This window comes from Motacilla alba, chromosome Z (assembly GCF_015832195.1).
Source record: "Motacilla alba alba isolate MOTALB_02 chromosome Z, Motacilla_alba_V1.0_pri, whole genome shotgun sequence".
Lineage (NCBI taxonomy): Eukaryota > Metazoa > Chordata > Aves > Passeriformes > Motacillidae > Motacilla > Motacilla alba.
In genome coordinates this window covers 34,826,920-34,891,355 of record NC_052046.1, presented here as the reverse complement: position 1 = coordinate 34,891,355, position 64,436 = coordinate 34,826,920, and the positions used below count along the sequence as shown (strand labels likewise).

The 64,436-nt window shown below is 42.1% G+C and overlaps 1 long non-coding RNA gene across 1 annotated transcript; it reads right to left on the bottom strand.

The window, feature by feature from the left end:
- Positions 1-34,950: 34,950 nt before the first annotated feature.
- Positions 34,951-64,169, bottom strand: LOC119695881. Its single transcript, XR_005255430.1, has 3 exons — positions 55,541-64,169; positions 36,724-36,800; positions 34,951-35,278 (listed from the first exon to the last, which is right to left on the bottom strand). It is a non-coding gene; the product is annotated as an uncharacterized LOC119695881 (long non-coding RNA).
- Positions 64,170-64,436: the final 267 nt, after the last annotated feature.

The window sequence follows — 64,436 nt, the reverse complement described above, 5'->3', positions numbered from 1 at the left end:
ACAATCCAGAAATGTACAGGCCTCTGACTCTTGATGACAATAGTAAAAGTTTTATTTCTAAATCTTCATAAAATTCTGTCTGTAGACAAGTAAGAATGTAACACCTGGAACTATTACAACGTGGATCAGAAAGCAAAACATTAAAACTGCTATCCAAGCTGTCTGTTTCTTTAGTCTTAGGGGCATTTTAATTTTTCTGGCCTTTCATCAATATATTAAAGGTGTTCAAGAAATTTATCTTGCAGAAAAAAATGTTAGCACCCTTTTACAATACCTAGACAAATCAATATGTTGCTATAATGTCTGCTCTAAAGTGCATCAAACATCAAAATGCTTGAGCAGGAGCTCAAATGATCTAAATAAATATACAGACCTCTGCTTTCTAGCTTGTTTTTACTCTTGCAGTTTGAAGGTATGCTAACATAAAATTTAAACATACACTAAAATGTTGGATGCATTAAATAAGTCAACACCAGAAGTTATTGTCCCATTGCACATGACATTAGGGACACAAGAGGCATTTCATAGGAGAAGACAAGACCTGCCTTCTGCTCTTGTCTGTGACAAATTCCTCAGTGGTGGTGGATGAGCCTCTGAGGGGCAGCCTCAGAGGGAAACAAGAAAGGCAAAGGCTGCTGGTAAACCACAGCCGCAGCTCACAGGGAATAATCCCCTGCAGCAGAGTTCCCCCCATCATCTGGGAGCTAACACTGGGACAAATCCAGATGCTGCCTCCAGAAGCTGCTGAAGGGCTGAAGTGTTGCATTTCTGGTGGAAATCTGCTCTTGGGACCACTTGGAGACAAATGGCTGTCCCAAAATAGCTTCCAAAGCTGATGAACAGACTGCAAACTTCCCAAATGCACATGTTTGCCAGGGCTCCCCTATCAGACATCTGACAGATATTTGCAGAAAAGGATTCCATTGTTGTTCTCAGCATCATATAGCTCTTGCTATCAATGATATCTTCTAAATTTAGCTTTTTTATTTCTTTAACAGCAAAAGATTTAGCTTTTATCTTACCTGATTTTTTGTATTTTGCTTTGCCAGCAGAGGCCAAGCCTGTTAGATGTTAGAGGAAAGACCTAATGCTCCTAAGTAAAATATAAATTTCTTATAGCAAATAAAAAGAGTGATTAGTTTAACATGGATCATTTTTATTTCTTTTGATTGAGTGCAGCTCACAGTAGACATAAAATTATTTAATTCAGGTCAATCTTTCTGCTGGCTTAGGAAGCTGCAAATGTGACAAGTATCTTCCTCCAGCTTGACCAAGCAATATAAGGGTTTCAATTTTGGGTATTTAGTCAACTTCCCTTGTCTACCAGCATTTTCTGCATGTACTGGGATAACTCTGATTAAATCAGCATCTTTTTTGGCTGGTGTTCTCCTGTTGACTTTTAAACAGTTGATCCAGTAGATCCAGCTAGAAACTGTGCAATAAAGGACCCTTCTACAGCAGAATGTGCTACAGACGAGCACAGATCTGCCAGGAATCCCATTTGAAGACCCAGCTGCTAAAGCCTGAAGTGCTACACTAATTTTACTTTCTTTCTTGTTAGTTAAAGCTAGTTTCATGTTCTGGGGAATGAATAGACAGCTGCTACAAAGAGAGTTGATGATTATAAAGGCAGATGCCATGTCAATGAGACAAAACAAGCTATTTGAGCGGTGCTTCAAATGTGGTGACATGAAAGGATATTCAGGAAGGCCTGATCCAACACCTTCTGGACTCAGGGATGGTCCTTTCCTGGCTTTTCTGAAAGAGAGCCTTGGGTGCAAGTAATAGCTGGGAAGTGTTTGAAAACATTGCTTTGACAAACAATGATAGTAACCTATAAGACAATCCCTTCTTTCTCACAGGAGGCTTTCCTTTATAAAATTGTGACTCCACTGCTCACTAAATATACCTGTGATTCTGCATATTCTGTGCAAATAAATTCATGGGGCCTTACTGTAAATATGCGTATGAGCTTTAGACCTGCCCAAATGAAGACTAAGCCTGAGCAAAAGCTAGGGTTTGTAAAGCCACTTGAAATGAAAGATATTTGCGAATGCAAATTAGTATTATTATGGTAATTCCTTTCCTCATCATGCATGATACTTTTCATCTTAGAAAATTTCACTTCTTCATAAAAAGTTGTACATATCCCATTTACTGGAATAGAAGAAGACAACACATCTATAAATGAAGTTTACCTTCAGATACCTGGACCTAAATGCAAAATAGCATGCAGTTTTGTCCTGTTTTAGATGCCTTAAAATGAACCTGAAATGAAAACAGCTGCCAATAAATATTCAATTTCTAGGACTCTAACCATAATAGAACTTTAGTCTTGCAATATTTCTGAATGTTGACACTTCTTTAGAAGGGCATTTTCATGACATAGCTTTGAAATGACACACAGAGTGCTACAGACACAGCTTCTCCTGTTAGAGCTGCCTATGAGGCTCCAGACTGTGCAGGAATGGCTCTTTGATAATAAAGGATCACCATCTTACTACATAAAGTAGAATACATGCATGTTGTGTTTTCAATTATTTAATACCATACCATTTCCTTACCTTTAATACCATGTAAGTACTGTGAAATTACTGCCTGCCACAGAAAAAGTCACAGAGGTAGAAAGAAGTCATCAGTTCTGAAATGTCCTGAGTCAACAGTTTCTAATGAGTCATCAGATTCTGATGTTTCTGAAATGGTAGGGAAGCTGTAGGTGCAGGCTGGCTCTTTGCTGTGCCCAGAGGTTGCGGCTGCATGGATGGCAGAGGACTGGCAGTGCACGGTTTGCCTCCGAGACCCCATGGGTCACACCCATGACAGCAAGTTGGCAGGTACTGCCCTAAAATTTTTCCTATACCTGTTCTGAACAGGCTTAAAGCACCACTGAGAACATTTCACAGGCCTACCTGGTGGCTGTATATTTACTCATTGCTAGATATATTTATTTTGCACATGAAAAGGGAAGAACTAAAAGATAATTTTCCAAGAACGGAAACATGCTCGGCCAATGGGGAAACCATGGACATTTGCTACAAGAGAAAATCGAAAGCACATATTAAGTTTTTGTGTGTTTTCTTACATCTCTGTCCAGAAGAGGACTTTTACTAAAGTGTAGGAGTCGCTGAATGTCCTTGGGCCAGATTGAAAGGCTGATGTTCTCATCTGGTGAAAGGAAAGTTGGTTAGCAGTCTCACAGAAAAGGCCTAGCAGTAACTTGGGCACCACAGAGCTGTAGAATTTGACAGTAAAATACACAACAGGGAAAAGTGATTGATTGCTGAGGATGAATGTACAGTCTAGTAGGTCTAGAAGGTTAATTATCAGTAGGAGTTATTAGTGATGTTAGGATTAAAAATCATTTGTGTCGTCTCTTGTTTCGTGGGATCATTACTATTTAGTAATTAAGTGGAAGAATTGTAGTTGGAGAGTGGAAAGGTTTTTGGCAGTTTCTGATTGTCATGGGTGTTGTGGGAAATAGTAGGGCAGGAAATAATACTGAAAGAAGGGTTAGAGGGATTCTTAAGATAGACAGGCTTATGAGTTGGTCAAAGTACATGGTCAGGTTCAAGGGGTTTTTTTTTTGTGGTTGAGAGGGTTTTGTTACAGGGGGAATTGTTAGGGGTGAATGGTGGGAGTTTGGATTGAATGATTAATGAAAAGGTCAGTCATGGTGTTAACAGAATGAACAGACCAGCTAGGAAAGCCCACACAGAGTGAATATGTGTGTGCAAATATGTGTTAAACATTCAGTCAGTGTCAGTCCCTCTTTCATGGGCATTCAGTTTTGTATTGATTTTTTTCCAGGATGTCTTAATTTTGTGGCATTACTATCAATATGTAGTATTATTCTTTTTAATATGGTATCATTATTAGGACTACAGTATTATTATTACTACCAGAGTAATATTCCAACATGTGATATTTTACCATAGGTGCATTTATAGTCCAAGACAGGAATATACGCAGCTAATCAATATGCTTGCTGCAGACCTGCTACTCTAAGCTTCTTCGTCTGAAGCCAAAATGTGGGGGGGGAACATGTCTTCCAAATGAGGATGCTCTTGACTTGATTCCTGATTTTGTTTACATCACATATGCATTCCTTTTTATGCATATAAAGGGCAGGACAGAAGAAAGTCCTGTATTTTGTCAGGTGAGAGAATGAAATACCATTAGGCTACAAAGCCCAGATTTGCAGAAAATGAGCTCTGTGTCATTACAAAAACATCAGGTTTAACATCAGTTAGAATGTTCATTCACAAGCAACATTGCTCAATTTAACTTGCTTTGATCATATCACATCATTTCCCAAGCTTATCTAGTGAGTGAAACACGTGGTTGACAGAAGGTGTTGCCCAAGCAGAAAATGAACTGCAGTCAAATGAACTGCAATCAATTATCACGGAACACGTGTAAGTTACTGGATATCAGCTTACGGCAAAATAAATTATCTACATTTTATTTCTTGTGTGGTGACCTTACAGAGTCCATATCAAACTCAAATTAAGAGATATGGTGTTTTATAAACTCACAAATCGTTGCAAATGTAGACAATTCTGCAGTTTATAAGCACTCTAGATTGTCTGTTTTCTGTACTTCAAAATTCAAGAAAAAGTGGTTGTTGGAGAGAAAGTCAGCCGTGTGGATGGAATAGGCCTATATGGGGTTTTTTGAGCCATCCAAAGTTACAGGTCAATTTCATTTTGAACCCTCAAGAGAGCTATTTTGCTGAATTTGGTGTCATTTAATTTAACTGGCTATGATTTACTCTTCAGCTATTTTCTCATTCCTAGATGTCAGTATGTGGCTGAGTGACCCAGTGTAATGCAATATGTAACTTAATTTTTTTTTTCAGTTTACTTCACTTGTGAGTGTGTGCTTGTTGTATTTTTTCCTGAGATATTCAAAAGTCATCGGAAGAGGGGTTGAAAAGCACCTGGATTTCTGTGGGATTGGAGTCATGTCCAGCCAGTCCTTTACAGAGCTCAGACAAGACCCGCAGCTCCTTTCCTGCCACTGCCATTGGCTTTAAGACTTAAGGCAGTCACCATCCTGACTTCTCAAAGGTCATGAGGCTCATGGGTTTTCTGTGCTCTCCCAAAAAAGTCTTAAGATTTCCCATCCAGGATACCTGTTGCCAAACCCAGGGATCAAAATTATGGTGGACCAATTTTGCTTTCTGCTCATTTTGGGATAGGTCTCACCCCATCCAAAGTGTAGATCAGACTGACAATCTTTGTCCATTATGAATGGTAGCAGGGCCCCCTGGGGACTATTTCAGCAGCTTGAAGGCTTCTGGGAAGAAATATCTCATCAGGGAGCAAGAATGATGAGGCAAAGGCAGTGATGAGCTCTCTCCTGGAGGTCCACACATTGCTGCTGTGGGTGAGCATATTACTGCTGAGCCAGGGTGGAGCAGCCACAGTGCAAAGTGGTGCCCTACATGTATTTACATTTTTCATGCCAGATTTCTTGTTGGACATTAATCGCTTTTTAGTGGTTTGGCCTACTGAAAGAAATCAAAGGTTCTCATTTCTTCCAGGGCAGGATGCCTTTTAAGATAAGTACTACTGTTGCAGATTCCTGTTTGGTTTATACAAGAGGCTGCCCTCTCAAATGTACCGAGGATGGAAAGTTTAGAAATTCAAGAAGGCCCTACCAAAAAAAAAAAAAAAATCCTCCTTCCTTGTTCAAATAAATGGGACACAGCTTTGGGAAGAGAACCAATGTTACAGCCACCTGCCTTTGGTGAAGAAAGCTGCTCCATTCTCATCTAGTGCAGTTTGTCCTCCACAAACCCTCTCTGATGTAATAAATCAATTTCAGTCCTGTGAATGCAAACAAGTTATCATAGCAGCATAGAATGGTTTGGGTTGGAAGAGACCTTAAAGATCGATTTCTTCAACCCAGCCATGATGGGCAGGGACATTTTCCACTAGACCAGGCTGCTGCATGTTCTATCCATCCTGTCGTTGAGCAATTCCAGGCATGAGGTACAGCTTTTCTGGGCACCCTGTTCCAATGCCTCACCTATCTACAATATACATCTGTTAGCTCATATAGGCTACATGAAATCCATACTCTTTACCTGTTCAATTCATAGATCTTAGAGCTACAATTATGCTAATTAGATATGATTCAGATGAGCTTTTCAGATAAAACAAGGCAGGCAATTTCACCTTTAACCTGATATGTCTATCCTAATACTTTTAATCGAACTGGTTGCAATGTGTATTTGTAAGAAAATAAGTTGTAACAAAGAGCTTTAGTAGAAAGTAATCCACTTTCCCTTCTACTTTTCAGTGAACTGGGGGAGGCATTTTCCATCTGAATTTGACCATTGTTTAATTTAATTGGATAGATTTTGTCTTTTTTTCTGGATTAATAATTATTTGCCTCTCTATCATTTCATTTAAGACCAGGTTTGTGCAAATGGAAACTGGTGACTCAGAAGGATTGTTCCGGGACTTTCTCTTTAGACTGCAGAAAACATCACGATGGCTTTTCCAGAGAGTTCCCTGAAAAAACACAGTGTACTAACTCAATGTCCTACTCAGTGTGGCTGGGCTTTATTGCTCTGTGTGCCTACGTATCTTTCTGCCTGCCTCTGAACCAAGCTTATTTATGTAAGGCTACTTGTGCAAGTGAAAATGCTGTTGTTCCAAAGAACACAGGCAAGCAGTCAAACAGTGTATTGAGTTTCTAGCTGGCATAAATCCAAGGCCTTGGTGCTTTGTACAAAGAGTCCCCAGCTTGTGAGTGCGGAATATGATGGAAAGCAGAGACAGAGTCTGTCATCAAAAAGATTTTGCATAATTTGGAGTCTCAACTACAAGAAATGCCCAAAAAGGTGTATTTGTAATATATCTATCTTTGTATTAAGAATTTCTTCTGTCAATACTCTAAATAATTAACATTTGAAAAAAAAGGTCTAAAGGACTAACACAGCAATAATAAACAGAGACAAGCAGCCCTGAAGTGTTGTGAGGTAACAGAGTGGGAAATATATGCAATGAAACATCTACGATGCTCAAAACCACGATGTGTTGCTTTGCCAAGAACTCTAGCTGTGCCACTTAACTGTGCTATTAGTCATGAAGCAAGCCACCCTTCTGGGAGGGAATTGGAGTTAATGATCCTGCCTTTAAGCAGGAACCCTCTCCAGCCACAAGTTTACCATCTTCTTTTGCAGCAGGGGCCATCATCCTTGTTAAGACTTCTACTGTGGTATATCCAATAAAAATAAACTTTGCAAGACTAGTTAAAAAGTGATTTCTAATGCAATTCTAGAATATTACTACTCCACAGCCTTGGAGGTATTAATATCCCTTGATGCCTTTTGGAAACAAAAGACCTGCCCTAGTGGGTGGTATGTCCCTCCCAGCTCACCTTCCTACATAATGGGCAAGGACACATCTGGGAATCCAGGCAGGAAGTTTTGCTGGTGCCGGCCACTACACTGACTTGGTTCAGACTGATTATTTTTCTCCATTAGGCAGATGTTGCCATTGCAAAGAGGCTCCAAATCTGCCAGATTGCTCTGCAAGGAATGTTGGTTTCTCATTCTGAAAACGGAAGGAAGAGGCGAGTTCATAAAGGTAAAGATAAAGGACTGAGCAGTGAATGCCACTATGCCGCTGTATGTTTAACTATGATACAGCTTCATATTAGACACTGTATTTTGTTTGAAATAGCTCAGAAAAAGTCAAAGAATTGAGAAGTTCCAGTAAAATAAAAGTGAGATTTGTGGAGATAGAGAACAGCTTTCATATGATAAAAATCTGAGCAATTTAGGACTCTTCAGACTGGAAAGGGGCAGAACTCAACTATACCCACTAAAAAAAAAAAAAAAAAAAAAAAGAAGAAAAAAATTTAGAAAACCCCAACTTTATTCACTGTAGAATATTGAGTGATTTGAAGGAAGTGACTGTGTTTCATGGGGTCTTCCAAGACATTACCTCAACAACACTGACTGAAATAAACACAGAAGGTTCCAGACAAGCACAAGAGGTGGGACTTCACAAAAACAAGTCAACTTGAATCACTCATTGCTCCAAGACATTGTAAATGAAAAAAAAGGGCTTTTTAATGTAACTTATATAAGTTTGGATTTTCAAAATAACTCAATACGTTGATGGGAAAAGTCCATCTAGGTTTACTAACAAAACAAAACAAAATAAAGCACAACACAACAAAATAAAACAAAATGAAACAAAATAAAACAAACAAACAAAACCCTATCACCTAAAAATAGAATAACTTACCAAGTTTTTCTAGGTCTTCCCTGCCTTTTTATCCAGACTAAAGAACTCTCATTAAAAAGTTTCTGGTCATATTTTATAAGGCTATTTAAACCAGCTTTTCTGTTAGTAATATTAATGCCTTTGAAATTAGTCAGTAATCTGTCCTTTTCTGTGAAAATATTTATGACTTGAAAAATACTTTTAAAAGCTAGGCAAATATTCCTGAGTGAATGGAAAGAATTTTAATTTCTATGTGAAACGGTTAGTAAGATTAGTAAATCAATCTACACACCTAAGTTTAGCTTTGAGGGGGGAGGTTCTGAACAGTGTCACACACTTATGACTGTGCAAATGCTTATGAAAACTGGTTTTAAAATGCACTGGATTGGCTTTCAGTCCAAACTATGCACATGGTCTAATTCATTATCTTTTGAGCCTACTCGGATGAAAGCTAAAAGCAAAAGCAACTTCAGTCTCAAAATGGGAAGAGAATATTTCCATGTAAGTCCTGTCTTCTTAGAAAAGCAAGAGCAGCATTAAGAAACCTATGTAGATGACAATCTTTCTGTTGTCCCTGTCCACTTCTATCTTACCCTGATCAGGATGTTCCTGCTTGAGGTTACTCTTGAAGTCTTGTTCATGTTTTAACAATTTATGGGGATTTTTCATATGTATTCCAGATGCTGTAATTGAATAGAAAATGTATGCATGGCTGAACTGTGATACAAAATCTCTAGTATCCAAGGAAACAGAGAAAACACATGAGCAAATCCTTTTGTGAAAAGTTAAGCCAAATTATCTGTATAATTTTACTTCTCCAAGGGACTTACTATCGCACTCAGATAAGCAAGTGTAAAAATATTTTAAATGTCAAAGTGGAACTCGCAGTGCAAAATATAGATCCTAGTCTCAAAGACCTTAGTTCTTAACAGGGCTTTCATCCTTGGGTGTAGTTTTGGACTATTGAAATCACAAAGATGAATCACAGATAATTATTTGTCTCCAAAACCCTAGATCTTCTCTCAAGATGAGATGCTGATTGCAGACAGCTTGAAACTGGACATATTTTCCCACAGCTTGCTAGTTTATGCCAGCCTGTGAAAAGAAGGATATAGTAATGAGGTGAATAAGCAAAACCTGAGATGTACTGCACGGAAAATACTAAAACACTATCCTGTAATCTCAAAAGAATCACAAAAGGAAAATGTCTGCTCATATATTCACTACAGTTATCTACTGCTGCCCAGAAATGAGAATTGCTGGAGTGTTAGGAAAAAATGGTTCTGTCTGGAGCTTTCCATTGCAGGAGGGCACTCACATTATGAGTGAAAAGGAGAAATTTTTAGGCAAGACTTCATCTTTTGATCGTTTGATCTGCTTTTGTATCCAGGCAAAAGCCATGTAATGCTTTTCAGTTCTGTTGCTTGCTTTTAGACAGATATATAGATATAAAGCCAGTGTCATTATCAAGAGTTGCTATTTCAATGAATAACCAGGTGTGGACAAACCCTCAGTTGTAATGGAAAGGGGCCAAGATGGGGCACAGAAACTGTGTGTGAATTTCCATGCTTATTTTTAGAGTTAGGGAGAAAAGGAAATGTCAAATCTCCATGATAATCTGTGCAAGAGAGAGGTGCATTCCTTGGTTTAAAGTGTTGTGCTTTGGTGTTTCCCCACAGCACACACACACTCCTGAGCCTGATGGGCTGCCTGAGGGAGAGTTCACATTTGCCATGGATTTTCAGATCCATGAGGGAGACTACAGTCTACTGGGAATCCAAATACATCATGACTTTTTGTCGTATCACCTATTAGGTAAAAAAGCAGACAGGGTAGAGCTGCCCAATCCTGGGTCTAGACCATCCCAGCCAGTCTAAATGCACACACATACCTGTGTATGCACTCATAAGCATACAGTCCTCAAGCAGAGGGAAGAAGACAAGCTTAAATGCATCTGGATGTAAATGTAGTCTCTACGCAGGCATAAAAATTGCACTGTGTTTCAGTGGGAGGAAGGTCAAAATCCTCTAACAATGGTGCTGGAGCAGTGCACAGTCCATCTGACCGACATGCAGACCCTAAGAAAGCTGCAGCCTTACAGAGAAACCATAGCTGTGATGAGCTAGCAATCTGACTCTCCACTTGCACATTAAAACAATTACTTTCTAGATGTCCCTGATGTGATGAAAACCTTAGCTCTACAGAGGTGTGGAAATTCAAAAAGAGATAGGCTAAAATTTTGCAATTTTAATGACTTCAAAGTGAATCCAACTATTCTGGGAAGGGGGAGATGTCCAATTGGTTGTTTTTTTTTGCTGATCTGGGCTAGGTTCAACTTGAAAAAGATCAAATCTGGACTCCACACTGCATAGCCAGGACTTCCTTGGTCAGTATTCAGGCCAGCAACTAACTCCAGCAGCTGTGGACACCGACACCCTACAGCTACACCAAAATGTGCAATTAAACAAAACAAATTAATAGTTACCCCATGTAATTTGCTTAGCTTAATCACTATATCAAAGAGTCAAAAATGACCTATTGTGAAGATGCACTTTATAGCTTGTGCTGGGGCAAATTTTCCTCTTGGCTGACCTCTGCTCTTAAAACAATAATACCCAGGGAATGGTATGACTGAAAAATTCCTGTTGATGTGTATTGTGTTGCAGAGAAGAGGTTGTTCATTTCTGAGAAGAGTCTCAGGTTCAACCTGATGTGGCCAACAACTGCTCATTCTAGAACTGACCATTCTGGCACCCAAATCCAGATGATTTCACTGAGGGGTGGCTTTCTGTGCCCCTGAACACTTTTAACAGATATGGTAAGAGGCCTCACCCCTATTGAAGATGATTTGCTTCATTTTCAGGGTTTTTTCAACTATTTCTTGACTTTGTTCAGCTGTTCCTTTTATTTCTGTAGACAGGAGAAAGGACAAATGAATCAGCGGTGGTCTCAGCTATGTCATCATTTATCTGTTTATTACATCTAACAAAAAGCCAGGGAGACAATATTCCTTCTACATCATCCTCAACACATCTCTGCTCACCTGTTGCCCAAGAGGTATAAGCAGAGACAGAAGCTCCACATAAACTGGGTTGTATCGCTTTCCATCCTGACATGAGTGTCTTTATGGGAGCTCATAGGGGATGAATGGTATTGTAGTGATGTGACTGATGCTGATTCCAGATGTTTATAAATTACAGACTGAGAAGAATAATACAACTAGCTAGAAAAACTATCAGGAGATTAAAATAAAGCTTGGGCTCTTTTTAGTTGCTGTTTAATTTTATATTTTTTGACATTTAGAGCAGCATTTATGTTGTATTTTCCAGCTTTATCCACATCTCTGACAAGTAGAAATATGCATATATTTTCTGCTTAAAAAAAAAAAAGGAAGGAAACTACTACAGGATACTTTAGGCATCTACATTGATTGTTTAGGCTCCTGCTTCATCATGAACAAGATGAGATTCAGGGTCAAATTCTGAGAGGGATAGGAAATGCCCTTCTCACCTGACATGCCTGCAGGCCACCCTTGCAGCAGAGCATGGTCACCTGTGCTGTCACACTCCTCCTACTGTTCCTCAGCTTTCCAAGTAAAAAGCCAGGCACCGTGGTCTCATGAACTGAGATGATGGGCAAACCAGAGAAGAAGAGAAGAGAGGAGAAGAGAAGAGAAGAGAAGAGAAGAGAAGAGAAGAGAAGAGAAGAGAAGAGAAGAGAAGAGAAGAGAAGAGAAGAGAAGAGAAGAGAAGAGAAGAGAAGAGAAGAGAAGAGAGAAGCATTTATCATCTTGTATTTTATGATCACAGAATCACAGAATCAAATTAGGTTGGAAAAGATATTTTCAAGATCATCAACTCAAACCTCTGACCTAACACCATCATATCAAATAAATCATGGCACTAAGTGCCATGTCCAGTCTTTTTTTAGACATCTCCAGGGACAGTGACTCCACCACCTCCCTGGGCAGTCCATTCCAGTGCCCAGGGACAGTGCCCAACACAGAATTTTTTTCTTACATCCAGCCTAAGCTGTTCCTTTGGCACAGTTTAAGAGACTCTGTCCTCTCATCCTGTCACTGATTGCCTGGGAGAAGAGACCAAACCCCACCTGGCTAAAACCTCCTTTCAGAGACTTGTAGAGAGTGATAGGGTCCCCTCTGAGCCTCCTTTTCTCCAGGCTAAACATCCCGCTCTCCCTCAGCCTTTCCTCACAGGGCTTGTGTTCCAAGCCCCTGACCAGCCTTGTTGCTCTCCTCTGGATGTGCTCAAGTGTCTCAATGTCCTTCCCAAACTGAGGGGCCCAGAACTGGACACAGCACTCAAGGTGCAGCCTCACCAGTGCTGACTAGAGGGGAAGGATGACCTCCCTGCTCCTGCTGGCCACACTATTCCTGACACAGACCAGGATGCCATTGGCCTTCTTGGCCACCAGGGCTCACTGCTGGCTCCTGTCCAGCCAGCTGTCAACCAGTACCCCCAGGTCCTTTTCCGCCTGGGCTTTGTCCAGCCACACCATCCCAGCCTGGAGTGCTGCAGGGGGTTATTGCGGCCAAAGTGTGGGACCTGGCACTAGGTCTTGTTAAACTTCATATTGCTGGACTCAGTGCATCTACCCAGCCTGTCCAGCTCCCTCTGCAGAGCCCTCCTACTCTCCGGCAGATCCACACCTGCTCCCAGCTTGGTGTCATCACCAAATTTGCTGCTGGTGGGCTCCATCCCCTCATACATATCACCAGTGAAGACGTTGAACAGGACCAGCCCCAACACAGACCCCTGAGGGACACCACTGGTGAGCAGCCACCAGCTGGATGCAGCACCATTCACCACCACCCTCTGGGCCCAGCCATCCAGCCAGTTCCTAACCCAGCAAAGAGTGCTCCTGTCCAAGCCGTGGGCTGCCAGCTTTTCCAGGAGTGTGCTGTGGGAGACAGCGTCAAAGGCTCTGCTGAAGTCCAGGCAGACACATCCACAGCCTTCCCTGCATCCAGGGGGGTCAGCTGGTCACGAAAGGAGATCAGGTTGGTCAGGCAGGACCTGCCTCTCCCAAACCCGTGCTGGCTGGGTCTGATTTCCCAGCTGTCCTGTAGGTGCCGTTTGATCACACTCAAGATGATCTGCTCCATACCCTTGCCAGGCACTGAGGGCAGGCTGACAGGTCAGGCTGTAGATCATAGTAACATAGAATATCCTGGGCTGGAAGGAACCCAGAAGAATCATCAGAGGCCAACTCCTTACCCTACACAGGACATAAGAAGAGTCACACAATGTGCCTGAGAGTATTTTCCAAACACTTCTCGAACTGTCTCAGGCTGGTCCCTGTTCCAGTGCCCAAACAACCTCTGGGTGAAGAACTTTTCCTCATATCCAATCTAAACCTCCCCTGAAACAACTTCAGGCCATTCATTCCCTTGGGTCCTGTCACTGGTCACCATTGAGAAGAGATCTGTGTCTGCCCCTCCTCTTCCCCTCACAAGGAAGTTGTAGCTGCAGTGGGGTCTCCCCTCAGTCTCCTCCAGGCTGAACAGATCAAGTGACCTCAGCTACTCCACACACAGCTTCACCCCAAGGCCCTTCACCATCCTCGTGGCCTCCTTTGGACACTCTCTAACAGCTCAATGTCTTTTTTGTCTTGTGGCACCCAAAACTGCCCCCAGCACTCGAGGTGAGGCTGCCCCAGTGCAGAGCAGAGCAGGACAATCCCCCCCCTTGCCTGGCTGGTGATGCTGTGCCTGATGCACCCCAGGACTCGAGGGCCCCCCTGGCTGCCAGGGCACTGCTGGCTCATGTTCACCTTGCCATTGACCAGGAACCCCAGACCCTTTCTGCAGAAGTTTTTTTCTTTTCTCTCCCTCCCCACTCCTCACTAACTACATTTTCTAGATTCTTCAGCATCTAAATGATGTTTCACAGCTGGAAAGATGTGTGGGCTGCAGAAAAAAACACCCCACTGTCAAAATAGACTTTACTGTTTCTTGCATGAGCAATGCATTGATTTCAGTTTGAAGGTTTCTTCCTAAGAAAATTAATGTCTACAACTATAAGCTCTCTGATAAAATTTAATATGTTCAGCATCACAGGAACCAAGTTTAATTAATTAAAAGGGAGTCTATTTTTCTTGATTTGAGAACAGCAGGAAGAGAACAGGAGGCAGAGAGCCGAAAATGCTCCTGTCTGGCAATGAATAATGCACAGCATGAGGAAGAGGGAAGTTGAAGCGTTGGATTATAATGTTTGAATTTTTTGAGCTGCGCGGTTATTTGCTGACCTTTTCCACCAGGGCTTCACTGCCATTACAGGACATCCAAATAGGATGTGTAGCGAGGTAGATGTACTCTCAGACTTAGAGGACTGCACCTTCCTTATAAACATTGTCCTTATATGCTGTCCAAGATATTTAAAGTCTAAGACCACCAAATATAAAGCTACCACACATTCCACTCTATGATATCATCTGTCCTTAAGTTTGGGGACCTTACTGACACCAGAAATTATATGTATAGGGAAGTCCTAAAGGATTTCACTGAAATCCATAATTTTTTAGGCTTTTGAATCACTCTGTGGGCACACTCCACTGCAGAAGCAAGCATTGGAGGGGCCACTGATACAATGTATTGTGGTGGCCTCGGGGGAGAAATGCTAGCTTTACTGACACTGCTGGCATTGTAAGCTGGCATTACAGAATCTGATGAAGAAGTTTGTGGACAAAAGAGAAATGTATGTGTTCTCTTCCTGCTTGACAACAAGTTATGCTGAAAGTTTTAGAGCAGTGGTGGCTGTGATGAGAAGTGTCACAGGATGAGGACTTACACAGATGCAGGGTTTGGTGCTGATGAGAGCTATCTAAGCAGGAGTAGCTTCCAAATCTGTGGTAATATGTGGCATACTGGATGCAGGAATGGCTCTTTTCAGCTTACAATTCAGGCTTGTTCAGGCAGCTTTGACAACAGAGAATTTATAGAATGGGAAGCTCTTGGCACTGCTGAGAATCAGCCTATACTTGCATGAAGGCAGGAAAAGGATGCTCTTTAGTATGATAGAAAGAAAAAGAACAAGCTGTTGTTGCCCATGCCTGTTGTGTTCCAGGCAGGCATTCCAGCTCAGCAGCTCTGGGCCTGGCCCACTGGCAGTCCATGGAACAGGGCAGAGCTTCAGAGGGATGCCAGAGAGACCTGGAGCCGATGCCAGAGACCGTCCGTGGGGTGGAGAATGTGCTGTCCTCATCTCCAGGTCCAAGTCCAAGCCCAGGGAGGAGTCCAGCCTGGCCTAAGGGTAATAAAGAGGGTAGTGCAGCTCCTTCATTATAGCATGACTTTGGGTAAGAAACAGAAAAGTTTCACCTTCTCTTTTCCTCTGGACTTTAGGCTGCCCATGTGAAAGGAGAGTGAGGCTGGGGGTCTCACTTAGGCACACAGCATTCCTGAGTATGTGTCCTCTGTGGCACTAGAGAAAGAAGCCCACAGTGGGAAGCAACGTGAAGGCCAGTGATTCTTGATTTTGTTACAAGAGGATGCTGCTTGTCATCCAAATCTCCCCTGTTAAATGAAAGAGCCTGCAACATCCTAATGAGTGTAAACAATGTTAAGTACACAGCGTCTGCCTCCTTTTCACCTTGAGAGCCACTGCACTTAATTTATTTGTTAACATTTTGTGAAGAGAGCAGAAGAAAAGCACTACATAAAGCCAAAATCTGTTTCTTTCAGTGCAGCAGATGTGGAAGAGTCAGCACTGGCAAGTCATGGGTGGACCTTAATTTTTTTCCAATATGCCAAGGGAAAACAAGTCCTATTGCTTTGCTCAGGGCTGTGGAAAAAATTAAAAAAAGTTAATAATTAAATGTCTACTCCTGATCCTGCAGCGTATCGTTCAAATATACAGAACATGCAAAGAGGCTGCAATCCAGGGACAGTGTCCTGATCTCCTTTACTGACCCAGGGACAGAGTCCTGATCACCCTTACTGACCTGGATGCTTTTTGCCCAGGCAAATAAAAATTCTTGAAGTCAGCATGACTTCAGAATAAACTTTACCCTTGTACAGGAAGAGACTGGCAGACAGAAGTTAAAGATTAGATAATCTTTTGATACCTCCCATTCAATAAAACAACATTTGTACACTAAAAGGAGAGGAAGACGAGAGGCAATATTGCATGTTCATGAAATACACAAAACAGTTGTTATACAAAATTGCAGCAACTTTATAACACTGAATGTTTTTGAGAGAATTTTAAAATCTAAAGGATTAAAAGCTTTCTCACAGCTTTCTGCAGTCAGTTATGGCTGAGTCAGCCAATAGCAATGTGTTGTGTGTTTGAGGAAGATAACTTTAACCCATACTGAAAAACAGGAAAGAAGGGGGGGAAAATCCCCTATTGATTTTTCACTCTGCCACAGCATGTCATAGCTCCCCTGAACAAAATTAGTACATGCAGTGGGAAAGGAACAGAAATTGATACCTGTGCTCAGCTTATCCAAAGCTGAGTGGGTTTAACCATTAGTAATTACCATTATGCCCCAAAGAAATAATTGCCACTGTTATCACATGGTTTAGGAGAGTTTTAATTTTTATGCTGTGAAGAATATGATGTGAAAGTGGCTTTTTAGACAGAGCTTTGGTGAGAGGTTTGGGGAATTCCAAATCACCCCCAAAAGAACATGAGGACTAGGAGAAGACTGCAGGGGAGGGGAGAGGGCAGGGTGTTTTCAGACCCACTGCATCTCTCCAGCAGTGTGCTCTGCTCCAGTCCACAGTTATCCACAGTAGTAAAATTTTGTCACCCACCACTTCCCTCAGTGCACACAAGCATGCAAAGTACCTGTTGTGGTGGCAGCCATAATAAATTTAATGCCACTTAAAAAAAAAAAAAAAAGGCATCAGAAAATCATTGTCAATAGAAGTGAGCAAAAAAAGGCAAGGGAATTTGAAGCCTGAGAGTTTTTGTTAGGTCTTCTTTCTTTTCTACACCCCCACCCCCCACACCTCCCCCATCACTTTATAGCAATATATGCACATATTTTAAAACATGCACTTTTTTCTGTCCGTTATCAGACATTTCAGCAACACTGCTAACAACATCAGCCTGACAGGGCTGAATTGCTGAGACGATGAGAGCATTGGTCTGCTGGTACAAACTGGCATAGCTCTGTTTAAACCAATGGACCTGTTTCAGTTTACGTCTGCTGAGCCTTTTCCTTCTCTAGAAATCACTCTCTCATTTCATACCTCCCACAGTAAGTGAAATCAGGCAGGGATTTTTGGGTGTGCTCTGGGAGACCCTGCAATCAGAGGCACAACAAGAGAGAGCTCCCACTGGTAAAGATTATACCTCAAGCCCATTGCTTTTGGTGTCACTGCCTGCTTGTGCAGTGCCCTTGTGCATGGGGCCCTGAGGCTGTTGCTTCTGAGGGGCTCATGAGAATTAAGGACTTTGTTCTTGTATTTTGACAGCACTAGCAAACCTTAAGCCAGGAGGCTTCAACACCCTAGGCTCTGCACAAACATGGACTGGTACTCAAGTTGCAAAATAACCTTCTCTGTCATACCCACCACTCTGCAAAAATTATCTAGTTTTCACTGACAGGCAGTCCTCTAAGCTGTCAAACTCTGCCTCACATGTTCAGCACTCAAAATTAAAAATCTTAAATAATATGGGTATTTTAGAAAGACAAACGTATTCTAGAGATGAGAAAAGCTATTTTTACAAGTCTAATTAGTCACACTTGGGAGTAATAATAGCACTACTTGGGTTATGCTAAGTTATTAATATTATGCAAAATACAATCTATCAGTTGTGTCATTATCTTTTTTTTATCACTAGATCACAATTTCATCAAACAATAGTTTGTCATGTAAACTTTTTTCTCCCTGTTAATTTTACCTCTCATATGTGAAGGTGCAAGTGTACTCATGCTAGAGGAGCAGGAAGGAGCATAAATCCTGTCAGGAATTGAGATGCCAGGTAAGAACCCCACACTGGCTGGAGCCCAGGAGCTGGTGCTTTCTCAAAGATGTTAATTTGGAAGTACGATTGTTTGGTGCTGACCCCTGAAGAAAAATGGCAGTGCTTGCAGTAGCTGTTGCATTCTTTATTAAGGAATCAACTGTTCAGCTGAAGAGGGTGGTGGTGTTGGGCTGGAAACTTGTTGCACTGGGAGGAGAGTTCCAGCAGACATGCCTGGCTCCTCAGGTGCGCTGGCTTGCTCATGCTGCTGCAGTGTGATGGACAGGACAGAGATGCCGGAGACTCCTTGGGTGGTCTGCTCCTGTTTCTTTTTGGCAAGTGGAAAGGCCCAGTTGAAGGACGTGTGCAATGGAGAAAGACACAGAGACAGACCTGGTTTGGCACAGACTGGTCAGGCAGTGAGATGTCTTGTGCCTGGAGAGAAGGTCACTGCTCCAGGCACTGACCAGGGGTGGAACCAGACCCCAGCCCTCAAGATAAGATCAGTCCTCCCATGTCACACTGTGGAATATATACTCTGGTATGTCTGGGGAGACAGATTTAGTAAGAGTGGACTTTGTTTTTCTTCATGTTTAGTTTAGCATTCAACCCTCTGTACTGCAAAAAATATTCCTCTTCTTTCTCTGAAATAATGTGTGTGAGTTTAAATAGATATTTAAGCCTTTGACCAAATATTTTAATTGCATTTTTATATATGCATATATATGCACATATATATATTCTCCTTACTAAGGCAGCTGTCCTCCTTGTAAAGATGTATTTGCTCCATTCTGGATTGTGTCTTCCCCAAGCAGGTGCTGACCTTCAAACAGGGTCCCATGATCCAAAACTACACCCTGCTGCTCAAACATTTGTTGACAGGCAGTCAACCTGCCAGTTGCCTTCCCCCTTCTTACACTTTTGACCCCCTCTGACAGGAATTAGAACATCACCTGGGTCCCCAACTGCCACCTCCAGAGCTCAGTACTCACTTTGGATACTCTCCAGCTTTCCCAGCTCTGTCAATGGTGTCTACATTTAAGAACCTCATGGAGTAGTAGTCAGGGGGTCAGGCAAGCTCTGGCAGTCCTCCCCAACACCCGGATCCAGGTCCCCAGCATGCTGCAAACTTCTGCAGCCCCGGGGCAAGCTGGCAGTGGTGCCGCTGCCCCCTGCAGCAGGGAGTCCCCTGCTGCTGCCACTGCTGCCCCGTGGTGGCCTTACAGAGGTCAGGGTCAGTTGGCCCAAACCTCACTTGAAAGCACGACCAGTTTCCTCAGCCTTGAGGGCAGTGAACAAATTCCTCAGAGGGCTTGTGGATGCCCCATCCCTGGAATTGTTCAAGGTTCAGGTTGGATAGGGCTCAGAAAAACCTGGTCTAGTGGAAGGTGTCCCTGCCCATGGCAGGGGAGTTTGAACTAGAGAGTCTTCAAGGTCTCTTTTCAGTGCTTATCATCTATCACTCTACAGTTCTATGATTTTATGAACTTATGGCATAGTTACAGGCCTTTGGATAGAGCAGAAGTCACCAGCTTTCATCCCTTTTTCCAAAGGCTGCCCTTGCTGTTCTGCCGGGAACAGACCCTGCCTACACCTGCATTGCAGCTGGGGCCCGGGGTTCATGAAGCTGTTGCATGTCTGAGAAGATCCTGTCTACCTCTCTTAGTTTCACTACATATTAATTTTCTTTACTTTTTTTCTTTTCTTTTTTTTTTTTTAATATGTGGGAGATGTTCTTGTCTTCTGTCACTATTTCTTTGTTACAAAAGGAATGATGAGGAAATTACCTTGGGCTCCTGCATGCTAAGAGATTTTGCATAAGCAGAAATGACTTATTCAGCATAATCTCCTATGAACCTGCACAAAAGGCATTGGAAGCACATTAGAATAAAGTTGTCTTTGTCTAGCTAGTCTGTGATTTTAGGGAAAAATTTATCTGCATACAGGGAAAACAAAAAGTCAGCATACCACTCAAAGCTGGTTGAAACCATATTTCAGCTGAAAACAGCACTGCTAATTTCCCTGGAGTCTCAGTACTGACACTCCACTCTGCCTTGGGATGTCTTTCTTGTTCTACACCTGGTTTTGGACAGCAGGTTTAGTTGGGGCTCCCTTGTTTTGGGGATAGAAGTGGAGAACTACATGGTTAAAGAAATATTTGCTAAGATACTGTAAGCCCAAAGGGATCACAAAATCTATCAACAGAAAGACACTGTGTTCTCCATAGCCCACTCCCAAGGCTCCACTGCGGAGTACACAGGCCCTTCCTTTTCCTCTTGGGTCTGGGCAGAGAGCTCACAGGGGTGTAAAATGCTGCAGAGTCGAGATTGGTCAGGTGAAGCTTTACCCATGAGGATGGACTAGAAAAGAAATATTTCAAGACTTTACCCACATAAGCTGCCAAGTAAGCCTGACAGTATTAATGAGGCAAACAACTTCTCTCCCTGCTTTGGCAAGGATTTTAGATCTTCAGCACCAATTTTGTCCATCCAAAATTAGTATACCCTCCAAAGCAGATATACTCATGAAGACACCACGGTGTCCATAAGGCAGATGAGGCCTATTCATGGAAGAAACCTCTCTAAGCTCTGTTCTACAGCCTCCAAGGACTCAGTCACAACAAAGAATGAAAAAATTACAAATTACAAAACATAATCTCATAACCCTCTCACCTTTGAGACTGCTATTACCTCATGTTTTCTCATTTCCATCTTCCATCGCCAACTTTCAGACATGCTTTCTCTTGTTATCATGTTACTAGAGCAGTTCATGCTGTGTCTTGGCAAAGCCATCGCAAAAGGTTCAGTTTCTACCCAGGGACTCTAACACACAATTTTGCCATTTTTCTTGATGGGTGCAAACAAGAAACTGCTGTCATCCCAGTGATAAGCATGATGATCTGAATGTTTATCAGTCCAAGGACAGAAAACTGCTCATCCTAAAATTACCACTTATTAAATAACCAGAAGCTGCTCTCTGCCTGCCACTGTGAGTAGGGGTGAGCCTCGTATAGCAGCAATGTGCCAGGCTAGTGCCAATCCACACCTGTCATGGCAAAGTCTCTGTGACTCTTTACCAATCCACTACTGTTGTTACTGGCTTGTGACAGCTGGAAATCTGATCTCCTTTTATTTTTAATACAGGTTATCTTCCTCTTTTATTACATCATAAAATCATAAAAGGTAAGACAATTCAAACATTAAGGGCAATAAATCACCCTATCTCCTAAAACCCTGGTGCCAGCATTGGGTAAGACCTTGGATATTAAATATTTCCTTTCAGCTCCAGTAACACATGTGGATATGTTTTTGTCTGCAAAGATTACCTTACAGAAGATATTACATGAAACACAATTTCTTGAGTTTTTCATTTATTCTGTTTGACAGTATCTCTCTTCTTACCTTAAAATTAGAGGATACATCCTCTTTACCTCCTCCAACTGAAATGTCATTATATAACATGTTCTGTTATCATCCTAGTGAGTAAGATACTTGGAAAATCCCCCCCCACTGCTCAAGTGTGTATGCCAGGAGTAGAGGAGAAAGGCAAATGGAATTGGTTAGTGCTTTCTCAGTACACACTTGTGTCTTCAGAAGACAGGAATGCCACGTATCAAAATGCTGATAAGATAAACATTTTGTTCCCTGATGGCCAAAGACTTGGAGTCCCTGCACCATTAGTAGGATTTTTATTTGAAATAGCCAGTAGGATGCTTATTTGAAACTTGGTCAAAGTTTATGTTTTTAAATTTGGTTTTAAAAGCAACATTATTCTAATAATAACAATCATCACTGTGGTAAGTGTAGGCTCTTCATATTTGTTAAGCATGACTTTTAAACACATTTGTTGTCAAGGAGGGACCTGTTTTGATGCCTGCATGGATTGATAGTCTCACTCAGCATATGCCATCTAAAGCAAGGACTGCTTGCTTTAAGCACATGTGCTCCAAGAACAGTCTGGAGCTGAGGCAAACTGTGTACTTCCCCTTCCAGACAGTCCTGACCCTGCACCCACCACATCACCCTGTAGCACGAGTGTCCTCTCAGAGCTGGTATGGAGATGCTGGCCACAACACTGTCCCTCGGGACTCTCCGTGAAGACAGAGAATGAGCTATCATTGTTATCCCTAATCCTGGACTCAAGGACTACATTCTGCCTAAATCCTGGTCTCCACAGTTCTAGTTAGATACCATATTCCTTCTCCTGTCCCACTAGTTAAGCTGGGTCCACTGTCCACAGTGACAGAGTTGCACCATTTCCCCACGGAAATCAGAGGAAGCCACAGGCAGTGTGTCAGGCACAGCAGCAGCTCCTCTGAGGTATTCCTCTGCACAACACAGGTATGCTTGCTGCCCATCCAGGTGCACTGGCATCAGATCTCATAAATATATAAACTAATTTCAGCTCTGCCCACATGGGACACTTGTTTTCCTGGGCCTTCAACATGCTGGTCTTTTTATTTTTGTTCTTGGTATTATAATTAACACACCTATCCTCACACACAGGCTGTACTTTTTATCTTGCACCTCACAGCTGTCAATTGTTATTTTCATGGTAGCATGGCATTTTATGAGATTGTATTGGCTCTTAGGTAGGAAATTAAATTGGGACTGCCTGGAATGATACTGTTATTGAGGTAGTCTCTTCCCAAATATTACATCTCCAGATAGAATTTGCAACCCACAAGCACAGTGTTCGCTTTCCTTCTTATGCTATGAGCACCATGGTGGACTTAGAGAAAAGCAGAGACTTAAAGGAGGAGGCTCTAAGTATGTTGACATTAAATGCAGCTTGCTGTTGTGCTGCTAAAGGTGAGAAGTTACTGATAGAATCTCCAATTTTAATATTTAATTTACCATTCAAAGAACAGTGGTTTCATGAAACTGCTTTTTACACCATAGGACACAGCAGATTAAACTAACCTTACATAAATGTGTTTCCTTTCCCATTTTCATCATTAGAAGCTTGCAGAAGCTCTTTTCTGCCAAAAGAGATAACATACATCTTTTCTGTGAAGAGGATTTTATTTTGTTGAGGGAATGGATCTCCTCTTATTCAAAGGAAAATACTCATCAATAATCAGCTTTTATTTTTTTTCTGTGAATATACTTAATGATGCTGGTTAAATGCCAGTATCCTCTGAGACAACTTGAAGTCAGCTTGTTCACATGCAGAAGTAACATTCTACTATATAACTAATTAATTTCCTCATTTGCAGCTGGCAAACTACTATTATTTTTAATTAAATCATCCACCAAGGCTTATTCTGAAACAAGCAACTCTTTGTCATTAATACAAAAGTTAGATCCTGACATTTATATGTTATCCCAGCTAAAATAAAAGGCAAGCACTCCAGAGCTGTACAAAGCCTGTGCACCACAGACACCCATCTGTGTTTGCATGCAAGTGTTTGTGTGCAAATGCCCTCATACTGACACATGCTGATCTGCACACAACACACACACACAGAGGTTCATACGTGCATTTTTCAGTATGGTTTTCAGCTCATGTATTTTCTGAATGTTTCCTTCATGTGGTTCAGTACCTATAAATCAACCTAATGTCTATAGTTATGCCCAGGAATGTCCATATGTTCTCCTTCATGTTTATTAAATGTGAAACTCTCTAAGGTAAAGTTTGCTTTATGGCCCATGAGCGGTTATCTGTGTCAACAGGTGCAGTCTGATTTGAAAGCTGAGTGAGGACCTTGATTGAATTCAATCTGTTGATCCCAACACACTCTGTTTTTGCAGCTGTGGCATTTTACAAACTTGCTGCATCATATAAGTACCATATAAATATAACTTACTGAGAAGTATGAGACACCTTATGTCCTCAAGCAAGTGAAGACTTATAAATAGTGGAGTGGTCTACAGCAGCCAAGCTGTATTAGACAAGATCAAGTCCACCTGAAACCCAGCAAGTGAAAATGTTCTCGGGGATTTATTCCTGTGCAGGAAAGAGCAGTTAGAGAAGTAGCATTGGTTCCTTCAGAGGAAGGAAAATGAATTCTATAGAAGCAGAAGAAAAGAACAGAGTCACACACCAGCCTTCTCTACCATTTGCTTTTACTTTCTCCAGCCTTTTGCAGTGCAGATGTCTCCTGAGGCTGAGGGAAATGGATCCATATCACCATGGGAGGGAGATACCTGTCACCTGCAGTAGTGCTGGGAGGCTGGGGCAGGCTGTCCTCCAGAGCCCAAAGATCAGCCAAAGGAGAGGAATGGCAACTGAAAAATAGAGTAATCTCCTTTCTCAATAACCTCTTCTTGCCTGCCTACCCTCATGTGTGCCCTGCCTGCTCACCCCATGTGACATGCAGACTCCAGTCGGCTGTCAGGGAGATGTGCCACTGCTTACTCAGCTGTGTTCCAGCAGGGTCCTGAAATGGCTTTGGGGTTTACAGTACCACCAGAGTGTAAAGCATCCTTACAAGCCTACAAAAGCCACTAATACTGGTTTGAAGAGTGGGAAGCAGTGAAAATCAATTGTACGTTAAAAACTGTGGGGTTTACAAAGTTTTTTATCCTGAAACCCATCCCAAACAAGGAATGGCAACTATGAACACTGGTTTGAGCCCACCATATGCAGGCCTAGCTCCCAGCTGAGCTAAAGATAGACTATCCGTCCTAAATCTCTGGATGCTTTCCATCTGCATCATGCATGGAGCATCTGGGTGATGCCATAGCACTGTGGTCCAGCATGGAAAATTCAGGCTTTAAGTAATGTCGGGCTGAGCTTTCCACTGGGACAGCGTCATTGAAGGAAATTGTTAACCTAGGTGGTGGTGGTGGCCTTCCTAACAGCCAGTGGTGAAGCTGTAAGGCCATGCTTGGAGAAGTGGGGGCAGGCAGGGGTGAGTCTCTGTGCCAGCGTGGTCACCATTCCCTCATGGAGAAAGGTTTTCTTGTCCCTCCCATCCCTCCAGGTAATGTTGCATAAGGGATTTACATCTACCCAAAGTTCCTTGTGAGATATGAGCAGCTCATTATTTTTAATAGCTCTGACATCATTATCAATCATGGATTTACCAAAAGGATAATGGGCTGTTGTTTGTCACTGCCTCTAGCATTAACCTCATGGTGTTAATGGGCACACCCAGTCATAAAATGTAAGCAATTACACAGCCTCCATCTTTACCTTAGGGCTACAGTCCGCATTTTTTATATCATCCTCGGCTCTTGTGTCTCTAACTTGTACTGGAAACATCACCTGCTCTCTAGGCACCTTCCTAATGGGTGTTCTGAAAATACCAGATTCTTTTGTGGCTGAGTAAGACGAGAATTTTCTTCTTTGCGTTAAATGCCAGAAGACGTTGAAATTTTCAGTTGATCAGTAGATGAAAGAATATTGTTTCTTGGATTTTTTTTTTTTTTTAAACTAATGTCCCCTAAACTTCCACCCCTAACCAATTTTCAAAATATTTAATTTTCAAAAATAAATAAATAAACTATTTCCAATTCTATTTACTCTAAACAAAATCAGAGTACACATTGGCATTTGGGTGGTACTTTTAATCTATTTTTCTCCTTATGTAATGACACAAATCTCAGTTCAATTAGGTGACTCATCATATACTTCATCAGCATAGTCCTCTGAAAAACAGAGCATAATGCATTCCTAACAGTTACATACTTCTTTAAAAAAAAAAAGTTAGAGTCAATCAAGACTGATAGAAACAAATAAGGTTCAGTTCCACTTACATAATTTGAAATAGTGTTTCACCACAGCACTCATTTGAAAAATGGTGGCACCATTTGTGATTTATAACCATACCCCCATCACATAATTACACATTTAATTCCATTTAGCCACCTACATGCATTACCTTACTTTTCACCTTTATTGTTAATTCTTTCCTATTTCACCCAAGCTAATGTGGTCCCAGAGCTCTTCTAAAGCAGTAACAATGACATGTGTGCATATTTATTTATTAATTTCATTGTGATTGATTGATTGATTGATTGATTGATTGATATACTGTGCTTCTAGGCTGCCATTTTTTTTCTGAAATTCATTGCATAGTTAGACAAAAAAATGTCTCCCTCTGCTAAACATACAGCAGAGAGGTCTAGCAGGAGGGCTGTGTTTTACAGAATCTGTGAGGAAATCTGTGCATTTGGGAGATTTGGATCCTCTTGCTTTTCAGTCTGTCCCAGCATGAGGGAACCTGCAGCCACAGCCAGGTTGTATCACAGGGCAAATATCAAGATGCCAATGCTGTCTCACAACCAGTCATCAGATTGCTCAGTTAGTTTGGCTCTCCTAAGCAAGAAGGAATCAGAAACTGTTTTATGGGGATATTCTTTCATAAAAGAATGGTGTGCCTGCTGGCCAAGAGTTATAAGAAAATTGTTATCAAAACCCAGGAGACTAGGTATTGCCATTGTCAGTATCAGCCCCCTCAACATCTCAAGACAAACCTCATGGGCCTTGGGAGTCTACATTTGGGCTTCAGTTTTAAACAGCCTGAGAAATCTGAGCACCTGGCTGACATTCCCATGTTGCTCCCAGTGGCTGAATTCAAAGTGTGCTGCCCAGCACACCATCCAACAGGCTCATTTCCAGAAGCAAGGCATTGCCAGCCTGTGGGATGCTAAGTGTAGACCTCTGTGGCATAGCTGTGCATCTAGAGGAAAGGGAGACAACTTTTAGTTTGCTGTAACATGAAAAGCAGTTGCTTCCACAACTTTGAGATTTATGTGTTCACTGTGTATATAAGGATTTGAGAGGGACAATGTGTGATGTCAGTATAAGATTTGCCATAAGAAAGACACAATAAAAGTCAGATCCAGCCATAAGTCTTTGATCTACAAGATTAAAAACATTGCAAAGCAGTGACAAGTTCTAAGACATTTACTTAAAATAATAGCTCATTATTTTAGCTGATAAACTCCTTATTTTAGACAGTTGATGAAACAATGGTACAATACTATAAAGACTTCAGATGACAAATAATGTTAGGGTTAACCATGTGTGGAGGAAGTTGCCAAAATATTAACAAATATAAAAATTACAAGTATCAGTGCAGTTCAGAAGATCTGCACAATGGATTTACGCAATCCTGTCTGCACTACTCAGCCACAGAAATAATACTGGATTTTTTTCCCCACTAATAGACAGCTCCTATTTGAATTACTTACTTGTTCATATCCTGTGGAATGAATTGACATGTTACTCAGATTCAAGATGTAGGAATTAGTTCTACTCTTCTCTCAGTGCATTCACTAAAGCTGATTTATCCTGTGTGTTGCTCTTGAGCAATGTCTTTGGCTATCCCTTTGGCTATCCCTTTTCCCATGGCTTTGCTTCCCAAGGCCCGCTATGACTTGTGCTCAGGGATTGCCAGCTCCATTCCTTTCCTACCCACACAGTAGGCAGCAGGCCAACAGCACTGGTTGATCATCCTGTGGCAAATGAACAACGACACAGTTTTCATACTTCCTCTGATGCACAAATATTGGCATTTGGAAGAAAGGATGGTCAAAAAGCAGATAAGACTAGTTCAATTTAATAAAGCTGATAAACTGATCACACTTATTCACAAAGCATTAGTAAGTTACTGTGCTGTTACATGCTAGAAATTTTTGCAGACACTTGCACTTCTAATAAGGATTTTTGGAGTCAGAGCTGAAACTGTAGTTATCATTCATACCCATATTCTCAGAGTAGAAACATCACAGCACTAAAGTACCACACAATCTCTAGAGCTTTACTTTAATTTTTCAAATGTTTACCTCACCTGCAATTTACCCTCTTTCCTCTACACCACATAAAATAGATTAAGTTTAGGTACAGGCTAAATATATCTTTTCTTGTGAACCACAGAAAGTTAGATCAAGACATTTGGTTGTAACATTCTTGTCATTTATATTTTCCATAACATGAGAAGAAATAATGTGAATTTCAACAAATACATCTAGTAACTCAAACTCATCAAGCCTCTTGGGGAGAAATTTCTACATTTTAAAAAAAGAGTAGCTGACAAATTTCACCCAAACTCGCTGCAGTGAGGTTTATTCCTATTAAAACAAATCAAGCTAAACTGATCAAATCAGGCTGATTGCTACATTACTGACTTAAGGAAATGTTTTCTGTTTTTACCAAAAGTAATTCTTCAAATCTCACTACAAATCAAATGAGAGTGTGCCTTTAATGATGCAGAAAGTACTGAAATCACTGATAAGAAAAAGGGGGAAGAATGCTGAAGTTATGATAGATACAGGAAGCAGAACTACTATTCTAATGATTCACTTCTTTAAAAATTGAAAGAACTGTTTCAAAATAATAAAATGGAAAGATTTCCATTGTATGAGCTTTAGGACATGTTCTGATACACCAGTGATAGAAGATCAATTTATTAAGCACAGTGCAGTGGACAAAGAAAACAACTGCTCTCTAGAACTCAAACAGCTAATGTCCCAACTGAGTAGAATGTGAGAGATGGAAGAGCTTAAGAGCTTTCATTGCTGCAATGTCATGCTTGGCTATATTAACAATCAAACAAACAAACAGATTGAAAAAGAATAGAGCTGAAGTGCCAAAACAGTGAAAGGTGTTAGAGCTTCTGAGGGAAGAATCCCAGTAGGAATACTGTGCAGAGGGCTTTGGCAGAGAGGAGTGACACATCACAACAGAAAAACAAGCAAACTCTCCTCCTGCAACACACAAAAACCCCAAACAAAACAAACCCAAACCCCCAATAAATAGGTGGAATTAACAGATCCAGAGAAAGATAAATCTACACAATGTACAGGTCACAGAAGCTGGTAATAGCCAAGAGAAAAAAAGAAAAGATTGAGCACTGCACTTCTAACCATGTGATGCAGTTAAGAAAGGCCAACCATTTCAAAGAGAAGTGGAAATACACTATCCAGAAGTTTGTGTTATGGTTTGACTCCAGTCAACAGGTAAACCCCACACAGCTGCTTGCTCACTCCCCACCAGTGAGTGGGACTGGGGAGAGAACTGGAAGGTTAAAAAAGCTAGAAACCCTATGGATTGAGATAAAGGCAGGTTAATACAAAAAGCAAAAGCTGTTCATGAAAGCAAAGCAAAACAAGGAATTAATTCCCTGCTTCCTATGGCAGCAGGTGTTCAGCCATCTCCAGGAGAGCAAGGCCACATCTAGTGTAATGGCGACTTGGGAAGACAAACACAATTTCTTCAAACATCTCCCCCTTCCTCCTGCTTCCACTCCACTTTCTCTACTGAGCATGGCAGTCTGGAATGTTCCTTGGGTCAGTTGGGGTCATCTGTCCCAGCTGTGTGCTTTCCCAACTCCTTGTGCACCCCCAGCCTGGCTGCTGATGTGGTTGGTTGAGAAGCAGAAAAAGTCCTGACTCTGTGTGAGACCTGCTTGGCAATAAGAAAAGCATCTCTGTGTTATCAACACTGTTCAGAACAAATCCAAAATACAGCCCTACTGGGAAGAAATTTACCCTCATCCCATGCAAAACCAGCACAGTATGGAAATACCTGTCTCTGTTTAGAGATCCTCCTCTCCATTCAGCAGGGACCCATTCAGGACACGGATATTCCAGTGGTTTGTGTGGCAACAGGTACATCATGGTGTACCAGATCTGTGTATTTCATGTCAACTCAATGGCTGTCCATTCTTTTTGGCAAACTGCCTCCTGAATGAAGATTTTAGGCAAGCTCTGATTGGTGTACTGATTAAACCATGATGGTCAGTAAAACCTGAGATTTTTGCTCATTTATTATTTACCTGTGATGGTCTTTTCATTACTGGCTGTAGTACTACTACCAGATGAGTTTCATGAAGTGTTGCATGTCATCAGGAAAAGGCTTCACTGATGAAAAAACCCACCCACCATATGAGCTCTGCTGCAGTATGGCAAACACATTGGAAAATTTCACAGTGTGGCACAGGCAAATTCTTGGGGGGAAAAAAATAAGGAAAAGACCACCACACCTTTGTAAAGCACTCAGAAGGCAAGCTGTCAAGAAACTAGAAATCACCCCCAGCTATGTGAGCATGTAATTGAAGTGCCTGAGGCTTTTTACTCCTGGGCTACCCAAGGTCTTGGAGCCCTGTTTACCATGAGAAAATATCTACAGAGACATCAGCCATGAACTGATCAGTGCATGTAACTAGGGTTCACAAGCACATGGTACAGAGCAGGCAAAATAACAGAACCATTTGTTTGCCTTTAGGAAGTGCCTGGCTTGGACCTTTCTTCCCTGTGAAGTGAGACTGTTCCATCATCAAATAAGCCCTCAGGAAACTTCCAAAAGGCATCTGTTCTGATATAACCTCATCATTACAGTATGATCCACAACTACCACATAAATACTCAACTGATCTAGTTTTAGGGTACCACCTTATTATTTTGCAGATGCCTGTAAGAAACACAATACTATTGCACCAATGAAGCAGAACATAGAAAGAGAGTGAGACAGAAGAAGACAGAATTTTTTGCCTGATCTCCAAGTCCAGCTTTCAGATGTGAATGCTGTGATTGAGTCTCAGCTCCCTCCATAGGGGGAAGACTGAATAAAATAATTACACACCTTCTCTGAGCATTTTTGCCTCCTAGAATGAAGAAAATACAACAGAACTTTCAGTTATTTATCTGTACGAAGAGAAGCAACTGAGAATAGATTCAGGCAAACCCTTTCCATTTTCCCCCTCTATAGTTACTTGTAGGGACTTTCTTTTATACGCTGTGGTTTTCTGAGGTTTTATGTTATCATTGCCAAATATATGGTGACCCAATATTTACCTCAGTAAGTAGCTCTGAGAGCTTTGCAACTTTTACAGCTGTCCTGCAGGAGTGTTATATACCAAAGCAGGTTGTTCCACCTCTAGTGGACTTTTGCTACATCAGAGCCCATTGCATTCCTCTCTTGTGCTTGCAGCCACTACTTTGGTTGACAAGATATGCTCTGACATAAAATAGCCTGAAGAGTAACAATGTGCTTTTGCAAAGGCAGGGGGCTTGATGCTTGGTTTTGTGTAGAATAACTTCCCAATTAACAGCTTTAGTAGACCACAACAAAAAATACCAGTTCTTCTTAATCCCTTCTGAAAAGAAAGTTTCTATAGGCCTATGTAACAATTGCTGAAATTAGCTGAGGACTCTTTGCTCACCTTGTGTGGCAGATACATGTGGCTGTCCAACTGCAAAGTGTGTGGGAGACAGTCTCTGTGCAGCCCCCAAATTTAGCACACCTATTTAGATATTCTCTAGATACATTCTACACTAGATATATTCTACACAGGCAAGAAATTGTGAAATAGGTGCAAAGTTGGCTGGGTGTAATTCCTCGACCTGAATTACCCAGAGGTTCTGAAGGATGTTCAAGCAGGTATTTGGCTTTGAACTCTGGGGGACATGTGTGCTGGGCAGTAGACATGGATGGTGTTTTCAAAGTAGGATGTTTAAATCTGTTAGACAGCAAGCTGTTAGTGGTGATCAGCAGATTAGGAACCCTGTCTATGTCACCTAGGAAAAAGTCATGCTTTTTGGTGGTCCACAGAGAAAAAAAAATAAAAATCACTATTTCTTAGCTGGTGTAGGGATAGAGAGCACTCTTAGTACATATGGAAACACTGTCTTCAAAACAATATATATTTTTAGTTGACTCTAAGTTTTCCTTGCAGCCATTCAATACCTAAAAGGGGCTTAAGAAAAAAAAGAGAGAGACAGACTTTTTGCAAGGACAAGTGCAGGACATTTTTAAACTAAAAAAGAGATTTAGAGAGAGTGCTAAGAACAAATTCTTTACTGAGGGAGTGGTGAGACACTGGCACAAGCTGCCCAGAGATGCTGTCATTGCTCCATCCCTGAAAGTGTTCAAGGCCAGGTTGGACGGGGCTTGGAGCAACTTGGTCTATTGGGGTTTGGAACTAGATGGCTTTTAATATCACTTCCAACCCAAACTACGATTCTAGTATTCAGTGATTCACTAGATGTATTCCCAAGATAGCCAAAAAGGGCTTTGTGTTTTTCAGCCATGCTAGGCTGGCTCTGTGAATAACAGCAGAGGTAGTTCTAACACTTCCTTAACACTTGTAGGGAAGCTGGGATGCTTGACACTAGGTTAAGCTGGCTATAAAGGACCTAGATTTACCCATATCCTTTACCTTTACCTTGGCCAGGTAAATATATGGCAAAGCAGGCTCCACACACAGATTGGAGTGTCTAGAAAAGAATTGAAACTTATACCCATCAGCTTTCTACCACAGCATAGCCAGCGCCTCTGCCTGGGGAAAGAAAGTACTTAAAGAGTGTGGTTACACGGTGATTAAAATAAAAAATGCAATTATATGGCAGGTTTAGAACTCAACTGGACAAAGATTTGATAACAAGATCATGTTAACGGTTTTGTTTTTCTAATTTTGATGGCTCCTGGAAGCGTGGAAGTGGGGCTTGAAGTCAAAGCTTTCCTGGTCAAGAGCATTTCTGGGGACAAAGGCTTTGTGCCAGCATTCAGATTCTGGTGGAAAACCAGGCAGCATTGCTCAGATTTGCAAAGCACCTGATCTGCAGCAAGCGACTGCCACTACAGTCCTGGAGTTCAGCCCTGGAAGCCAGCAGCCATGCACAAAACAGCCTCACAGACACAGCTGTGTGTGAAAAGTCTGGCAGGCAAAGGGCTTTTGATGCAGAAGATTTTAAGTTGTCATTAATTACAGAAACATTTTTTCTGTCTCCATTACATCCAGAGCACATATTACAAGAGATAATTGCTTCTGCAATGCAATTAGGCTGCAAAATTGTTATATTAAAAGCAATGCATTAATAAAATGTTTATTCTAGGCTTTTATACAGCTATACCAGTCTGAAAAAAGGAATTGCTCTGTGTTCAGTGCTGATGTACATATATGTTCCATTTTTTTTTTTTTTTAGAAAAGGATTTAGTAACTGGTTGCAAATAAGCTGTGATAATTGTCTGTTTTCTGCTGCGATCTTTCTATTGATCCACCAACTCAATCTTCCCTCAGTAGTATGAGTATATTTGCTGCACCACAGGAAAAAGATAAAAACTTGTTCTGGTTAAGAAGAGTGGAAAAGCACAGTATTTTCTGCTGATATTGAAGACTTTCTTTATTATTTTTAACCAGGAAAAAATAGCTGCTTAGAAACATGACTCATATTGCAGGCAAGGAGTAGTTTACAGCTGGCAGCTCCCCTCCATTTAGTGCTGTCCACTGTGTAACAAAGGAGAAACATGAAATTCTCACTCCCAGTTTCTCAGAAGAGGGCAAATGCGGCATTAGGTCTCAGCTGAGCCCTCAGCAGTACTTGGGCCTCAAATCCAGCAATGCATTAAAGCAGATGTCACTTAAGCTGGGAAAGTAGGAGGAGGAGGAGGAGAAGGAGGAGGAGGAAGGGGAGGAGGAGAAGAAGAAAAAGGAATTATTTGTGTAGCCATTGAGGAATGTTACTGTGATACAATTATCAGATGTATCTCTTTGCTCTCAGCTAGAGGAGTATTTTAAAAGGAACTAAAAGACACTGTAGAAGGTATGAGGAGTAGGAAACATGTAACATATTTGATAAGAACAGGGAATGATGTATTCAGCCTAAAAAAAAAAAATCCAATCTTTCATTTTCCCACAAGAAGGGCTAATGCAGGTATTATTATATTAATAGGGTTTTTTTTTTTAACTCTTGTTATTACTGAGTAAATATGCATTTCTAAAGACCATGAAATAACTATATAACTGTCATTTCCTATGAGGAATGACTTCAGTGTACAAGCACAGCCTCTTCTATCTCTCCTTCACACACTGATGGTCTGTTCTAACCCTAGCCACTGACCCTCTGACCCCCACCATGTGCTGTTCACACATTCTTTCTTAAGCCAAAACACAGCACCTCCTTGAGACACTAGCCCCACTGGGATAGGAAAAGGACTTTCCTGGACAGTCTCATGATTAGCCCCAGCTAAACCGCCTAGGTGTGGGGGGTCCTGGACATATCAGTGCCTCTTACAGTCCTGTGCAGACCATAGCATGCTACCTCTTCCAGCATGCCCAGTCAGTGCCCCATGGTCCCTAACTCCCACTCCCATTGCAGTTTCTGTGGCGTTTTCTAGTGTCAGCTGTGTTGGATTTCCCAGATTGCTTATCATGCTGCTATTTATTTGCCAGAGCTGGAATAATTTCAGTCCTAGCTGAGTCAAAAGCTTCACTGAAGTGTCTCTGCTCCAACTGGGTCCTCAGTGGAGAATATGCACAACAGGTAGAATTTCATAAGCAACCCACACAAAGCTCCCACAGAAACCAAAGGTATTTTCTGGGACACATTGTAGAGTCTGCCTAGTGAGGAAACCTGTGATAAATATAACAACAAATTGCTGCTTAATGAGTAAGACTTCATTTGGCAGAAAGAATTCCTCCACTGACTTCATTGGCATAAAAACTGAAGGTGTGGGAAGCCTTGTAATGGAGAGGGTGAGGAAGGCGGGGTGAAAGGCTGGGATGGGGGTGTGGTCTGGCAGTAAATAGTCAAGCAGATCCTTCAGTTTTTTCATAACCTGAATAAGTTCATGCATTTTCATAGAAGGACAGGAAAATGCCTAAACAAACACAGTCTTTTCCATGTGACAGATGCAGTGGAATAAAATCTGTTTACTGCATCCCTCTAGGAAATAAATGCATTTCTACAGAAATAAAAAGGTACTGCAAATATTTTCTATGGCAAATCACATACAGAGCAACTGATTTTGAATGGAAAGATTTATTAAAGGGGAAAAAAACCCCCAAGTTTCCAAGAGATCTTGTGTGAGAAAGACTGAGCAACATTGTATTTAGAAAATAGATGTTAAATAATAGATTAAACCACCACTGCTCCTAGCCATGATGCAATTGGCTAATGGCTTGGGAAATCTCAATTCTTGCAGGTTGAAATGGAACTAGGGGGTAAAATTTTCGCTTCAGTGGGGAAGTCTGTGCAGGTAAGGTGAAGCTGCCACACAGTGCCTGGTGTCCTTGCAGACATCAGCGTCCTTCACTGCTCTCAGGAAGTTTGCTTTGTTTGCACTTGGTTAGTATGAATCCAAATTGGCAGCACTCATTCCAGGTCTGTGTGTTGTGGAAGGCTGAAATAATAGCACATAGGCCTGAAAAACAGGAAATCTAATTATCAGAACGTTGCAATTAACATAATAGGTGATTGAGAGTGCAACTGGTAAACAACTAGATAATGGACCAATGAGGAGGATGTCTGGAGTTCATCAAAGGGCTGTCTGAGGCCTCCAAAGGGCACCTGAGGTATTTTATGACAAAGACATCCAAATATAGCACTTGAGGATCCACAACATAAAAGGAACACATGGTGCTGCTAATGACAGGTGCTGGAGTACATGCTTCACCTAAGGATGAAATAATTACATGGTTAAAAAACACGTGCTAAATGCATGAAAGATGGTAGCAACAAAAAGACATGATGCAAAGCATCAAGGTTTGATTAAACCCAAGTCCTGGGGAGCCAATGATGTAGACTGCCTCCATGGCATTCGCTTTCTTCACCAAAACCCAAGTGCTGCAGGTTGCTCAGATTTTGCAGGACACTAGTGCCCAGTGCCCAAGCAGTTGGTTCCTTGCATCTCTGGTAGGCAAGGAGGACCCCATCCAAAAAAACCTCAAAGCCATGCAGCTTTGGCTGTGTCCTCCAGAAAGCACCTCAGGTGGAGAGGGAAGGGAAAGAGGCTGCAGGGGAGGGGCGGGAGCCGCTGCCCTGCCATTGACCTGGTACAATTAGTCACGGCTGGAGCAGCTCATTTCTGCCAGTGGCTGTGAGAGGAGGGAGGGGAGGACTGAGCTGGAAAAACACACAAAGGCAGAGCTGTGCACAGCCAGACGGGTTTAATCCCAGTGGGGCTTATGCTTCTTCCCCCTCCTGCAGCCCTAGAAACTTCAGAAAACTCTGAATACAACACATGCATATTAATAAAGACACATAAATAAATATAAACACACATGCACAACAAAGAATTATTTATGCAGGCACAGCAGAAGAGAATTTTTGCAACAATACAAGCTCTGGCGGCGGTCAGAGCTGCCAGGGCACAGCCACATCACACACAGGAGAGCATCAGCCTGCCCATGGGGATTTTGGTAAAATATGGGCTTAGGCCATGGTTAAGCAATAGGGTGTTTGTTGCCAGGGATGTAGCTTTGTCTGTGGGGAAAAAAAAAAAAAAAGTGTATTTTGATTAACTCCAAAGCTCCAAAGCTGTTGGAGCAAGGAGGTTTGCCCAGACCCCAGCAGACGGGCTGCTGGCCTTGGGGGCTGAAGGTCCAAATTCTTGCAGTGAATGTTTTAGGCTATTGCTTCCTTTCCTCCTGGAGACGTTCCCCCACTGCCTGGATGATTCAGTACCTGCTGGATGGCAGCATGGCAGCTGGGGAGACAGATGGCTCTGGGTGTTCACCTGAGGAACGAGCACTGAGTTCAAAGCTGTGCCCCAATTAACAGGAGCCGACAGAGAATGAAACTGCTCTGCTCTAGATCCCTCATTCTGCAGCTGGGACAGAGAAGGACTCTGCACTGTCAGCTACTCACCCTTTCCTCCCTTTCCCCTGTCAGATTCTAATGTTTGCTGGTTCATCCTCCTGTGGTGCAGGAAGACAACTGGAGAGCTGGAAGAAACAGGCATAATGTGAACAGCAGGTATTTTAGAGGATTTACATTCCAGTAAGGAAAACTTGATACAAAAGTATTAGTACATTGCATTGTGTAAAAGGATAGTGACCTTAAAAGGCTTTCAGTAAAATAATGTAAGAAGGAATTTGAGGCACAGTGATAAATTTAAAACACAGTACATTATACTTAGTCTGTTACGCTGTTCTTTCTCCCTAAAGGGTTAAAACACTTCTTATGAGAGGAAGAGGGTTAATATAATTTATGCTATAAATTATTATTGCATGGCAAAGAAATCAGGGCAAGTATTTTTGTTCATGCCCACATTTAAGCACGCCAATTTACTTTTCTAATGCCCATGGGATCCCATTGAAGAGCTGTAAATTATATTATCAGCCACGCCTCAGCACATCAGTGCCATGCACACACAGACACATAGACAGACACACAGGCACACAGACGCACGAGTGGCATCCTGGCTGGGCAGCAGAACAAAGACAGCCCAAGCAGGATAGCAGGAAGAATCCCTTTACATTCTACAGCCATGTGTGCTACTTTTCCTCCTGCGGGTCATTTGTCAGTGGGCTTACACCAGGGGCGAATTTATCTGTTATCTGCAGAACTTCTCAATAGCCACATTGTTGCTATCACTGTATTGCTGCTTGAAGACAGTCATGGCATATGGGATGTAATGAACACACGAATCCTCCAGTTATTCACCAAATGCTGTGAAGCTTGTAGGTGGCTCAGTACTTGAGCAAACAGCTAGTAATTAGGAGCTGCAAGCGCTGTTTACTAATTACTAGCAGGATGTACAAGCCCACTGTGTACTTGGGAAATTAGTAGGTAATAAGCGTGGAGAGGTGAAGAATTTCAGATTTTTCTATAAGTCTGTTGCTAACAGTCCTGAATGTGTAATGGTTAGTTCAGAGCATGTTTGTAACACCAGGTCTTCAGCTCTTTAAGGAAGAGCCTGTCTCTTAGGATAGGCATAGGTACATTCCAAATAAAGCAAGCTCTTGACATATATGGGCTCCAAAAAATCTAGTTGTTTTAATGGACATAAATCAGTAAATAAAACACAGGCAAGTCTTGTCAGAAAAGGTTGTATGTAAAAATGTTAGCCTATGAATAAATAACATGTTATATTGATTGAAAAAAAAAAAGTGCAAACAGATGTTTTCAAGTTGATAACTCACCTTTGGTAGGAGATACTAAGAGGGATATAGAGTATGATAGAGCCCATTTAGGAGGTCCTGAGGGGAAACCAGATTATAAGAGCAACTGGGAAAGTGTCATAGAAAAGTAAGGGGAATATCCTGCAATATAGGTTATGACAGCTGGGACTGAGTATGTTATTTCAGATCTACTTAAATTGGCTTAAGATGGTTTTGCCTCAGATTGAACTAGAAAAATAAATTGGGAAGGAGCTGCTTTCCTGGATCTGAAGAGGGTGGGGAAAGCCAGGTGGCTTGGGATGTGCAGAAGGTATTTTGGGAGCTACAGATTAAAAGAAGACAGAATTCTTGCTACTGTGTCATATTGCAGGGACAGTTGCCATAGTATCATTTGCTCTAAGAATAGATTTCTATAGCCCAGCAGCAGGTCAAAATATTTATAAGAGTGAGGATTTTTTTCAAGGCCAATTCAGCCAAAATGCAGGTCCCTGTACAGAGCTGCTGAAAAGCACATAAGGTAACTCACACAACCTAGCCAGAAACTAGAATGATTTGGGGCAACTAGGACACAGCCATGTGGTGTCTGACAAGAGCTTCCACAAAAATCAAAGTAATCATTCTGTCTTGCCTGAATCTTTAACTCAGAGACAAAGAAACAGAGCATGGATTGTGAATCAAAGCAGAAGATTTTGTAAAAGAGGGGTATATCTGAGACAGAACAGTGACCTGAAATTATTTTACCTCTCCCCATTGATTTTTCCCTCATAGGGAACTTGGCAGCTCTCTGCACTCCTCATGGTGCAGAAAAGAGGCTTCTGGGCCCAAATCAGGGCTCTGTCTGTCCTGTTGTCTCCACATGTGGCTGGCAATCCAGCTCCTCCAATCAGAAGCAGAGCAAGGGCAACATGACTCAGCTGCCCCTTTTGAGGCACAGAAATAACCTGCCCTAAAGCAGGAGTTTGGAGACAGAAGCTAGAAGCAGGTTGCCTAACTGAGCTTGTGCATTGATGAAACATGAGAACTGTCCTTGCTTCCCCAGCATCTATGAGACAGAGTGAAAAAGATGTTGAGCAGCACAAAACAGTTTCCAACACTGTGGTAAAACAGAATCTGATTAGGGAAACACGCTGCTTATAACAGACCTTCTGCAATGCAGTTGATCTGCCTTCACTCCCTCACCCACACCTGGCTGCATACCTGGGCCACACCATCAGGGCAAACTGCACAAGCATCTCTTATGGAATGAAGAGGGTTTGAAAGGTGGAACTCAGACTGTTCTTCCTGAAGAGGCATAAAATGTGATGACAGTCTCCATAAAAACCAACCTCTTTTTTCACTTAGGACACTTCTGACATATACAATATCAATTTATGAGTATCACAGTTTCACACCTCAATCACATTTAATTTGATTAAACCCAAGAGACTTATGGCAGAAACAGGCAAGATATGGGCAGAGAATACTTCCTCCTATTTAGCAGTTCTGGGGGATTCCAGTGGAAAAATCAAAGAATTAAATAAAAGGGTGAACAAGAAGGAAAAGGCAAACACTAGAGTCTCTCACCTTTAGGAAATATCAATTAAACACAGAGACTCTCTGGAAAAAAATGGTGATACACTCTGTGCCCCTGAGCACTACTGCAGAACAAGTAGCTTGCTTTGTGCTAATTGCTTATCCACCACTGCCATCAGAAGATCATAATTTCAAAACTAGAATCTATAAAATAAATACAATGGCCAGCGACCTAATACTGACAGAAAATCTGCAGGCTGCTCTCAAAACTCATCAATGCACTTATATCTTCTTAATATTCTTTCCTAATGTGTTTGAGCTACATTTGACCTTGCCACAGCATTAGCATGACAAAACATTTTTTTATTTTGTCACTGTGATGTTCACATACAGACATTCGCTGACTGTAAGTATGTCATTCCATGAACATCCATGTATGGTGCACCTCTTTCTGTCTACCCACACATTTCTATACTAGTTCACCTTTTATTCAATTAAATATCATAATTTTAGAGGTTGATATAAGCTGGGCTGCAGTGCCAGCCACTTATGCCAAAAGAATTTCCCATAGGGCATGTAAGAGAAGCCAAAGTGGGATATGTACACAAACTTAAGTTTCTGTGTCTTAATGCTTGTCTTATTCAAGAGAACAGTTGCCAGTGTACTGAAAGAGGCTCTTTGGAGAAAACCAGAAAATGTTATCAGCAAACCCCCCCCCCCCCCCCCCATAACATGCTACTGGCAATACACACAACATGTCTTCCTCTTAAACACAGCCTAACTTACACTTACCAGTCCCAAGAAATGCACAACTCTGTTTGTGCTGACATGTAGCTAGGATGATTTTGATAGCACAACTCTAAAATAGAAGTCAGCACATACAGTCATTGTGGGGATTTCTTATTATTTGGAATGTCCCATAAAAAGTTCATCTTTAAAGCTGTGTAGGAGTGAGAAGAAATGGATCCTCTCAGCACATTAAGTCCTTTGCAACCAGTATGAAGGTTTAGCAAGCTGGGAGCAAGCACACAGGATACGGGTAGGAGTAGAAAACTAAAAAAACAAATAAGCCAAAACAGAATCGGTCAGGTCACTTCCTCAAAGGTGTTGTATCTGGGCTGAAACCACAGGCTTCTGCAGAGCACACACTTGTAGGACAGAGGACTGCAGGCAGAGAGGAGTCACTGGAAGCAAGCACACAAGTCCTTGAAGAAAAATCATTGCCTCAGCTGTGTGTGAGACAGAGTCAGGAACCTGTAAAACCACTTCAGCTGCTGTTACACTGCCTGCAGCAGAGCCTGCCTTGAGTTGAGCTGAGCTGAGCATCACCAGAATGCAGCATGCCGCTTGGTGCTGCAAGGTGTCAGAGTGGAGACAGGCAGCATCCCCTGAACAAGCTGGCAAATTCAAATTACAGACCGATGTTAAATCTGCAGCCATCCTCACTAACATATTTTTTAAGTTATCATGCTATCTTTCTACAAGACACAAGGCTTGCTGTATCACTTGGGTATGTACCTGCTCATTATGCTGTGGTGGGTTGGGAGGTGTGGAGACACACCCCAGTACCAGCCCTTCTTACAGGACATTCCAGTGGAGAGGTGGAGAGCCCCTCCTGCACCCTTTCATTTGGTGGGTTTATCTGTGAGCTTTTTGTTTTCCTTCTGGTAGCTTTACTCTAGATTAGAGATAATTTTTGTGAACATGATTATGGTACTGCAAAATCTAAAACTCAGTTTGCAGGAAATGTAGTGATGATAATACCAATTATTAATACATATATTCTGACTTATTCCCTCTACAAAAATTACAGGATTTGGGTCATAATAAGACTCATCTAATAAGAAACATCTTATAATAAGATGTTCTCATAATAAGAAACATCTTTATTCCCAGAGATCAAATGAATGCATGCACTTAAAGGAAAAATAAAGGTCTCCTCCAGATTACAGAGACAACACACCTCATTTCCCTGTAACCAGCTACTTTGGCCCTTATGGGAGTGCCATACTCCCAATATTGTCAATCTTTGCTATTGACTCCTCAGCCAGTTTTCTTGTTCTGATACTTTCTTGTTTCCTCTTACCCTTTTCTTCCCTCCTTTGCTTTCAAGCTCTTCCTTCACTGCTCAGGAATGTGCAGAGTTAACAGCTCCATCCCTGTCACTTGTCACTGCTGCTTTTCCAATCACCTGTCCAGTTTCTGTGTACATCTCATGCTGAATTAGTGGTTGGGGAGGTGCTAAGCCTGAAGGCAGCAGGGGGGAAGCAACTGAATTTGCAGCCATAGCCTTGGGAGACCAAACTTCTGTGACGAATATTCTCAACACATATTGCTGCTGGTGATCAGAGGCGAGAAAAGCAACTATTGTCTTCCTTTCATGCTCTAGGCTCTTCCAGTGATATTTTTGCTCAGTGTGTTTTTTCTGCCTCAAATTACGCAATTCACAGGAAGTCTCCTCGTATAAGAGATTGTTGAATAAATAACTGTTTACACAAATCAGCTTCAGGCCTAAAGATGTTACACACTGAAAGAAGTCAGCTGCATCTTCTTGTCATATCCTGTTGGTTAAATTATGTTAAGGCGCTGAGACAGTGAGTCCATTGAAATCTTCATTGTTTTCTGTCTTAGCATCACTGAAATATACTTAATGGACAGACTTGTCCTGTGGTTTTATAAGAGAAGCCTTATTATTTACAGAAAAACACTCAGGGCAAAAAGCAAACATGGCCTATGTGAAGATCTGATGGTGCTACTTTTCTATACTAGAGCAAATAAATAAAACACTTACGGAAAATTATTTTTGTGTAGTTTGTGTAGGACAATTTTAAAAAAATCCCAGAAGTAATCAAAGAAAGTACCTTTGTGACTCTGCACAAACAACTTCTCTTCTTGAAATCTCAAAACGTGATCCACTGGAAATGGGAAAATAAAGTTTTATAGACACAAGCAACACTTACCAGCCCTGGATGGCATAACATTTGGCAAACTGCTTGGCCAATTATCAACAAACAGATAAAGAAATTTGAACAACTTGAAAATTCAGGAAATAATGCCAGTCCTGCTTTAACAAAATTGTCACAACAGAGACTTCTTAAACAGAGAAATTTCATTTTCAAATGCAGTGTTTCTACATTTTTATTCAGACACAGGTTCTGATATTTTCTCCCCTCTGATTTGGCTGACCTAGATTTCACCTAAGTTCCTAATGTCTTTCTGGAGAAAGGGGGTTACGGCAGCTGCCCAGACTGTGGGAGCTGACTTGTTAGAAACCAAGCCAGACAGGCAGGCAGGAGCTTGCCATCTAGGTCAAAAGCAATCTGGGTTAGCAAGGGTACATCTCCAAACACACCAGATTATGCTAGTTTTGCTCTTTTGCAAATGAGCAAAAAGGTCTGCCAAAGCATAGTACTAAAACTGTTTGCCAAAAATGACATTTCAAGTCAAAATTTAAAGTCTTAAATTTTTGGTTCTAGGAAGACAAAAAAAGTCTCACTTAAGGAAAAACCAGAAAACACAGATGTGTTTTAATTCAGCTTCAGCCTATCCTTCCACCATTATGCACAACTCAGCAGCAGGAGAGTCATCATCCTTGGTCAAGCTGACACAGTATCTGTTTTTACCCTTGAATACTCAACACCTAATGACAGACCTAAATACAGGTTTTGAAAGGTTTCTACAAGAGGAAAAAGAAGCAGAGTGTAATGAGAAAAAAATAGACTTCAACAATTTCATATTCTATATACACATTTATTTGGAAGTACATGGGACAGTACTATCAGAGTATTGCATATTTTATGGTTTTGAAGTACAAGGAAAATGCCCTACTAAAGGCTAGTGGAAAAGAGCAGAGACACATGCTGCCTTTATTGTTTTGCTCCACAGGAGTGTTAACCAAGGAACACCTGCAGAACTTTCCACAGCATCCCTTTCCACATGTGCCTGCCAGAGAGGCCTCTGGCACCCCAGGCAGATGCTGTGCTCTGAGCATCACGAGAAGCACCAACAGCCAGGTGGTTCCATAGGCTGACGGCCATCACACACTGATCAGCTGTTCACACACGATCTCAGGTATTGCAGCCCCATTTACTGAAGCCTCCTGAAGGCCATCCTCTCTGCTTACAAAAGTAAATAGAAGTTTTTATATCTATATTTGACTTTCCAGCTGGATTAGCACCATCTGCTTCCATGTCATGTGTCACCCCTGTGACAGCACCACCAAGGAGGCCACCAAGCCTTTTGCAAGGGAGATCGATCCCACCACACTAGGGAACCTTGGGTGGAAGTGCCCACCAAGCCAGGGCTGTTAGCAGAGAGCACAGCTATTATCCCTGTGTGAGTCCTCCTGTAATTTGTTCCTTTGGGATGGATAGGCAGAGGTCCCACTGATGACTGCCTGGAAAGGAAACAACTGTCTAGTGCATGCTTCTGCTCGGCAAAGGGGTTGGGGAAGAAACATGGTTTTGTCAGTGTTAGTGCCCAGCATATCCTTAGGTGCCCTTGCCATAGATCATCACCATCACAGCAGCACTGATTATAAAGCTGTTTGCAAGATGGGATTCGGCCCTACTAAGGCACCGATACTAAAGCTGTGGATGATCTCAGCTGAGGATTCGCAGAAATAAGGGCAGCCTTAATCTCCCTGAGGAACACAGACAGAGTCACAGAGTTGGAAATAGCAGCATGCATGCAGTAAACAAGTGCAGCATTAGCTGCCCTCTATCCACATGCCAGCACTACCTGCCCAGTGCAAGGGGCATCTCAGGCTCCTGACACCCACCCACACAAGCCCCAGGCACTCAGTTTCCCCACCAAGCACCAGCTGTGTCTTTGCTGTGTCACTGCTGCTTTTCCATGCAGAACTTCACCTCTGCTATCACAGGTAGTGAGAAGCATTGTAACATCATGTGGTCTACAACCACATGCAATCTGGGAAAGCTGGAATCATCTACAGCAATCAGCCACTACCCAGAACAGAACACACTGTCCGGCACTGACCAGAAATTCAGCTGAGCTCTTAATGGCCAAACCACTGTCACTGACGCTTCCACTGCTTGCTGAAATAACTATTACAGCCTGTCCTTGCTGTTGCAGCATAGTAACTGAGTATCTTATGAGACACTGCCATTTTGCAATTCATAAATTTGTTTCTAATGCTTTAAATTGATTAAGGAGAGCTAAAGGAAAGGGATTATCAGCAGCTCAGGCAGAGGTCCACTGCTGGCTGGGCTTTTTCACAGGCTGTGTCAGGCCAAACTTTCCCAGCCTGTCAGTTTGCTCATGAGATAGGCACAGTCACTGCCAACCATGGTAGAGCAAGCTTTGACCAGACACAAATCCAATGCAAGCTGATGGGGTGATTTGTGTGATCCGGCTGTAGCGTCCACATCAGGGTGCTACATGCATCAGCAGAAGGAAGCTGCCATGTAGGCACAAGTGGGAGAAACAAGTCCATCTATGCACTTCAAAATCATTAATTGAATGGCACGAAGAAATAAGCTTCAACCTGAATAACAGAATGGTTTGGGTAGGAAGGGACCATAAAGATCATCTAGTTGCAACTCGCCTGTCAAGGTCAGGGATGCCTCCCACTAGATCAGGTTGATCCAAGCCCTCTCCCACCTGGTTTGGAACACTTCCAGGAATGGGGCATCCACAGCTTCTCTGGGCAACCTGTTCCTCATACCACCCTCAGAGTAAATAATTGCTTCCTAATAACTAATCTAAACCTACCCTCTTTCGGTTTAAAGCCAGCTCCCCTTGTCCCATTACTATATGCCCTTGTAAAACACACCTCTCCAGCTCTCATAAGAAAAGGCCTCCTTTAGGTACTGGAAAGTGCTGTAAAGTCTCCCCAGAGCCTTCTCTTCTGTACACAGAAAAACCCCAACTCTGCCAGCCTTTCCTGTTAGGAGAGGTGTTCCAGTCCCAAAATCATTTTTGTGTCCCTCCTCTGAACTCACTGCAGAAGGACCACATCTTTTCTATGCTGGGGACCCCAGAACTGGACACAGCACTCCAGATAGGGTCTCACCAGAGAGGAGCAGAGGGGCAAAATTAACTCCCTCAACTTGCTGCTCACATTGCTTTTGGTGCAGCCCAGGATATGGCTGGCCTTTTGGGTTGCCAGTGCACATTTCTGAGACATGCTCAGCTTTCTATCACCAGTACCCACAAATCGTTCTCTGCTCTCAATCCCTTCATCCCCCAGCCTGTATTGACACAGGGGGCTGCTCCTCAAGCCTGTCAAGGTCCCTCTGGATGAACACTTTCTTGATAATGTGGCTGTGAACAAAGGACTGGTTCTGCATTTGTTCCTGCTGCAGTGAGATTTTAGACCCCATCAGCTTAAGTGAGAGAAGAGATGCTCCTCAAAGCCAGCTCCGCAAGCCTAGCTCTCCATGCTGTCCTTGGACACACTGTCCCCTCCCCAGCGTCACAGTCACTCTCTGGCACCCAGCCATCAGCAACAGCTCTGCACAGATCATGGCAGGCTCCCGGGGGGGAAGCGGGGAGGGGGAACAGAGACAGCTTTGTCTCCTCACCCATCACCAGTGGGTTTCTCTGGATGCCAGCCCCACAGGACTGGCTGCTGCTGCCCCGCCACCTCCATATGGGGACAAGGTGGGCTGCCCAGCCAGGCACTGGGGGAGAGGTGACAAGTGGCTGGGAGAAGTGATGCCAGCAGATCACTGGAGGGGACTGCAAGATCCTACTCTGTTATAGGAAGGGCAGACAGGAACAATAACACAGCAGGGGCACCTCTGCTACTTCTAGCTCTGTGCTGACCAGGAGTGGTGGAGAGGTGCTCAGAGCCCACAAGCTCCCCTGCTTAGTGAGTCGCCTTTCTGCTGAGGCCACCAGCCACTGGTGACAGCATGTGACAGGAAATGCAAGTGCTCCACTGGAGCTTAAATTGACCAATCATTAACCTACCCCTCATTAGGAACTAAGTGATTTCACATATGTCCTGGCTATACTTTGAAAGGGATAAAGCAGTGATTATTGTTAATTCTAGCAGGACTCAAGTAGTGGTGTGGAGGTGGAAGTTGTGGTCTGGCACTGCCACTGCCCACACATCCAGCACAGGAGACAGACCTATTTAACATTCATGCTCTTCACTGGTGCTCCTTTATATCTGTTCATCAAGTTATTTTAAATAATCCTGGGACAGTCACAATGCAAGTTATACTTATTCAGTTCTGGACTCTATTACTGAAATTCTTCTCAGTTTTAATTATTTAGGTTTTTGACACTGGCTTGCACAATTAAAAGGAATAGGAAAAAAACCCATGTTTGATGCTTAGCCTAACAATACAGTCTCTTTCCTCCATCCATCTATTACTCCATTTCTTTTTTCTCTCTAATGCATTCATAGTTTTGTCATTTGCGATTAATTTATGAACAAAAATGTTACATTTCAATTGTGGCCTCAGTTTTTTTATTGAACTCCTTTACCACTGCTTGCCAGGAAGAACCTGTTGCCATGCTATTATGTGAAATGATAGAGTGAAACATGCTCCTTTCTAAACTTTTTACTTTTTTTTTGTCTCCTTGCTTACAAGCCCCTTTGTAAAAAATAAAATCTCTTCCCTGTGGTAAGTCACTGTCTGTGACAGCTTCCAGCAGCACAACCAACCTTTCTGAGCTGCAGTTCCTGGCACAACTGATGTTACACACAAATGTAAATTCACCTTTTGCATGTTCAGTGACTTTCCTAATGCTAAAGGTTTTTTTCTTCCACACAGATGGAAGATGTACGCTGCTGCGTACATGTGCATGCACATCTGTCTGTCTAGATATGTTCTGTGCTATATCCACATACCCTCAATACAAGTGCACTACAACTCATATTTCCCATTCCATACATCTGAGATGAGTCCTTCATTCAGACCATGATCAGAAAATAGAGACTGCATGCACCCAGGACTCTGTATCCCATGAGCGACATAGACCAAAGCCACCTTATGGATTCAACACCTTGTCTGTCCCCTGGACAGCAAAACAGAGGTGACAGTCAGTCTCCTCTCCCAGCAAAAACAGCTGAAATACATATAACATAAATTGGCTTCAGGTGATGAGGAACCAGAGAAAAATCAACTATAAAGCAACAACAGGTATAGAAATGTCCCTGACTAGTCCCTAGCAGGAAAGCAGGGAGCGAACAATACACTTCCAGACTTGCATCCCTTGCTTTAGAAACTGGAGTTTAAAAGGGACAAGAAGACTGTTAAATGGCTTTCTTGGGCACAGGATGGTGTCGCAACATCACTGACCATGGCTGGAGGAAGTTTTGATCCTCACAGAAGGCCCAGACTCTCCTCTGTGGGAGGGAACAACTGCCACCAGTACCAGTGCTCTGAAGGTAACAGTACTGTCACAGCAACACACCACTGCTCCAGCTGTAGCCCAGGGGTAATATCCCTTGGGAGCACTTTTGCTAGTGCCTGTGGCAACAGAACAAATACACAAAAGTATGGCACTTTGAAGGAATTACATTCTCAAGCTGGCTTTTTATCTCTGGTTAGTTTAAAGAGATTCTCTTTTGAGTTTCAACAGTCTCTGAGAGAGGAACAGTGGATAGGGCAGAGTTAAGTTAATCAAAACATAAGAAGTCCCAGCAGTACCTGCTGGAACAGCTCTTGAATTAACTGTGTATTAACTGTACTTGACCCCCTCCCTGCAAGTATATTCATGCTAGTTATGAAATGATACATGAGGCTCAATAACAGACGCAATTCTATGCTCAGGAATTATTTTGCATACTACACAGATTATTAACATCAGATTATTAACACAGGCAGGTGAGGAATGACATTTTTCCTTTTCTTTTTATCCAAATTGTAATTGACTTTTAGGTAGGGAAATTTCTCCCTTTTCATTATGAACAGCAATTTGGAGATGGCTCTGATAAAGCTGTTGACCTTCCACTTTGAGACAAAGTTTCAATTTGGATAAGAACTACCCTGCTTTAAGCACCACTAACATTAAATTTCACTCTGAACTTAAACATAGATGTACTGTTTGCAAAGGAATAGTGCAGTCATGCCACTTGAAGTGCAGCTGTTTTTCTGCATGAAGTAACTCTAGGGCAGAAAAATGCTAGTCACAAAAGTAAGCAAGTAGCTCGGCAGAGCTGAGAAGGGTTACACAGACAGCATTGTGGGAGGCTCATAAGAAGGCTAGGGTGATTTGTAGAGTTTCTCATGGAGGTAGCTTCACTAGGCGCCTTGTTAGAGTAGATCTTACACAGAGCACATCTCTCTGAAAACTGCTGAAATGAAGTTATGGTAATTTTAATGAGAGAGATGGGGAAAATGCAAACTTTTAATATTCAGGAGGGTCAACATGACATTACTTGTTTATTTATTTAGAGGCAACTTTATTTGTGATGTCAAGAGAACCCAAGAGGCCCATTCTGGGATCTGGCAATATGCTTACTTGATAACTGTGAGGTATTTTTAAGCACAGCAGAAGAAACTGTGCAGTGATCTTGCCTCATAAAAGCACCACATTTGCAGAAGGTCAGAGAATTATTTTTGCCCTTGGAAATGTACATGCATATTTTAGCCGTTAGTTCCTATATTATAAATCATATTTTCCTGTAAAAGGGCTTTGAAATAATAAAAAGCAGAAATATTATGTTTTGGTCAAGCCTGGTTTACAGCACACAGCCTGAGATCCCAAGAGACCACAAGCCTCCTTTCTCCCTCTGCTATAAGTTTCCTGTTGGCTTGTCAGTGGACTATTTCTGTTTTCTCTGTTTCTTTGCCTAGTAATAACATGAAAGTGCATCGCTTGGAAGTGTTTTGTGACTTAAATCATTTGCCCGAGGCTCTAAGATGACAGGTTTTATAAAAGACCTGTGATAAATAGAGTCAAGATTCCAATTTAATAAACTCCTCCAATTATTTAGGGAAATATTTAGGGAAGAAAAAATTTAAACCAGAAGCTTCCAGATGTTCTTTGCAGTCTTTTTGAAATTTCTCTGTCAATAAATTTTGAGCTACTGGGAAGTTTCTTCAGCTTTTAGTCTCCTCTTATATCCCCTGTTGGAAAGAAATCCATAATAGCTGTATTTAACAGCTGTGTGTATTATTTTCTTCAGACCTGTGGCTATATAAAAAAGATATTGACACAAAAAAAAAAAAAAAAACAAAAACAAAAAACCCCAAACCTACTAATGTTTACTCTGGAATAGATATCACCATTCACTTGTTATTCAGCATATGGAAAGACACATTTAAACCACCTCCTTTAAAAAGCAATCTAGTCATGGAGAAAAGTGTGAGTCGTAGGGACAGAAGGGAGAAACACAGAATCACAGAATGGTTTGGGTTGGAAGGTGCCTTAGAGCTCACTTAGTTGCAGGCCTCCTGCCATGGGCAAGGATGCCTTCCACTAGACAAGGCTGCTCATATCTCCCTTCAACCTGCCCTTGGACACTTCCAGTGATGGGGCATCTACAGCACCTCTGGGCAACCTGCTCCAGTGCTCCATCACACTTGCAGTAAGGAATTCTAGTATCCAATCTAAATCTTTCCTCTTTCAGTCTAAAGCCATCATCCCTGGTCCTATCACTACACGCCCTGACAAAGAGGTCTTCTCCAGCTCTCTTGTAGGTCCACTTTAAGTACTGATGGAATCATGTCTCCCTGGAGCCTTTTCCTCTTCAGGCTGAACAATTCCCAACTCTCTCAGCTTGTCTTCCTAGGGGAGGTGCTCCATCCTCCCTGGTCCTCATCCCAGCTGGCTTCAACAAATCCATGTATTTCCTGTGATGGAGACCTCAGAATTGGATGCAGACCTCCAGGTGGGCCCATCTCACCAAAACAGAGGGGCACTCAAAGCCTCAAAGCACTCAAAAGTCTCACTCAACCTGCTGGCCACACCGCTTTTGATTTAAGAAGATATTACACCCAATTGGCAAAGATTAAAGTAAGTGCCTTGAATAGTTACGCGCTCAGTCCTAAACATGTTTTTCTGTATGAGTTCCTCTAGAGTTATAACACAGAAGGCTATGATAAGGTGCGGCACTGGTCTCAGTTCAGGGCAAAGCTGCGTCACACATCCTGTGATGCACCTTTTACACATTGCACTGCCTGGCACTAGTGTAGGGGCAAGGAGCAGCTCTTGGCTCATGGCAAATCCATGGCCACATTGACTCATCTGGCATTTATTAGCTTCACTGCTGACTTGATGAAAAATGAGAAAAAAAAGGGTTGAGTTCAGCAGTTTGACCCCCAGACCAACAAATAGGCCACGCAGCCCAGATCGCCAAGAACAGCTGCCGTGTTCTGTGTGCCTGCTGCTCTAGTGCCCCTCCCTTTGGGAGATGATTATATCTGAGATTAGGAAGGAATGACCAAAGTTCCCCACAGTGACCTCCCTTCAAAGACAGCCCCATCAAATGCTAGGTTACATAAAAAGAATGGCTGGTTATTTCCTCAGGAAAGAATGTTTTTTCAAGGGTAGCAAAGGCACATAGTGCAGAGACAGCCATGCTTCACTTTGAGAGGTCTTTCTAGTTAGCTTAGATGTTACAGAGAAGAACCAAGAGGCTGGGACTAGACTGCAAATCTTTGATTGCAAATAATTTTCTGCCTACTAATGATAGTTTAATTAATATTGATGAGGATATTGGTTTTTGTTTGGGATGTCCTAAATATTTACAGCAGGCCTCAGATTCTGAAGTGCTCTGAAATGCATATACTGCTGGTCCAAGGATCTGTGCAGTGTGAGAACCAGGCTCTATCCACACCAGAAGCCGTTGATTTCAGGCTTAGAAACACAGATAGTAGTAGAGTTTCTTTTCTCTTGAAATCAACCGGTGTCAACGTGTTGATCACATTGTTACTTGCTACATAAAACCCTTCCAAATTCACACACATCACTGTTATTTTTCAGTTTTCATACTTTCGTCTTTTTTTACAGCAACTAACGCAACTAACCTTCTATCAGGACTCTGCATCATTCAGGTTTCACATGTGGAGATGGTGCCATCACTCTAAATCACCTCTGGTCGGCAGGGTCCTATCACCTACCAGTCCACTTCACAAAATCAGTCAAGGTCTTCAACTGCAAAGCTCTTAGGGGATTAAGACATGGTATAATACTTGCACCATGGTTCATCTCTTCATAGCAGCCATTGCCAGCCACAATTCATACTAAACATCCACATCTAAGTTTCTGTTCTCAAATGCTAGAGAAGAAACTTCTGAGAATAGAACCCAAATTTTGCATTTCCTTTCAAGGAGATGTGCTTATGTCCCAGTGTGACTGCCATCATGTCAAAATGCATCAAAATGCCAAATGATACAAAGAAAAACCCACAAACACAAAGGGGAGTACATTAACCCCCCCTCTATTTCCTCACAGATTTCTCCTTCGTGATTACCAGTGTTACATGAGTTGGCATGGGGGGAAGGGGAGAACTTTTTTGTTACCAGTAGAGGATGATTTTCTCCTGCACTTTTACAGTCAGATTTTTAAAGGCAGGCATAATCGCTGCATGCATCAACTTGAAATTTCACACACATGGTTCAGATATGTCAACTTGTAAACCTTTACCCATTACCTTGCTTGCTCTGAAAGAGTACAGCTGAAGGTGACCCTACACAGGTCACCATAATTTTCTTTTCTTTCTGCCTGGTAGCTCTCACACTGAATTTCATCAGTACCTACTAACTCAATACACATAGTCTAAGTAGGTCATTCTGAATTTAGTTACTGACCTCCTTCTGTACAAGCCCAACCTTGTTAAGTGTCAGTGGCTACACTGAGCTGCACTCACCAGGAGAGAACTGCGGTAGGGTCTAAACTTTCCACCCAAGATCACTGTCAGCCTGAGGAGGGTGAGATCAATCTCACTGACCTCTCAGCCAGCTACAGCCACTGTCACAAAGGCCATAAGGCAGCCACAAACAGCATGTAAAAGAAAGGTGATCTGCATTGCACAAAATGAGAAGGAGAGAATGCATCCTTCCCAAGCCTGTGGCTGAGGACAAACAGTACACCAGGTCTGCTCTAGCACTGTATTCGTTTACCATTTAGCTGTCAGTATCATTTTCTAACAAAGATTTTGATTTCCCAGCAAATCTCCAGCTGGCAAATTGGTACTTGAAATTTAGTTTCTCTTTATGTGCAGAATTACTACACGTCTCCATCCAGGCTTTTGCAGGCCCTCATAAATTTTACAGATTAGTTGGTTTGACTTCCTGCTCTCCTGGTGACATGCAACAAATTCATCCCAGCCAAACTGGTGATTACACCACTGTTTGTACAGACTCCAGGTGGGACTGAAAATTATATGGCAGGAAGTCTTGAAATACCTGTGTAGATGACAATCAGGAAAATGACAGCCTTGGGGGGGGCTAAGTGATTTGGAGAGGAAAACCAGACTAGATCTTCGTGGAACAGAAGAGTCTGCAGATATCAGCTTTCTGACATGTCTTAAAAAGCCTGTGGCTTCCAAATTTTTTTAGTTGCTCACCCCTCTCAGTAAAAAAAAATCTTTGAGCTAAATAGTAAATACATTGTAAAACCTACATAAGAATAGAAATTAAAAAAGGATGATGTAAACACTGCTTTAAAACTATAATTCTTGTCTTGTTTATTAATGCTACAAAATACATTTTCTTCCTGCACCCTAGAGTTCATACCCCTCCACTTTGGAGACCACTGCTGCACCCTACCAGACCAAGATAGGGTGGGGGTTCCACACATCAAGCTGTTGAAAGGTGGTTAAAAGGGAGAGGGGCAGAAATAGCACTGTGTAACGAACACTGTGCTCATGTACTACATGTCTCTGGCTATTCTAGGGTTGAGAGAAGCACAGTTTGTGAAACAAGATCTTCATTAATTGCTCTTCCCAGGCTCATTATCCACAGATGTTATCGGCACTTTTCAGTGCCAACCCAGACAGCTGCGAGCTGTATTCCAAGAGGTACAGCAGGAAAAAGACGCACAAGCCCAGGGAGGGATTTTGCTGGTCCTGGTTTTACAAAAAGGAACACAGGGTGAAAAAGGCCATTCTTAGGCACTTAAGCAAGCAGTACGTAGAGTGACACAGGTCAGACCCTGCCAGATCCCCAGTGACAGGCAGAAGGACACCCAGGTGGCAGATCTGGGATCCTGGGCGCAAAAGGCAGAGCTGCAGAATGGCAGCCTGCACTCAGCAGTACAAGACAAGATGAAGCAAAACAGGAACAGCTCACTAGCAGGAGATCAGTCTGGTCCCACATTTCAGTCAGACATCAACTAGCAATAACTGCTTACAGCAGGAGCACATAGAAAAATATAAAGCAGTTCTTCCCCTACCATGCAATCTGGAAATCAACGGATTTCCCCCATTTAGCTGAGGAGTTCAGGTACTTGCAGGTTTCTTTGAAATGCCAGTTTAACCATCTAATCCCTTTCTAGACCTACTGGTACTTCTAGACACTTCTGTTCTGGGGAAAAGTTGAGGCAAAAAGTGCAAACTGCAGGCAAAACAGCACAGCTAGGCAGCAGCCAGCACTGGTACTGCTTACAGTGAGACCTTACTGGTCTCTTCCTAGCGATGGTGCAGCTTCAGCTAAAGCCACAGCTTTAGCATCCCCTCTCCTGCCCAATGCAGGAGCTCCAGTCATTTGATCTGACTTTCAGCAAGAGCATTCGGCTCTTCAACACAGCAGAAGCATACACTTTCCTGGAGAGTTTCCAACACTCAGCTCTTCTGAAATGGGTACTTTTTCCACACTGAACCAGAGTACGTAAAAAAAAAAAATCTTTCAATAATGTAGCCCTCAGTCTCAATTTAATTTGTTCATTCTGAGGCCCCTAAACACATAAATTGCTTAATTTAGTTGAGGTATTTCTTTTGGGTTACTGTCAGTTGGTGTTAAATAGTAAAACAAAGATTAATCCAACTAACAGTTTCTTTGGGGGTTCTTGGTTAGATTGTTTAGATTGTTGGCTTGTTTTCTTTTTCAGCAAGATGTCAAATTAATTTCTAAAAGTTGACTAAACAGTCCCATACTTGGTAGTACTGTGTGCTGAGCTGCTGTTATTTCACACTTCAGTGGCTGTATTCTAAAGCTTCATTGGTAGAAGTGTAACAACAAGTCTTAGCAATATTTAATCTGTTTTCATATATCAGTTAGCTTCTGTGTCCAGCCTAAAATCAAGAGTCTGCTACCAAAGCTAACTACTTCCTCTGGGTTAAAACTACTTGTTTCCACCTTCAAAGAGAGTGGGAAATTTCAACCTGAAAAACAAAACCTTTCTTTTCTGTAAGATCACACCTTGCTGAAAGATCCTTTCTTGCTTAATGTTTAAGAAATGCGTTAGGAAAGGTTTTTACAATGCAGCATTTCATCCACTTAAACAAGAAATTAGGTAATTCCCTAGTATATTTCTTTAGGATAAGTAATTGAGCTCCTCAGAAGTGAATTTGCAAGAGAAAAACTCTCTACATTGCAAAGTAATAGTAGTACAGAGAAAACAGGACTGACTCCAAATATGCACTAGTTCCTTTCTGATTTACTTTCAGATTTTTTTTTTCTGTAGCACCCTTGAATACACAGTACACAAGAGCAGTAACTAGATTTTCTTTCTGTCAAGACATCTCACTCAAGGCAACTGGAACCCAATAGTCAGAATTATAATAGTATTTCTTTCTGTGGGACCTCAGCCCTTGCTTTGGGGGACTGTCATGGATTCCCACATTCTAACTGTCCAACAGCTGAGCACAGCTGCTCCTGTTTGCCATGCCAGGTGCTGCCATCCTAGTCCTTGCCCTCCCTGGCACACACATGTCATACAGAGCAGATGCTTCTTGAGACTCCAGAGCTGATTTGAGACACCCAACAAACCAGGAGCAGCCTTCTCAGGGATCTCAGAGGCTGCAGCTGGATCCCTCAAAGCTAAATCTGGGGTGCAGTGAAGCCTCACTCACATCCCAGGTCCCACAGGCTATGAGGTCTGGCTGCTGCCCCTCGCAGCGAAGAACATGCAAGGGGAAGCGAGGAATGGGACAACGCCACCAACCTTCCCACACCAGCACCCACCTCGCACAAGGAGGAGAAGGCACAGACTTGAAAATGGTGGGGATCTGCAGCAGTTGAATATTTTGTTGTATTTTGCCTGGGTGTAACAATCCACACCGTTCAGCACCTCTACATAAACTATTAAAGCCACACAGCTTTGGGTGTGCTCCTAAGCCCTTTTAATATTTCACTCACTAATCTTTGCTCCTTTGCTACACTTAGCAGAACACCAAATGTGTGTTAATGGCAAGATTTTTTCTTTAGAGGGAAGCTTATACATGCTGAAGGTAACAAAATATTTTCTCATTTTGTTGTCAGCATTATTCCTTGCAAGACTATCTAACGAACACTTCTATTAAAGAAATGCAAACAGATTTGCAAAGAACCATGAAGAAAAGATCATGTCAAATTCAAAAGATACTATTTTGGATCCTTCAGCAAATGAACCTTGACTCATATTTATTTTAAAAGTTAGCTGTTTTATTTCTTTATTCATTTATGAAGAACGATGATACCAAGGATTATTGACCCTTAGCACAGTTAATCAAATAATAGCATTAAGAGTAAGAAAAGTGAACACTAGAATTTTTCTAATGGCTAATATATTTGAGTTTTTTCAAGGCATCAATTCAGTTTATCATTCTCAAGGATCCCTTTTTTCCTTTGCCCAGCCTGCCATGTCTGAGGCTCTCCTTCCACAGCTTTTGAACAACCTGAGATCCCACTGCTGCCTCCTGAGTGCTTCACTTTTCTAACCTGGGGATGCAGAAACTGAAACATGAAAAATAACTGGGTGAATTTGAAATTAATAGACTTGAGTAACTTCTTCAAAGCTGATGGATCATGATGCTATCAAGATAGCCACTTTGCCTCTCAGGTATTCCAGTAAAGATACAGATACATTATATTTTCAGAAGGTGGGTGGTCCCCTCCCAGGGCCTCAGACTCCATGTCATATAAATCAGCTCTCACATTACAGCCCTTTGAGAAGTGTCCAGGAGGGCAGCTGGGACCACCTTTGCCTCTAGAGTTGAGAGACCATGAATTGCACAAGTGCTGCCAGTATCCAATTGCACATTGCCTGGCCAAATCCTCCCAGCTGAGCTGCTGCTGCTGCTACAGAGAGTCCCTCTTCATCCCTCTTTATTATCTGGTGGTGGAGGGGCTCTGAATTCTCCCCAACCACTTCAGCAGGCACTAGAGGGGACACATACGTGGTGATCCTGCTGCCACTTGGCATCTCCCGCTGCAGGTCAGTTGCCAGAGGAGCACACCAGCAGATCTTTCCATCAACATCTCCCCAAAATAAACAAACTTCCTCAAAACAGCCCCAGCTGAGCAGTCTGGTCCACCAGACCTGTCTGCTGAGCAGGTGGCAGGCAGGAGGCATCCAGAACTCACATCAAGCCACTTCAGACACTGCCACTGCTCGGCCAGCAGTCTGTAGTGCTCGAAAGCCTGGGACATAAGTTTCCTTTACATGTCATGTTATAAGCAGTGTGTGCCTGTCCCAGAGCAAAAGGGGGGGCGAAGGGGGGGGTGTCTGCTTCTTCCCTACCCATGATGAGTCCTTGCTCCCAAACCCTTTTAAAGAAAATTTAAAAAGGGGAGAGAGACAGGGAAAAGAGAAGGGGGAAAAGATAAAACCTCTCGTGTTCTGTATTTTTTGCAGTTAGTTGCATTTCTCTTCTCCTGAGGATGAGTATCGATTGTCATGACCAGACAAATGATCTGCAGCACAACCTACAGAGATTAGAGTCAAGTGGGCTGTTGGCAATATTAAGATATTTGGTATTAACAAATGTATAGAGCCATAAACCAGAGAGCTCATATAAATATAATCATGGTAGGAGGGAGAGGCAGGTGACATAATCAAGCAGCTGCACTGTCAGAAGAAGTTCATAACAACCATTGATCCCTTGTATCATCCCAAAAATGTTAGTCCTTCTCATCAAGTTGTCACTGTGGTGCTAGAAGACAAGGTGAGCAGTAACAAATACATTTTAGGAACTGGTCTTAAAACAACATTGAGATGGAGTGAACACAAGGTAAACAGCCATCTAACAAATTCATCCTTCTGGATTCTTCTTATAAAACTACTGTGTCATTTCCAGTTAATATCTGATTTTAAACTCCTTTTAAAATGAAACATTTCTTTGGAAATGAAACTGGCATTGCTTCCTCACAAGCCTTTGGACAGGATTAGCATCACACTCATTTCACATCAGTTAAACACTTCACAGGGGACTCATGTCTTGCCATTGTCCACAGGGAGCAGAGAGCATCAAGTAAATCTTTCCCATTTCAATGTTTCCATGCTTGAGCAAACTCCATTTCAGTACATGCATCCATGCTACAATGCTACTGCAACACTGAAGTGGTGACATAGAGGAAGTGAAATAGTAAATTCAGCGTGAATGATTACATACTCCTCCTGTTACAAAAGAAAACCATGAGGCCATGACTAGGCATACCATCAGTCCCAACACACAGATTTCCCACTCATGCCGGTTTATTTTCCTGTAAGTGCTATTTACTGTCTGTGTAATGCTTTGTCAACTGGTTTCCTAGGATAATTTTCAGTGTTATAGTTTACTCCCTCCCTCCATCTCTCATATAGCCTCAAACAAGATCAGACCCTGAGGTAGCTCATTCCCATCAGCAAAGGAGAGCTAGAAATTTGTATTTCACACACTTCACACTTCTCATTACTTTGATTTTTAGAAGCATTGACTGGTTTTGTAGCAACATAAGTAAGGCCATGCCCCGGTCTGCATTACAGCATGCCAGGGCACTCTGTAGCTGCTGGTTTCCCAAGAAGGTGGCTCCTCTGTGGACAGCAAAAAGTTTCTGTGTCTCCTCCTGTGGTCTGGCACTAAGCTACACTATAGATTAGCTAGCTACAAGTTTCACTGATCATAAAGGTGTTGGTAAGATATAGGCAAGCTGTAACTATATCCTCTGTCCCAATCTACAGACAGACCTCTCTAATGTCTAGGGCAGAAGCTTTGGAGATTTTTATTTTAGGGGATGTGCCACATAAAGCCAAACAAGAGCTGAAAAAAGATGTCTATTCTCAATGACAAACAACCCACTTGTTTGCTTCACTAAACTAAATTTCACGTGACTGACTGCCATGGTTAGGCATGACAGGTGAGGATGACAAGTGTTCTGAGGAACAACTGGGTGGAGCCACGTAGTTTGTTTGGGTTTCAGTCAAGAAGTATGCACTACTGTATTTCACACACACCCAACCTCTAAAAGATCTTGTCCCTTCTTCACTCTCCAACATTCTTTCAGCCTATTTAGTTGCCCCCAATTTTTTCTTTCTTTGACAGCGTTCAGGTAAGAGTAATCTTTATGCTCAAAGCACCACATTTCATTATGGACTTTTGTAACTACTAATCCACTTTCATACTACCTAGAAGAACTGGCAGTACTGTATAAGATTTAAACACCAACCCCTGTTTTACTCTAAGCAGCATACCTGCTTTTTAATTTGTACTTGAAATCACTGGTGTAGCTGGGTGTCTGCCCCCAGTATTTTGCTGTGGACAAGGCCGTGCAGCAACTGTCAGTGCTAATTCATGGTATGGTGATTCAACGCCAAAGATGCCAACTGTACTGAGAAGCACTGCTGAGATTGTGTTTTCTTGGCGCAGTGCAGGTTGCTTAGCAACCTGCCACCAAAACAAATGCATTCACTTGTATATTTAAAGAGCAGCCTTTCCTGAAGGGTCCAGCATTTTGTGGGGACACCTGTTTCTTGCATGCTTGAAATTTCTGTCCTGAAATGACAGGCTTTATGTTGTACTCCAGCTGGTGAAAGCTTTTTTGTAAGGAAGTCATGCAACATATGTGTAATCCTCTCTGACTCATCTCACACCAGCGCTGGTTAAATCACACTTCAGCGTACAAGTCGTCAGACTGCAGAAGCAAGAGTCAATAAAAAAGCACTGCCTTTCCCAGACACGCAGCAGCTGATACATTTGTTTCTTATTCATCCATCCCTGGTGAAAGCTGAATGTATATCGCACACTTCCTATCAAAATACACCACCCAGTTCCATGTGAGCAAGGACATGGGGCAGTATCTGAGCGAGGTGCTTCCCACCAGCAAGTTGCCCTGCATTGTCAGATTACCCCACACACCCACTACAGGGGCTGAGCACGTACGCTCACGTAGTGGAGGGGCTCTGTCCTGAAAAGGTCATGCTTCACATTCCGTGGCTGGAGGTTACATGGGGCACTCAAGGGTTGTGAGTGGAGGATGGAGGTCCATGGCAGACAGTTCAAGCTCTGGAGTAGACAAAGGGTCTATATATGTATCTATATTGGCTTATTTCTCCTTACACTCAACTCCAAAATTAGTTGAAGTGTTAGTAAATACTAAATGAGTAACAGATTTATGTAATAAATTACACCAAAAAGATGGGAACTTAAGAATCATCGATATCCATGCTCACATCTGGTCCTCACCTCAGCTTGTCACCCACAAAACATAAAAAGACCCAAGCCAAACAAAATGAAAATTAATAAGAACCTATCATTTGCATTAGCCTATCATATCTGACTGTGGTCTTCTTTAAATTTAAAGCTTGAGAAACATTCCTAATGCTGTCTTAAACTAGCTGTGCAGCACTTTCTTTTAAGCTTTTAATTTCATATTTGAAATGTGAGGAAGACGACTTTTTGAGAATACAAAAATTTTTTAACAAAAAACATATTTCTTGATACATTCAAAACCAATCTTTCCTATTTACTTCTATTCTATCTGTGAAGAGAGAATTTCCAACACCAGGTATCAAGCAGGTAAGCACCTGGAAGTGTGAAATGCCTGCTGTCACTGCCTTTGAGAATTCAAGTGGAAGTCACTTGCTTTGCATCACCAAAATCCTGGACCAGAGTCTTCCAAGTGACCAGGGCAGGGATTAGTCTCCTTAAACACACAGCCATCCATTTGCTTTTCCTGCAATTGTTGGGCCCTTTTGGTAGAAATGTCTCAGCTCCTCTCAGCAAACAGCTTCCTTCAATGCACAGCCCTGACTCACACCCAGAATCACATCCTGTCCAAGGAACAAGGAAGGGTTTTGGGAATAAAATAACTTGATCATATAATTACCAGCAGCTTGATCAGCCATGTGCATGTGGGAATACAGAATGAGACTGCTGCCAGTCCTTACTCAACTTTTAATTGCTTGACTTTGTCATCGTATTTTTCTGTTAACTTTGCTGTTCTGCATAATTATATACACACTTGTCTATCCAGATAGAAAAATTACACAGAAGTTTAGAAACAGGGACTAGAAGATGCTGGGAGAAATGTAGAATCAGAGAGGTGAGGACAAGGGTACCTGGAATACAGCTAGTGGCTGAAGAACAGCCAGCAACAGAGAAGCATAAAACAGAAAAGAGACCACTATGGACAACTGGAAAATGTGGAGGAAGAAAACCTGCAGTTTGCTGATCTATTAAATTAATATTAGGAGAACAAAAGGCACAAATCTAAATAGATGATGTGGTCTGGACAACATGATCTAGGGAGTGGCATCCCTGCCCATGGCAAGGAGTTTGGAACTAGATGATCTTTAAGGTCCCTTCCAGCCCAACCCATTCTATTCCATGATTATATTCTCTCAATTCTCTATTCAAACAATGTATAGTATTTACAGATGATATGTTCACGGAGCTTACTTTACAGAGGCTGCATGTAGCCACCCGAGACAAAAAGCAGAAATACCCCATACACTGACATGTAAACAGAATTCTTTTCCTCCAAACAAGCAGCGGAAAAGCTAGATGATTCTATGAGAAACACCATTAAGATTTTCAAGACCTAACAGGATAAAGTACTGAGGCAACTTGACTTGGATTCATAGTTGGCCATGCTTTCAGATGGAGGTTGTATAAGAGACATCCTGAGCTGGATGATCCTGTGAAAGACTAACAGCACCAGCAGCTAGAAAAAATGCAGTGTCTTATGCATGCTTAGCATTTGGCTGACAGTCACAGATGAAGCATATCTCAAATCTCCTTGAAAGCAGTGAAGCTACTCACAGGAAGAAGTTGAGCGGGAATTCATGCTTAGATATCTGTCTGGTTGGATGGGCTGTGATTCTCTAAAATACACTATCCCAAAACCACTCTGATTTGTGAGCTTCCAACAGTTTAACAATAAAGAAAGTTGGCTGAAAAGCATGAGACCATCAGACCCAGGTATTTGCGAAAGCACATTGTAAATACATTTTTGAAATGTTTTGCAACATAAAATACATGTTTGAAAACCCAACTACTGTTAGCTTAATCAGAAGTCCCCTGCACCCTCTGAAATTTTTTTGTAATATTAAATGGCTTAACATGCCTGGCAAAATTTCACTTTGCACAGCTGTGTACACAGCAAACTCCTGTATCTGTATAAACAGTTTAATCCTATTTCAACATATTGTAGCTTGATAAAATGTGAGAACACCAATAATCCCAGAACTAGTACACTTAAAATCTTTCCAGGAACAAGAAAGGAGAAAAGTAATCACATGGTCTCACCCCTGTGCACTTCACAAGAACACCCTTTGGGACTGAGAAGAGGAAGACTCCTGTAGAAATATTTCCCCCACTTCCCATGTCCATGGTGATGCTATTACCATTATATACCTCATAGACAAGGTGTAATATAGTCAGAAAAAAAAGTCAATTCAGCTGCTTTCCACCCATTTTGACTTGGGAAATTTTTAACTTTCCAGGGGACCTGTGCCAAACAGATGCCCCAAAGGTCCCTCTCTGATTAATGAAGCCTAAATCCCATCGATGAAAGACAGAAAGGTTCCCTTCACCTCAGGCACTGCATCTTTTTCCTCCTCTGCCCTTCAGCAATCAGGCTATGTCATTACAGTTTTGAATGCTGTCTGTATTCTATTTGGCAAAACCTATTGAATTTGATTCCAGAGTGCCTTGAAATATTAAGAAATGCCTTGAATTCCTGAAGGACATGGAGAGTCCCAGCAGCCTGCCATTGTAGTGCTTTGCTTGCCTGAGTGTTTTGATGGCACAAACTTCCTGTGCTGGCAAGCCCTTGACAAAACTTAGACTTCTTCCCAGAGAAGTCTCTCAAAGGGCATTAATATGGCTATTTTTAGCTGGATAAACACATTGCCACTAGCAAACCAGTGATTTCTGTACCAGAAGAGAAGAAAGTAGCCCAGGTATCCTTCCACAGGAGGTGTTATCTTTCCAAGGGAGATGTTATCCTCACAGCTCATCTTAAATGGTGCAAGTTGAAGGAAGTCTGAAGAAATACTGTAGAGGGATTGCATGTGAGCAAAGTGCAGACTGCTGTGGCAACTGCATTGGGCATGCACACAGCACCAGGGCGGAGGAAGCAGGAGTCAGGAAAAACTAGGAATGTGATGGCAACCTCTTAAGCTTCACTAAGTCTTGGGAGTCAGTGCAACACTATTAATAATCTTGACATTTCTTTGTCTTTCCTAAGAGCTTTCGCTGGTATTTGCATAGCTAAGCTAATAATGCTGTGTATCACTGTGAGTTTTCACCATCCTCATCCTGGAGAGAAGACTGAAAAAAACTTGCTTCCAAATGCCAAAGCTTCGGGCTGTCTGCAAACATGAGAACTCTACCATTGGTTCACTCTTTAATGTTAGCATCACAGTCACAAACAATAGCATTCTTCATTTGATTTTAAAACACACAGGTCAGGAGTTAGGGAGGGAGCAAAAGGGAGAGTTGTTACTTCTGCAAACTGCTGCCTCTGTTCTTTCCTGCTGTTGATAATTCACACTTGCAATTTGCTCTGTTTCAGAGGTGCCTCTTCCCAGTACATGTTCTGCAGTGCACAACAGCAAGGGACATATTTTGGCAATAGCAATTACATACTGAGATAAATGCCAACTGAATGATGCTCTCTCTATTGCAGCATCTCTCGGGGCATAATGAAGAATTTCTGTACTTTGACCTCTCTCAGACACTGCAGGCAAGACAAAAATATTTGTAACCTTCATTTCTCTGTAGAACCAGACAAGTTCCTAGTTAAGTAGTTTTGCATGTGAGATACGTAAGCAAACAGCATAAGTTTCCACTTTGCAGATAGTATGACCATTTAGAGGTAAAACACAGTTTTTCTATTGCAGCTCTTTTCTACATGCAGTAACTCCATTTGGAGAAAAAAAACAACAACCAATGAAAGATTTTAAGAAAAAAAAATATCCTACAGAACTTGAGTCTGTAGGTGTTCCTCTTAAAAACATCTTAGGGAAAACACCACTCTTCCTTCTTCCATTCAATAAGCTGCCTCAATGTTAATGAGATGTTCTGTGAATACGCACCAGATGTTCTGTGAATCTGCCAGATTTAATCCAAAAGACACCTGCTCAGGCATCAGGGCAAAAGTGTATGTGGAGGCTTGCAATTGATTGTAAAATGCTCACAGCACAAAAGGAAATCAAGGCAGTTTTGGATTTCTTTTCCCTTCTACACTAGGTCATCACACATTTTTCTAATCATGCCAAACCAGAAAAAATAGTGTCTCCTTATCCATCTATGTAGTCGCATCATATGCCATTAAGTACACAAAATATGGTAAAATCTACAAAAATTGGTGTTCTGCTCAGTGCTTCCTACAAGTGCATGTTCTTCCCAAGGCCAGTATCACATCATGTTCTGCTCAGTGCTTCCTACAAGTGCATGTTCTTCCCAAGGCCAGTATCACATCAAGCCACACAAGCCATAAACCAATGATTGTTAACACTTCTGGTTTTCTTAATGCCTCAGTTTTGCTACTCATTACCTCTGTATTGGCCTCAAGTTGAAGTCACACTGCTTTGTCTTTGCCACTTTGGTCAAATGAAGGCACATATTAAAAGCACAATTAATGGTTAAAGAACGTCCACAGGTCTCTGTCTGTAAGT